The sequence below is a fragment of the Spinacia oleracea genome, chromosome 4 (assembly GCF_020520425.1).
Source record: "Spinacia oleracea cultivar Varoflay chromosome 4, BTI_SOV_V1, whole genome shotgun sequence".
In the NCBI taxonomy this organism is placed as follows: domain Eukaryota; kingdom Viridiplantae; phylum Streptophyta; class Magnoliopsida; order Caryophyllales; family Amaranthaceae; genus Spinacia; species Spinacia oleracea.
Genome location: NC_079490.1, coordinates 126080144 through 126152232, shown reverse-complemented (window position 1 = coordinate 126152232; position 72089 = coordinate 126080144). Strand labels below are relative to the sequence as shown.

The 72089-nt window shown below is 37.3% G+C and overlaps 1 protein-coding gene across 2 annotated transcripts; it reads left to right on the top strand.

Annotated features, from left to right (window-relative positions):
• The first annotated feature begins 51863 nt into the window (after positions 1–51863).
• LOC110794356 (regulator of nonsense transcripts UPF3) lies at positions 51864–69142 on the top strand. 2 transcript variants are annotated; one of them, XM_021999319.2, is made up of 13 exons: positions 51866–52357; positions 52892–52998; positions 53089–53184; positions 53312–53410; positions 53500–53576; positions 54132–54224; positions 56849–56972; positions 59752–59822; positions 63752–64223; positions 64658–64750; positions 64897–64994; positions 65156–65209; positions 68446–69142. In XM_021999319.2, exons 1-12 carry the CDS (start codon positions 52218–52220, stop codon positions 65192–65194), a joined length of 1509 nt encoding a protein of 502 aa, XP_021855011.1. In that variant the 5' UTR covers positions 51866–52217; the 3' UTR covers positions 65195–65209; positions 68446–69142. The 2 variants fall into 2 exon arrangements, with proteins under 2 accessions (XP_056683751.1, XP_021855011.1); XM_056827773.1 differs by lacking the exon at positions 64897–64994 and having other exon boundaries at positions 51864–52357.
• The last annotated feature ends 2947 nt before the right edge of the window (positions 69143–72089 follow it).

Genomic DNA, 72089 nt, shown 5'->3' with positions numbered 1-72089 from the left:
TCTTCTTGATTTTACTTAGTTACTTTGATCCTTAATTCTCTTGTTGATTGTTCAATTGATTGTTCTAGTCTCTGATTCTCTCTTCCTAATCCTTCAATTTCATGCTTGCTAGTGTAGAATTAATGGATTTCTTGATTTCTAGAATGGCTAGTGAGTAGATTTAAGTTAGGCAAAGGGGAGAATCTAGGGGCTTAATTAGGGGAATTTGATAATTTAATTGATTAATGATTGATGTGATTAAATTGATTTAGTGCTAGGATTTTCCATGATCAATTGAGTAGTAGTTGCAAATGCTAGTTGATTGAGTTAGATTGGAATGTATGATTTAGGTTTGGCAAGACATTGTGAGCCTAGTTCATGCAAGTGAATGATAGTTCCCATTATATGCAAGCTAATCTAGCTTAGGACTATGCGAAAGCTTTTCTATAGGCTAGGTTGCTTCGCGTGCTCTATCCGAGAGGTGGCGAGTACGTCATTAGTTTTCATTCCCCTATGTGCTATTTCATTGCATCATTCATGATTACTAGATGGTAGTTCATTTCCCCCGATTTCCCTAGACTATCCCCAACTCCCTAACGTTTAGCTTCCTTGATTCAATCTAGTTTAATTGTTAGTTTAGCTTCATAGTGATAACTCAAATCAAACCTCTTGTTCGAATTAGCTTGACATTTAAACTCGAGAACCATCGTTTCTTTGGAACGATCCCTTTACTTGCCACTATAAGTCATATAGTTGGTTGGTCTAGTGGTTCTATAAATTTTGTTTGATTGAGGCGTTGATCTTTCAACGACGGAAAAACGTCTTACCAATTGATAAGTAGTATTTTAAAGCTTCGTACTCACCCCCATTGTCCGAATAAAGAGTGATAAGGGGTAGTTGAAAGTATTTTTCGACCAAGGCTTTAAATCGGATGAACATATTTTTCGTATCTGATTTTTGCTTTAAGGGATACAACCAAATATATTTAGAGTAGTGATCAACAAAAATCAAATAATGATGATGCCAATCAAGAGACGTGGCCTTAGTGCTTGCAAAATTTTGTGGGGTTGTGGACTGGACTTCATAGATTCCCGACTGTAGACACCTACTTTTGTCCCCGTTCCCGCAAGGGAAAGGTTCGATGATGAAAGCATAAAAACTCCACTTGACAACGCATCTCCTATAAAATAAACAAATCTCGATTCCCTATTTCATTTCATCCGAAACCTGCTATTTATGGAAACCTGCTAAAAATAGTAACTGCCGTAAAAGGTAGCGTCTAAAAGTGGCAAATCATAAAAGATAGAAACCTGTCAGAATTAGGTGTTGCACTCCAACATAAATCCTAAATGAGATAGAAAACCGCGAGAATCCTATTCCTAATAGGATTCGGAAATAAGAGTTACGTATTAATTAAAATCCTAACGAGCCTAGAGTTCGTAACGGGCCCAGACGCATTCCGTCACAAATTGATGCGCGCTAAAAGACTCAAATTAATCTCAAACTCTACGGATTTTAGAATCCGAATCTTACTGAACAAAAAGCTGCCCAGACCCTATTTTCAACGCCTGGCTCTGGGCGCCGAAATCTTCGGCGCCCAGTCCTGGGCGCTGAAAATACCTGGGTACGTTTCTTTTCCTAATTCTTTGCAGATTAGAACTCCGCAATTCTATCTTTCCACGAACTCTTCCCTATAAATAGGCCCCTAGTTTCGACGTGAAACAACACACAACAACACATAATATACTCTGAGTATTGACTCTAAACCCCTTAGCCTAAGCCTCTCGCTGCGAAACTGTTCACGCGTTCTGTCGCAATCGATCCATAAATCGAACAGAACGTATCCTGTCCCATAATCGAGATTCGTTAAATAAAAAGGAGAAATAGCAAAGTCAAAGTGGTTAGTTTTCTGAGAACCGTGACGCACCTCTCAAGGGTGCGTCGTAATGTGTCCCTTTTCGATGATTTAACTTCTTTCCTCGCCCTTTTTATGAACTGTTAAACTAACCTAATATGATTGTTCTATCACGCCTAACAAAGATAATATTTTAGGGAAATCGGATTATCATGCTAGGTCCCTTAATGCTATTTAAATCAGATAATCACGATCGAATTAGTATTATATGTTGCATATTGCTAAAATCAATTCAGATTAGTTTAATAGTTAACGCATGTCCCTTCAATTATTTATGCTGAGCTAGTAAGGATATCCTGCCTCTGGAGTTATCGACGAGCGAATTACTCCTCTCGGTAGTTACAGTCCCCTGAACCCTCAATCTCTACCTTGCGGGTGTATATTGAGAGATCCCCACACCAGGGATCACAAGGGAACCTACGGCCATCGTGGTCAAACATAATTGCACTCCCTTTATGTCACGATAACCGGGTTTTGTCAGTTTTTCTCATTGTCGTTAAAAACTGAATGGCGACTCCTATATTACTAGTCAATTGGGCGTATACTCACAGGAAATCCAATTACACTTGATTGAATAAAAAGAATCGTCACACCCACGAGGGACAGGTCACGCATTAGCCTCGCGCTTTTTCGACCCCCTCACAGTGGCGACTCCACTTGGGATAGTGAAGGAAATACTCGTGCTTGTAGGTAATCAAAATAGCCGAAGGGTGAAACGATCCTACCCCGCGTTTATTTCCCCATCAAGTTGGGACGACCTGAAAATCAGCATATTAATGTGAACGGGCAGAACATCATAACGAATCTTGGCTCCCTGGGGAGTTGGGACTAAGGATACCTTTTTCGCCAATAGGGGGGTGCATACGCCGCGCATGTTTCCCACTCGGTACTTGTGCAGGTAGTACACCTATTCCGAACCCAATCGCTCGCCCATTAGGTCCCTCTCGCCTGCATGCCCCCTTGGCTTGCACTTGCGGGTTGGCCTCTTGGGAGAAATTCGTCTGTTGAAGACACTACCTCGACCGGGGCATGTGTTGGATCTACGATAGAAGCGGTACCAAGCCAGGCGCAAATACTACCCATAGAAGCCTATCATAAACTACGTGGCATATTTAATTTTCAAATCCATGTTTGTAATGTAGTTATGTGTAGCGAAATATGTGATTGTGTGTGACAAACTATCCTAGAAAACCAATGACCTTAAAAATTGCCCAAACATTCATAGACTAATTTGCCAAAGAGTTATACCGAAACACGTGTTCCGCAAACCCGAATGATCGCCACAAAATAAGCGACGCTCGGGATGGCCTGTAACAAATCCCACGAACGCTGTTACGCGTAAAGGACGTTATTAGGCAAGCACGCAAATCGAAGTCGCATAAACAGAAAACAGAAAACGAGAACCAGCCAGGGACGCATTTTCAACGCCCCTGGCTGGGCGCCAAAATTTCTCACGCCCACTGCTGGGCGCTGAAGTTGCTGCTTGACTTTCTGGTCAGGCGCAGCAGCCTCGGTGCCCAAGCAAAAAGAAAGTACGTAGCACAAAAAATGTTCATCAAAAGAATTGCTACGAGGGCTTAAGAAAAGCACTCGATTTCAAAAGGCGACTCGTGAAAAATTAATAACTCTTTGTGTCATCGTTAGGCCTCCTACGACGGCAATGCTCGGCACCAAAACCGAACATGCTAACAACTATGAATGTCACACAGGCAAGTGTTTCGAAAATCCAAAGAATGACCAAAATAAATAAAAAAAAACCCCCAAAAAAGTGTACCGACAGAAGAAAGAGCGAAAAAGTGAAAAACCAATTTAGAGAGTCGAAGTCTAGACTAAGTAATGCTTGAAACTTTGGGAACCTAAACTTTAGCTTATCTTATGCCTAGGACTGGTCCTGCCACTTGGTGCCGATCAGGGAATCAACGGCTAGTGCGTCTCGAAGATACATCACCAACACCAGGTCTAGTAACTCCAAGCTCCGTCCGTCGTCCCTCATTTCAAGGATCTCCGCTTCCCCAACCTCGATTCGCACCTCCAAACATGTCCATCGAAGATTTGCGAGACCAGATGGTCCAAATGACCCAACTCATGGGCCAACTGAAAATGGAAAACGAAGCCTTAGCGGCTGCGCAAGCAGAAAATGACCTCGAAAACGAAAAGAGGATCGAAAAAATGGTCCTACAGCAAACCATGGGGAGCAAATACTTCTCCCTCGAACCTGAACCTTTTTCTGGCAAATTACCAGAAAAGTTCAGTTCATCTGACTTACCAAAGTTCAAGGTCACGGACAACCCCCGTGATCATCTACTGAGCTTTGTGAATACCATGAACTTGAAAGGCGTGGACAAGTCCATGTAATTACCTGCCTTTCCTTTGTCCTTGGAACCTGTGCCGCTCAAATGGTACTATCACCAGGACCCTAAGCTCTTCCCCACTTGGGAAGACTTTGTCAATGTCTTCATCAAGCAATACTCGTCGAACATGGATTTCCAAGTCACCATGCGCGAGCTGGAAGTTCTCTTCCAAAAGAAAAATGAGGGTTTCACAACCTACTTTGCTAGATGGAGGGACCAGGCGGCCCAGCTAATCAATAGGCCTCCCGAAACAGAATTGGTCCAAAATTTCATTGACAACTTGGACCCGGCTTACAGACAACACCTTCGGTACCTGGGACTCGACACTTTCAAAAGGGTTTATGATGTGGGAATAAAAATCGAGGACGACCTCGCCAAAACCATACAGAGCAAACCTGCATATAAGACCAACACCTATAATCGGGGTAGCGCACCCCAAGCCAAAGAAGTCCATGCTGTAGAAGAGGCTCCCGCCCGAAGATACCCTGTAAGATGGGTCCGAGACCGAAAGTTTGCCCCACTCGGGTCAACTTTGGTACAAGCCTTTGAAAGACTAACCAATCAAGGAAAGTTGAGACCTATAGGTCCCACCCGTGACCCTCCTTTCAAAAACAAATATTGGGTCGAAGGTACTTACTGCAAATTCCATCAAGGAAATGGGCATGACACTGAAAACTGCTGGCATCTAAAACATACGATCCAGGACATGATAGAGGATGAAGTAATACCTCACTCTAACGTTGGCAAACTCAACAACAACAAGAGCCCACTCGGCTCTTGTCACATCTCTCTCGACCAACCAGAGAATTTCGACCCCACGGTGTATATTACACCTCAAGGTGCACCACTCGCTGTGGTACCTATGGATCGAATCGAGGGGGAAGTATGCGGTGTGTGGAACGATGATGCTGAAGATATTTACCTATCTCAAGTCTCGGGCCAGGACCTCTTCACTGAAACTTGGCCCGGGAATGCTCTCATTGACACCACCCCTCAGGAGCCCGAGGTCGACAACCTCACCCGATCCGGAAGGATATACCAACCGGATATTCACCCACCTCCTATGGACGACATCCCGGTTAGGCAAACTCCTGAGAACGGGCGGCACACCACCGTCGCGGAAGTCATTGAAAATCCTCTCCTGAAACAACTGAAAAGAACCAAGGCTGAGATTACCATTTGGGATCTTATGTGTACTTCAAAGGAACATCGCGAAAAGCTTATTCGCTCACTTGACCTCATCTCAGTACCCACAGATATCACACCTGACTCATTGGTTAGCCATGTCACGAGAGATGCCGGAGAAAAGGCCATAGTTTTCACTGATAAAGACTTACCCAAAGAGGGGGGTGCTCACAATAAAGCCCTTTACTTATTGGTTGGATGCAAAGGACAAAACATCCCCCTAGCGCTCGTAGATAATGGTTCGGCGGTTAATGTCTGCCCATTGCGAACCGCCCATTGCTTGGGGCTAGGAAGCGACGACTTCTAAACCTCCTCACAAGGGGTACGAGCTTATGATAACTCCCGAAGGCCTGTGTTGGGAAAAATCAACCTTACCATACAAACTGGGCATCTGGCACGCACCACGAAGTTTCAAATAATTGACATCAAGCCCACTTTCAACCTCCTCTTGGGGCGACCTTGGCTCCATGACTTAGGAGGTGTGGCTTCAACCTTGCACCAAATGGTTAAACTTAACCATAACGGGGTAATACTAGAAATCTGCGCCCCTACTCTCGACGTCAGTTGTTCTATGGTTGGAACGGCCGAAACTGCAGATGACCTTTATGGGTTTCAAATGGAAGAAGCAATCCAGTTCATCGAAGATTATGATCCAGCAGTCCTAGACCCGCATTCATCCCGGGTCATCCCTAGAATGCTGTTGGCTCAAGAATATTTCCCAGGAACCCCAGTGGGCATAAGGAGGAAGGAATGCACATTCCATCCTTTTCCCGACAAATCTACTCCCTTTGGCTTAGGTTATGAACCAACGGAGGAAGATATTGCTGACCGCCTATCTAGGCTACGCCTTAACAAAGCCAAACAAACCACCCTCCTTCCCCCATATCAAAGGACCCTTAACGGGATGTTTGTTCGGGAAGGAGAAGAACACCCATGCTGTGATTTCCCTGAACCCTTCGTTCAGGATGGCTTGCTAAAACCCGGATTTGAAATTTTCCATGACTGCCACACCTTGGATGAGGCACCCCACCTCACCAAGACTAAAACAGCTGAAATATTGGACAACCAGGCTCTATGGACATTGTTTAACGAATCGAGGCCTATGGAGGACGAGACTGTGATGACTACCCTAGCTTTACAAGATGAAGGTTTCGATCCAACCCGGTTAATCTCTCCTGCATCAACACTAGAAGAGGTCGGTAACGGATGGGTGAAGACATATCAGTGGGTCAACACAAAAGGAATGGAATTCAAGATGAGTACCGGTGAAGGACCAAAGTTTTATGAGACTAAACCCCAGGCTTGAGCCACATAGAGCACCATTAGTAAAAAGCGCCTAGTAGTTCTTTAGATTGATAGAAAAGAATAATAGAGACTTTAGATGGTCCTAAGGCCCTTTAGAATATGGGTCAGTTTTATTTCAGTGTGTTTTCCTTACTTTCCGAATCAATAAAGGCGTAATATTTCTCCTAAAAATTTTATTCTAACACTAAATAAACACCAAATGTACTTGCAAAATAAAAAAATAATAATAAAGAAGCGGCCCACTATAGGCCCAATAAACAAAGCCCACTCGGTTTTGAAATAATGCCATGTGAACCAGTTCCCGAAACCCACAAAATAAACCACACTATCCCATCCTTAAAACCCAAAAAGCCAACCAATGTCATCATAAGAGCCAATCCATGCAACCCAAAATCAAAAAGAAATCAAAAATTTAAAATAAATGCAAATGTTACCAAAAAAAATAAATTCATAAAACGTAGAATCCACCAACAGCTTTCACATAGATTCCATCATACCCTCCACAAAAGATCTTCATAAAGTTCCGCACCCTAACTCCATTTTCAAAACTGTTTTGAGTCACCAATAGAAAAAATTAATCTGGACGAAAATGCGTTTCACGCTAACAGTCAAAAAAGCCTCCAAAATAGCCTCAAAATTAACTTTAACTACGAAGCAAAATATCAAGGCACAAAAAACGAAATAGAAATAAACGCAAGAACATGTGAAGCAAAAACGTCAAAATTGACCGCCCAAGTTATTTTCAGCGCCCAGGGCTGGGCGCCGAAATTTCCGACGCCCCAGCCTGGGCGTTGAAACTCTCTGCCTGCCAAAAGTTTTCCTTTTTTCGAAAAGTGCTCGTCATTTTATCCCCACACAACGGAAAAATAACGAACACTTGGGGGGTACAGTATGTATCCAAATAGGTTTACCAACAAATTGGTCGAATTTTACGCAACCTATGGAAAACGGCAGATGAAAATAATGGCAAATACTTCACTCATTTGACCGATTAAGTAATATGTTTCCACTTCAGGACATATCTACCGAAATCCGGCATACTAGAACTTATTCTAAAGCTAAGAACTACGCGCGACCTGATTCTGACAAGATACGTAGGCAATCCTTACCAAGGATTCGGTCCAAATAATAATAAAAAAATTATATTCTTTGTGTAAAAAAGTGTTAGACATATAAACAAAATTGAATGGGAACCAAAAATACGCCTTTATTAAAATATAATAAGAAGGAAAACAAAGTGCTAGGAATAAAAACAAACACAACTGAAATAAATAGAGGGCACCTACACCCTAGCAAAGAACTACACTACTCTAGTTCTTCCAGATCATCAAATAAAGTCTTGAAGAGAGCAATGTTCGCAGGATCCACCCCCATAGTCTTCTGCGCTGCCCCAATATCAATCTCCATAAGAACTGGCTCCTGGACACTAACTTCCAAAGATGCCAAAGCTTTAGAAACATTCTCAGTTATAGCCCGCTCAGCCTCAAGGGCACAAACAGTGGTGGGAGAAGGATTACTATCATCAACTGGACTAGCCACTGTTTCTACAGGCGGTTGAGTCTTCCTAACCCATACATTGTTCCGGCGACGATCTCCGCGAGAGCTTGCATTTCTTTTAACAACAGCAGGCCCCTTCATGTTAGGCATCTTTTTAGGCCTGACACTGGAACGGGGAAGAACTTCCTTTCGCTTTCGATCAGGACGAGCTTTCACAGTCTTAAAACTATAGGTACGAGGTCTGGCAGAATCAGGACCCTCATACTTAACGCGAATACGAGGTATCAAAAGCTCAGCCGGCTCCCCATTACGAGCCTCGGTCCTCACATCCTTATCATCGGAACTCATCCACAACTTATAGTTTTCAGAAAGACCCACAAACCCATTTGTAGCTACAGCCCAACGCGGGAGACCATCATAATACCTAGCCCACGCTAAGACCCGTGTTTGTGCAAAGGTCGCTACCTTAGGTGGTACCATATCAGAAAAGGGGATAGTCTGCCTTAAAACATATTGACGCATGACTCGGTAAGGGAAAACATAAATGGGACAAGATAGCCCCAACAAAGAAATATAAACCGATACATCAGACCCCCCTGTCATAGTAGTCAAACCCCACCATGGTACCATCCACTTAATAGAACAAATGCCATAAGTAAAAAAGGAGGTCCATTCGGCCTCGTCCTGGCCTTGGTGCAAGTATTTTCGGTTACCCAAAGCTATAGGGCGATAATGTTTAGGATCGGCAGGAGCTTCCAAAAGTCTAAGCCGTTCCGCAAGCCAAATCTGCAAAAACAGGTACGATCGAATCAAAAGAATGAAAAGAAAAAAAGGGCTCCTGGGGCACAGTTTCAACGCCAAGGACCAGGCGCCGAATATTCCAGCGCCCAGCCCTGGGCGCTGAAACTCAGCCCCAGGCAAAAGAAATATATAAAAATGGCGTATGTGTGCGCAAAGGAAAAAATAGATTACCTGCAGTAATAAGGGGATTCCCTTAAAAATTTCGGATTTGGCATCCTTCTTCAGCTCATCCGCACTCAGCAAAGTCTCAGCAACAACCAACGGCGTAATAGAATAGCAACTTTCCATCTGGCTAATCAAGGGGATCAGCCTTATGTCACCGAACTCACCATTATTATTCGACAGCAAATAATGATTCAACAAGCAAAATACAAGGGCTCGAATGTTCAATTTTTGTTCGGTCATATTCTTACTAGGCCTAAAATGATGTTTTACGAGTTTTGCCAAGTTAACCTTATCGTCTACAACAAGTTCAGCAAACATGTTATCATCTAGCCCTAGGAAAGCCCTTATGGTTGTTTTACCCTCTTCAATAGTGCCAGGGGTAACAGGAGTAGCATTAGTAGGATAACCAAGGATCGCAGCAAATTCATCAGGCAAAGGACATATTTCATTGCCCCGAAAGGAAAACACATGATGATCGGAGTCCCAAAAGTTTAGGGAAGCATGCAGAAAATTATAATCAATATTAATTTGTTGTAAACCTAAAAGTGCCTCTAAGTGGTATTCTTTTAACAAAGCTTTTTCTGTGGGAGTAAGGGCTCGTAGCCAACGCCTAATAGTCCGTTGGAGTGAGAAAGTAGGGATCGACATAGCAAAAGCAGTAAATAATTAGAGCACAACAAAAAGAGAGAAAGAATTTGAGAGTGGTGGAAAATAAGGACGTACCTAGCCCCTATATATAGCTGAACGCACCCAATAAACATCCTGATCCCATTCGGAAACGTGTTTAGAAATCCGAAAATCAAATATTACCAGGAAAGAATTTTCAGCGCCCACCTCTAAGCGCCGAAATTTTTTAACGCCTGAGCTTGGGCGCTGAAAATGCAGCCCAAGGCCCAGATTTCACAAAAACACGGAATAGGAAAGGACTTAAGACCGTGTTGCTAAAACACGAGGCCCTATTACAAGTAAGATCAAGCCCAAAGCACCTTTAGCTCCCAAATAAGCAAAAAAATAATAATTGAAACTTGGTCGAAACTTAGACTCGTCTCAGAAAACGCTCATGTACACTTTTCAAAAAAAAAGCAAGTTAAATATCATGGTCATTCTTTGAAACACCAAAAATATGTGTCATCAATTCATTGGTTTTCCAAATAGAAAATGTCTGTCTGTCAAAGGGATAATCCGGGCCAAGCCAAAACCGGATGTCGCCTGAAAGCTAAAGTCGCACTCCACAGCTTCACTAAAATAGCACACTACTATAGGAGGTCGCTCGCACATACGAGCGTGACCCCGAACATGATTACGAGACGCAAAAAACAACCGACGAGCCCCAACACTTGGGGGCTCGCGAAAAGTGGACTCCAACAAAGAGCGTGCAATCAAAATCACATTCCCAGACTGCGCCACGCACCATATCATGTTTGGATATCTCAAAAAATATATTGTTAAATATACACAATGTGGACCCACTTATAGGACACATCTAATCAGGAAATATTACGACCCACCAACAGGTTGTAATCACAAAAGCCCTTCTACATAGGCAAAATAAGAAATTCAAAATGGGCTCGCCCACCCTCAGCGGGCGGGGTCTGCGTCACTAGCCGCGCAGGTCCTCAGTTTTCGAAAGAAATAAAATCTTCAAATTTAAAATAGGCTCGCCATCTTCAGCCGGCGGGGTCTACGTCACAAACCGCGTAGGTCCTTATTTTCAAAAACATCAAACAGATTCGTCCACTTCTATCGGACGGGGGGTCCCCCTCAGAGGACAGGCTCGCCCACCTTCAGCGGGCGGGGTTTACGTCACAAACCGCGTAGGTCCTTATTTTCAAAAACATCAAACAGATTCGTCCACTTCTATCGGACGGGGGGTCCCCCTCAGAGGACAGGCTCGCCCACCTTCAGCGGGCGGGGTCTGCGTCACTAACAGCGCAGGTCCTTAGTCGCTGCAGCGATAACTTTTACTGGATTTTCCTTCGTTTTACTTCCTATAAAAACAAGGGTACTGGATTTTCCTTCGTTTTACATCCTATAAAAACAAGGGGGTTTTCTCGTTTAGCCAGCCCTGAAAATGAGAATCTTTAAAAAACGTTTTACCTCGTGATTGGGCTTGGCCAGGCCCAATTACACTTTACAGCTTTAATTTCGAAAACATCTGTAGTTACTCCCAATGACAAAGTGAGGGAGTTTTCTGCACATCTTTAGATCCTTCCAATGACAAAGTGAGGAAGTTTCTATACTATCAGTTGACAAATCCCAATGACACGTGAGGGATATGTCGACACTTCAAGTGATGACCCTTAAGTCAAATGTTATCACTCGGGGGCTCGTGAGACCCTCGCAAAACAGGTCACATACACCATGGCTTGTGTGACGCACTCCGTCTAATACTTTCACCATCGTCTTACTCCAAGACTCAGTCAAAGTGGGGGCTAACTGTAGACACCTACTTTTGTCCCCGTTCCCGCAAGGGAAAGGTTCGATGATGAAAGCATAAAAACTCCACTTGACAACGCATCTCCTATAAAATAAACGAATCTCGATTCCCTATTTCATTTCACCCGAAACCTGCTATTTATGGAAACCTGCTAAAAATAGTAACTGCCGTAAAAGGTAGCGTCTAAAAGTGGCAAATCATAAAAGATAGAAACCTGTCAGAATTAGGTGTTGCACTCCAACATAAATCCTAAATGAGATAGAAAACCGCGAGAATCCTATTCCTAATAGGATTCGGAAATAAGAGTTACGTATTAATTAAAATCCTAACGAGCCTAGAGTTCGTAACGGGCCCAGACGCATTCCGTCACAAATTGATACGCGCTAAAAGACTCAAATTAATCTCAAACTCTACGGATTTTAGAATCCGAATCTGACTGAACAAAAAACTGCCCAGACCCTATTTTCAACGCCTGGCTCTGGGCGCCGAAATCTTCGGCGCCCAGGCCTGGGCGCTGAAAATACCTGGGTACGTTTCTTTTCCTAATTCTTTGCGGATTAGAACTCTGCAATTCTATCTTTCCACGAACTCTTCCCTATAAATAGGCCCCTAGTTTCGACGTGAAACAACACACAACAACACATAATATACTCTGAGTATTGACTCTAAACCCCTTAGCCTAAGCCTCTCGCTGCGAAACTGTTCACGCGTTCTGTCGCAATCGATCCATAAATCGAACAGAACGTATCCTGTCCCATAATCGAGATTCGTTAAATAAAAAGGAGAAATAGCAAAGTCAAAGTGGTTAGTTTTCTGAGAACCGTGACGCACATCTCAAGGGTGCGTCGTAATGTGTCCCTTTTCGATGATTTAACTGCTTTCCTCGCCCTTTTTATGAACTGTTAAACTAACCTAATATGATTGTTCTATCACGCCTAACAAAGATAATATTTTTGGGAAATCGGATTATCATGCTAGGTCCCTTAATGCTATTTAAATCAGATAATCACGATCGTATTAGTATTATATGTTGCATATTGCTAAAATCAATTCAGATTAGTTTAATAGTTAACGCATGTCCCTTCAATTATTTATGCTGAGCTAGTAAGGATATCCTGCCTCTGGAGTTATCGACGAGCGAATTACTCCTCTCGGTAGTTACAGTCCCCCGAACCCTCAATCTCTACCTTGCGGGTGTATATTGAGAGATCCCCACACCAGGGATCACAAGGGAACCTACGGCCATCGTGGTCAAACATAATTGCACTCCCTTTATGTCACGATAACCGGGTTTTGTCAGTTTTTCTCATTGTCGTTAAAAACTGAATGGCGACTCCTATATTACTAGTCAATTGGGTGTATACTCACAGGAAATCCAATTACACTTGATTGAATAAAAAGAATCGTCACACCCACGAGGGACAGGTCACGCATTAGCCTCGCGCTTTTTCGACCCCCTCACACCGACTTAACCGGACCCTGAGATCCTTTAAAACAAAAGAATGTGGTAAGAACTCAAAGGAGGCATGATTACCAAGGCATAGTTGAGAAATGGAAATGAAGTTACGAGACATAGAGGGAACATGTAAAAAATTATTAAGCTTTATAGAGGAAGATAAATTAGTGAAGGAAAGAGAACCAATGTGAGAGATTTTAAGACCCGTACCATCTCCAATAATTAATTCCTCGGTGCCATCATACGGAGCATGCAAAGCCAGATTGTTAAGGTCCGTTGTGACATGGTGGGAAACACCACTATCTAGGAGCCAAGTGGATGAAGAAGAAGAAGCAACATTAGCCGTATGAGCTTGAGGTTGGGACTTATATTGGCTAGGGAAACTGTTGGTAAATGGTGGAGGGGTAGGCGGTGTGACATTAGGAAACTGTTTATTAAACACAAGACAATGAGACACAACATGGCGTTGTTCCCTGCACCACTGGCATTTTCCCAAGTATGGACGTGGCTGCTTGTAAGAATTATGAGTAGGAAATGGAAGAATACCTGTAGCATTGTTGCGACCATAATTTCGACCTTGGTTACGAGTAGTTGCAGCAAAGGCAGTTGCTGGAAGTGCAAGATCAGAACGATTTTGTTGAATGATAGCTCCTTGTTAATAAGATTTTCATGTAATTTCTCAAAAGAGATAGGAGTATCCCTGCCATTCACAGACTCTATCACAGAGTTGTAAGACTCGTCCAAGCCTAGAAGAACCCGATCAATCACGTCCTCATGGTCCATCTTCTTTCCTAAGGCATCAAGCTCATCAGCACAAGCCTTAATGGCCTGCATGAACTTGGTGACTTTTCCTTTGGTGGTGCGGTTGAGTTGGTCCTTCAACTGTTTGATATGACCCCTGCTAGGTAATGCATAGGTTGTGGCTAGTATATCCCATAAACCCTTTGAGGTTTTTGCCTGAGACACAATAGGAATAAGAGTTTGAGAGAGAGTACCTACAAGGGCACCAATAGGAGTTTGTCTTGACGGATCCAAAACAGAAAATCGGGGTTGGGTTCTTCTACACAATCAGTGGTGATCATTTCTGATGGACAAGCAAGCGAGCCGTCAACATATTTGTACAGGTCATGACCCATAAGGATTGCCTCGACTTGCATCTTCCAAGAAAGGAAGTTAATAAGAGTAAGTTTGATGGTGTTATGAGTGTTGATGAAAGTAAAAGGCTTAGTTGGATCATTGTCATTGGGAATCTGATAAGAAGGGATGGGGTTTGCAGCCATGGTAAATCAACAAGAAGAAGAGAAGAAGGGTTGGAATAAGGATCAAGAGACTGATACCATATGGAGAATATGTAGAAGGTTGTGATTTTCTCATTGAATGGTGCAAGTATTTATACTAATTACAAGCTATACCTAGAGTATCTAGGAGAATAAAATCATAACGATTTACACAATAATATCAAATATATTGTTTACACAATAATATTATTTACATAATAGTATAGGATATTATTTACACAATACTATCCTTATCAGGGAGTAGTTAATATATTGGAAGTGGGGACCAAAACATGTCAAAAAAGGAAAATATAACTCTCTTTAAAGTACGACCGTTTAAGGAAAGTGTATCTCTTTTTAAAATACGGAGTGAGTATAATATATTACTCCAATCTAATTTAATATATCCTTAACCCTTATAAAAGCCAGAACTTCACAATTGGAACAGTAAAATGACATCTCAGCCCCTTAAATCCTTCTTTGAAATAGATTTCTCTTAAGAATAGTGTTTTTACCCTTTTAACCTTACAAACTGCATTTACACTTCTACCCTCTTTCCTTGCTAGATTTCTTTCTTTGCCACGTTTGAGTTGAAGTCACTCATAAATGGCTCCCTCTACTAACTTGAATTGAAGGTGGAAGCTGATGATTTGGTTGAGAATTCGAAACGAATATAGAAGTTGATGCACTAGGGTTTTAATCATCTGCAACCTTCAGACCTACCCACATCATTTAGCGTAAGTAAAAAATAATTAGACACAAATATTTTAAACATAATGATCAAAGAGAAACTTCAAGAAAGAGAGAAATAAACCGGTGGTCAAGAGAAACGACCAATCACTAGCATCAATAACAAAGCGCGGTGCTTGAGGTGGAGGTCTAGCAATGGCAGGTGGAGAATATGCAACTTTAGTAATTCTTAACAATTGAAACCCTAGATCTGAAATTTATAGAGGAAGAGGGAGAAAGAATAAGGTAGTAGGTAAGAGGAGGGAGGAAAAGATTTTTGAAGAGCAATTTTATTCTGTTATCTCTCCTTCGTCCTGGTTTTGTTATGTATTTTTCCTTTCTTCTTGAAATTAAATTTTCATGGGTTGAATTGGGGCGATTGGAAATAATGAGAAGATTACAAGTGCTCATTTGATGGAGATCCTAAAAAAACGGCTTTGATATTCGTGATAATTAATGGCGATAGAAATCTCCAAATTGTCGAAATACCTCCATAAATACAACCCATGAACTGTTATTCTTCTAAATATTGATTACTCCCTACCTAATTTCATTTGGTTTTAATTTTTTTACTCTTAGAATAAAAGATGTTGAGAGGAGGCACAAATTGTTTCCACATGGTGGTGTTTTTTTGCTGCCACCTGGTGCACAATACGAAGTACATTAGAAGTATGTTTATCATTTTAACACTTTACCATATTTTCCATAATTTCGCTTTATATACTATCCGCTTTGGAAAAATAAGAAAACCATGCATATCTAAACAAGTTTTTATTTTTTAAAAAATTGAAAATAAAAAATTAGTAATGATAACGGACACGCCTTAAGATGTTGCCTATAAACCAAAAGAGACCCATAAAATCAACATTTTAATGTCGCTTTTAATTTAACAGGTGACGCATAATAGGATCCCAAGATATTTTTCAATGTGTGAATATAAAAATAATTTAAAGAAACACCTAAGGTGTCGCCTATAAACTAAAGGCAACACATATAAAGTACTTTGTTAGTCGGTTTACTACTCATAGGCGACGTGTAAGGTTAACTCTATAGAGTCACGTATAATGTAACAGGTGACGCGTAAACTATATGCGTCCCCTGCAATATAGCAGGTGACACGTAAAGTATACACGTCCATTATATTGCAGGTGACTCGTAAACTTTGAATTCCTAAGTCGCCTACTATATAAAAGGCGACTGTAAAGGCTTATGTGTTTCCTGATAAATTGCACGTGACAGCCTTTAGTTTGGTTTTATATTTTCACTTGTCGAGCTTAATGAGTCGTCGACACTATAACAAGAGACACTAAAAGCTTATATGTTGCCTGTTGTTTTGAGGCGACTTGAAAAGTCCGACTATGTAGGGTATTTTTATAGTAGTGATAATATTATTTTGTTATAAGGTTAGTCTTGCTAAACAAATATTTCTTATAATTATGAGGTTAAAATATTGTGAGAATGTGACTTCACCTCGATAAAAAAAGTGAAGTGATTCTCAGTGATATTTACGACTTAGGGGCTCAAGTTTAAGTCAATCTTCTTTTCAACGACTAGACCATTGGGAGTTATTAGAAATTGGAGGGGGTTGTTCTTATAACAGTGCTTGATGAGCAGTGTTTAACATTGTTTCTCCTTGTCGATAGACGAAAGAGAACGCCATCAATCGAGATATATTTGTGCTGGACGGATATTTTTGAAAGTATTTTAGTACTTAAAATAGATATTATATATAGACGAACTTTTGAACCAATTTAGAGTATGTAATTCATGAGAAAGATAGTTATGGAATTAGCAGTTAATTTTTTGCCTATAAGTTCACGTTCATCCAAAAACAGATTAATGAAGCCTTTGACATTATTATAGTTGCTGGTTCGATCTTGTTTCAAGGTTGGGTATATTTCCGAATCACCCATCCTCCCTAGCCTGTTCAGTTTATCTTGTAGCCTAGTGAAGGAAGTATGTCCTTCACCCAAGGTGCATTAAGTCTGATACCAAGGTTCAGATTAATTGCGAACAATTAATTCAGTGAGATCAAGTGATCGGAACAGCTAGCTGGAGCAATGCTTCCGATCAGTGAGTTCTAATGGATATTGAACTCACAACTTACTCTTGACTGAACCTACAAGGTCACACCAATGACACGTAACAGATCACCGGATTAAATGAATCGGAAATTCATTTAATAGCTTTTCGGGATTTAAGTTGGAAACGTATTATACGATACGACCTTGCATCGGAATCGTATATCGTATCGCGAATATTCGTAAGCTAGGCGAGACGAATAAATCGTATCATACGACGGTAATTCGTCGTATACGAAATGATAAATAATATATCAGAAATATATTAAATCGCGAATACGAAGGGCATCGGAGTTGCCGGCCCGTCGAGCCAAGCACGTAAGCGTGCAAGGCCCAACGAGCCAGCAAGCTCGCGAGCAAAGGCGAGCAAGGCCAGCCCATTGGGCGCGAGCACGCAACAGCGCACAACAGCGACGAGCGAGCAAGGCCCACGGCCCAGCTGCTCGGCGCGCGCGCTGTGGGCTTCGGCCTGCAGTGTGTCGCAGGGCGTGGGCGTGCGGTCCGTGTGACTTGGCGTGCAAGGCTTGCTAGCCGGCCTTGCCTCTTGGCTTGGTCGGTTAGTAAGGTTATGTAAATAACCTTACAACCTAATTTCCAACTTAGCACAATTCATATTACTCAAACCCTAGAGACACAGAGAACCCTAATTCTCTCTGTGCCTCCAAAGTGAGTTCTTCCAAAAGCAAAGTATCTTGATTAATTGTCTAAGCTACGATTATCAAGACGGATCTGATCGTGTCGGTGAACCAAGTAGAGGAACGACAAGTGGAGTTCTTTGTTCGTGTTCGTTGACAGATTATTGTGGAAAACACGCCTCGAATGTAAGTTTGCTTAATCTGTGCTTTATACATGTTTCCTGGCTTTGGGGATTGTTCCCCACATGTTATTATGTTTAACCGTATTCCTCTATAGTGGTATCATGAACCTTATGTATTCAAAGCATGAATTAGCATGATTATTATTGTTTTTGCATCTGTCGAAATTTTGGATTTTTTGTTGATTTTTCGGAATTTTTTACGAATTATTGGATGAATTGCGTATAATCAGGTCCGAAATCAAAAATCATCGCATTTTCGATTTTTAAAACCCTAATCTGATGGAAAACGATTTTCTAAGATCAACTCATGGGAATAGAATTGCGAAAACAGGCCTCGAACTATCGATTTTTGGGCGTTTTTGTTAATTTTTCATTAAAAATTAAAAGTGTCGGACAGTAATTCAATTAAAAGGTCAACCTAAACTACTCGGAATTGCTTGAAATTTTGACAATATATTTCTGGGTACATGCTTGATCTATGGTAAACATTTCAGATTTTTCCGATAAGTATAAATCCTAATTTTGCCTTTCCCCAATTCGTAAAATTTGAAACCCTAATTGAATTTTAATTAATTTTGGTTTAATAATTCGGTTAATTGGGGAAGGGGGTATAATTTCATGGGTCAGTGGCTATTTTTAAAAATTATTGGATTAAAATTTTGAATGGTTTCGTTAATTTTAATCGCACTTAAACCAAATTATTAATAATCTGAAATTTAATTGTTTATGAACGATATAAAGTTTCGGATTTCTTTAATTAAAAGTTCAAACTCTAAAGTTGATTCGATCGTTCTTGAAAGTTTGAATATTGTTAGCCCTTGATTTATTAATTTTACGAAATTGGATTGTCGTTAAAGTTTATTAAATCGTTAAAAATCGTTGTTTTTCGAAAATAAAAATCGTAACTTTTTTTTGAAAAATAAAATTAATGCAAGTTCGTGAATTAAATTTAATTTTAATTAAGTTGGTCCGTTTTACGAACCAAAAACACGAACATGGGCATGATGGAAGTATGGCTCGTCGAGCCATACGAGGCCATTGTGCTCGACCGAGCCATGCGACACGGGCAGCAGCAGCTATGCTGCGTGCCTCGTGCGCGCTAGGCGAGGGAGGGGCAGGTGAGGTAGCTTGCGGGGCTGCGACGAAGCGAGGCGCAAGCCTTGCGACGTCTAGCACACACGATGCACAACACGCAGCGCAAGGGCAGCGATGCTGCGGGGACGCGGTGCGCGCGCGCGCGATGGGGCTGGGGTGCGCGAGCTTTGCTCGTGTGCTCTTGGGCCTCACACAAGGCGGGGCTGGGCGCAAGCCTAGCCCGATTTAGCAATTGGAATTTTTTTTAATTAAAAATCATTTAATTCGTTGGGCTTCGTATATTTGCATTAATTTGGGCTAACGGGATATTTAATTTAATATTTTATTTGCTTGGGCCGGGCCGCGAGTTTTAATTTAATATTTCATAATTAATTATCCGGAATAATCATTGGTTTGAGTGGGAGCCACTAAATGAAATTAAAATGAAATAATTATTTTTAATTATTTTCGTAGGTCGCATTATTTTAATTAAATTCAATTTTAATTAGAATAAAGTCTAAGGATTAAAAAAATGTTGGTTTTCAGTCATTCTCTCTCTCTTTCCATGGTGTAGCGCACGATAAGGTTCTCTGCTATCGTACACCCACCATTGGAAATGGCGAGGAAGAAGAAGAATCAGAAACAAGAAGTTCGTGAGATCAATGAGGAGGCCTCTGCGCTTCTTCATACTGCCTCTTTGCGCCCAATGAACCAACATCAGTTGAGAAACACCATACCCAGCAATGGAGATGAAGTCCGACTGCCGCCGGTAATCAGGACGCCATTCCCGTCGCATCCTTCTACTGGACCACCTTCACCACACACTCAAGAAGCTATTGCGGCGTACCATGCTGCCATCAACTACTCTCCTTCGTACCAATCGGAAACCAGGGGTGCTCACTCCGAGATTGTGGGAGGTATGGAAGAAGGACAGGGGGGTGGGAGAGTGGGTGGCTCTGCTCTGGAAAGGGTGAAGGAAATGGTGAGAAACGTTAATGTTGTACTGGGTTTGACAAATGGTACGGAAACCCTCGCAAGCAAAGGGGATCTTGATTCCTCTGAAACAGAGCATGGTGGTACCTCTGGAGAACTTGGAGACGAAGGCACTAGACCTCCATTAGAACAGCAGCACACCAGGGTTGACCCAAAATCATCTTGGGTGAACTTATTTCGAGGACCCCAACTCACTGGCAAAGGTAACTCCCTCTCCTTTATTGCTCCCACAATTTTGGAAGGTACTCCTGTTGCTATGCTTGACAAGGTTGATATGAGTAAAATGGCTGCTATTTGGGATTGTGCTTTGATCATGTATGTTGTTGGTGATAAACCCTCCATTGGGGCAGTAATTAGGTATATTGATAAGGAATGGGGTCATGTTGGTAAGCCTAATGTGTTTCTACATGATGAGGGCTATTTTGTGGTTAAATTCTGCTCAAAAAGGGATAGAGATGAGGTACTGGTTGCTGGACCTCACACTTTCTTTGGTAGGCCTATGATCACTAAGCCATGGTCATCAGATTTTAATTTCCAAGAGGAAATTCTCAGGGTAATTCCTGTGTGGGTGAAGCTCCCTAACCTACCTCTGTGTTGTTGGGGCATGGATTCTCTCAGTAGGATTGGGAGCCTTGTTGGGGTTCCTTTATTTGCTGATGAGTGTACCTCTAAGCAATTGAGGATTTCTTTTGCTAGGCTCTTAATTGAAGTTGATGTTACTAAAACTGTCACCAAGGTTGTTCAAATACAGGACTCTTGTGGTAGAACCTTCAATCAGAAAGTGGAGTATGAATGGCTCCCACCTTTTTGTAAGGAATGTCAAATAATTGGGCATGATTGTTCAGTTAAAAAGGGTCAAACAAGATATCAACCTGCTACTCATGTTCAACCAGTGCAGAAAAAGGTGACTAAGGTCTGGAAACCAAAGAAGGTGGTGAATGCTGCTGTTTCTGTACCTGAACCTGCTGTTCCTGAAGAAATCATTCCAAGTTTGATTGCTACTACCCCTTTGAACCAGGCACAAGTGAGTGATGTTCAAGATGATGGATGGAGAGTAGTATCCAGGAGAAGGAGAGAGTCTAAACACTATGATCATCCTTTGGGATTGGCTCAGGTTCCAAAAGTGGTTGATGTAGTGGAGGGATTTTCTATAGAGGAGGAGGGTGAGGATGCAGAGGTTGAGGAAGGAGATAGGTATCCACCATGATTGTTTGCACTTGGAATGTTAGGGGTCTGAATGATCCTAATAAAGTGGTGGAGGTTAGGAGATTGCTGGAAACCAATAAGATCAGTGTTATTGCTCTGTTAGAAACTAGAGTGAAGGAAAATAAAGCTAGCAAGATTCAGAATAAGCTAGGTAGTTGCTGGAAGTGGGAAATGAACTATTCCTATTCTCCTAAGGGTAGAATCTGGATTGGGTGGAGGCATAGTGAGGTTACCTTTACTATGGGCTTAAAAACTGACCAAGTTATTCATGGTGATTTAGCTGCAAAGGATGGGAATTTTACTGCTCAGTTCACTGCTGTGTATGGCTTGCATACAATTGATCATAGGAGACCTCTTTGGACCACCTTGACTCAAATTGGACCAAGGGTGATATACCCTTGGTTTGTCATGGGTGACTTCAATTCAGTGCTGCATGCAGGTGATAGAATCCATGGTAGCCAAGTTTCTGATACAGAAACAAGAGATTTTGATGCTTGTATTGATGCAACAGGGCTGATAGAGCTCAAGAGTTGTGGAAATTTCTTCTCCTGGAACAATAAAGGGCAAGGTGATTTGAGAATTCATTCCAGAATTGATTGGGCCTTTGGGTGTGGAAACTGGCATACTAGTTATCCAGAAGTATGTGTAGACTATCTGAACCCAGGTTTATCAGATCACTCCCCTCTTCTGCTGGATTGTAAAGTGGTGAGACAGAGGGGAAGTAGACCATTTAAGTTCTTCAATTACATGGCTGAGCACCCTAAGTTCCATCAGATTGTGCAAGAAGGGTGGGGATCTGTTGTAAATGGAACTCCTATGTTTCAAGTGTGGCACAAATTGAAAGTCATCAAGCAGGGTCTGAAAACTTTGCATAGGAAAGAATTTGCTAGGCTGGAGGAGAGAATTGATGGTATTAGGAGGGAGCTGGATGACACTCAATCTCAGTTAGCTGCTTCTCCTAGTGATATTGACCTTCAACTGACTGAAAAAGAGTGCACTGGTAAGCTTAAAAAGTTTCTGAGTATTCATGAAGGAGCTCTCAAACAAAAATCAAGAATCCAGTGGTTGAAAACTGGTGATTCAAATACAAAGTTCTTCTTCACAGCAGTAAAGGAGAGATATGCCAGGAACAGTATTGATGTTATTTATGATGCTAATGGGAGGAAGCTTACCACTGCTGCAGAGATTAAAGATGAGACCAAAGCTTTCTATCATGGTCTTATTGGTTCTGCTGCAGACACTTTGGAGGGTATTGATGTTACAGTTGTGAGACAAGGTAAACAACTTTCTGCAGCTTCAGCTCAATCTTTAGTTCTTCCTGTTTCAACTGTTGAGATTGATATGGCACTGAAAGGGATTGACAACAATAAAGCTCCTGGTTTAGATGGGTTTAACAGTTTCTTTTTCAAAGAAGCTTGGAGCATCATTAAAGATGACATTTATGTGGCTGTTCAGGATTTCTTCTCCACAGGGAAACTTCTGAAACAAATAAACAACACTGTTGTTACTCTAATCCCAAAAATTCACAATGCTACCAGTATTAAAGACTTCAGGCCTATAGCATGTTGCTCCATTGTTTACAAGTTGATTTCAAAAATCTTAACTCACAGAATGCAGTCAATAATTGGTGAAGTGGTGAATGATTCTCAGGCTGGCTTCATTCCTGGTAGGAATATTGCTGATAATATCCTACTGGCTTCTGAGCTGGTGAAATGTTATTCAAGGAAATACATCTCCCCTAGGTGTATGATAAAAGTTGACCTCAAGAAGGCTTATGACTCTTTGGAATGGCCCTTCCTGAAGTCAATGATGCATGAATTAGGATTCCCTGACATGTTTATTAGGTGGGTGATGGAATGTTTGGGAACTGTCTCCTACTCTATTCTTGTCAATGGATTTCCTACCCTTCCTATTCCTGCAAAAAAGGGATTGAGGCAAGGGGATCCAATGTCACCCTATCTCTTTGCTCTGGGTATGGAGTATTTGTCAAGATGTTTGGCTGCCATGAGTTCACAAAAGGAATTTAACTATCATCCAAGATGTAAGAAATTGAAGATTACCCACATGATGTTTGCTGATGACCTTCTCATGTTTGCCAGGGCAGATTTGCCTTCTATTATTACTCTTTTTGGAGATTTTACCAAGTTCTCAAAGGCTTCTGGTCTCAGTGCTAATCTCCATAAGAGTGAAGTCTATACAGCTGGTGTTTCTGATGTTGCTTCTAACCAGATTGCTACCACAATTGGCATTCAGAAAGGTGTTTTCCCCTTTAAATATTTAGGGGTACCCTTGACAACTAGGAAGTTGATCTTCTCTGATTGTAAACCTCTTATTGAAAGAACAACTGCTAGAATTAAGAGTTGGTCTGCAAGATTCTTGTCCTATGCAGGCAGATTACAGCTGGTCAAGTCAGTTCTGTTTGGAATGCAGCTCTACTGGTGTCAAATTTTTGTAATGCCCAAGAAAGTTATGAAGACAATCCAAAGCATTTGCAGGTGCTTTCTGTGGACAGGGTCAGATATTGGCTCAAAAAAGGCCCCAGTTTCTTGGGATCACTTGTGCCTTCCCAAGAGTTGTGGTGGGTGGAATCTAAAGGACTTAACAATATGGAATAAAGCTGCTGTTCTCAAACACTGCTGGGCTTTATCTATGAAACAAGACAGACTGTGGGTGAAATGGATCCACACTTACTATGTGAAGCAGATGGATTTTTGGACCATGCCCATCCCATCTGGGCTAACTTGGTCATTAAGGAAGATCTGGCAGTATAGAGATGTTCTAATGCAAGCAGGAGGAGTGACTCAATTTGTCCATAATGACAAGTTCAAAATCAGTAAAATGTATAAGCATCTTCAGAGTGGAGCCAGTCATGTGCATTGGAAAAGAATCACTTGTAACAGCAAGGCTAGTCCTAAAGGGACCTTCATTACTTGGTTGGCTTTACAAAACAGGCTTCCTACCAAAGACAGATTGATCAGCTGGGACATAGACATTAGTGGTGAATGTGAATTTTGTCTGGTACATGAAGAGAAACTGACACATTTGTTCTTTGAGTGTCAATATTCAAAGGAGATTTGGAGTAGAGTTCTTACTCAAATGGGGATGCAGAGAACAATTCAGACCTGGGATGATGAGGTTAGATGGGCAGCTGTACAGAGCAGGAGCACCAAAGAAAGAGCCAAACTGTGTAGTATTGCCTTCATTGAGACAGTCTATGCTGTGTGGATTCAGAGGAATTCTAGTGTGTTTAATGATCACTATGATCCTATAGAGTCAGTTGTAAGTAGAATTCTGTTTTGTGTGGCTTGTAGAGTTTAGCTTGTGCCTGTTGGCTTTGTGTTTAGTTGCTGTGTTCCCAGGTTGTTGGGAACTTAGAGTTGGTTTTTGTGACTAGGTGTTATCCTTACTTTGGTAATATAATCAAATTTATTTGCCAAAAAAAAAAAAAAAAAGTCTAAGGATTAATAATTTGGAAATTGATTAATCTTTTAGGACGCGTTTATGTGAACGTGAATTTTAATTAATTCACGTAAATACTTGCATATTAATATGGGCCATTCGTTTTAGCATACGAAAGGTTGAATGCATAGAATATATATTTTATGTAATGCAGGTACTCCAAGTGACTAGTATGGCCAATTTAGGATAGTTAAATACGGTCTGCGTACCGTTCTATCTTTGAATGTAAAGTTTTAAATATGGTCTGCGCACCATGGAAATTTTGATGTAATTTATTGTTTTCAAGTATTTCTAAGTTTAGAACTTTAAGTTAGAATTTGAACGAAGATTCAAGATGATGCCAAGCTAACAAGGAGGTGATGAAGATTGGATGCTTCAAGACAAGATGTTTTGGGCCATACTAGATCACCATTTATTTATGCACTTCTATATATATATATTATGCGTGAATGTATGAATGTATGTATGCTTTGCATGAACAGGTTGTTTCCTATGAATCGATTAGTTTTAAGTTCACTAAATAATCGAGCCAACATAGAAACAACTAGGTCCAAGTAATATTGAGTTTAAAAAAAATTGCCTTCCAAATCAACACTTACAAAAATCTAGGGATCTAAGATAGTAGGTTTACGCTAAAGCGAGGTGCTATTTTAGTTGACTTAGGTGGTAAGGCGTCCTAAAGGAGCACGTTGATTGTGGTTACAACTCAAACAACAGTGGCATTATCTTGTAGCAATGGGATAAATTATGGCATTAATTTATTAACCAAGAGTAATTTGGAGATTACTAGCAATAGGTTTTGCTTACCTAAAATCTTAAACTACTTAAGACATGCTAAAGCTGCTTAAGGATTTAGGATTTTTGGGGTCTTGGAATCGTTTCATTCATTTTGGACCATGTTTTATTTTTGCATGAATGAAATGTTTAATAGCTTTGATGATTGCGTGAATGCTTTTATTTCAAGTTATTAAAGTATGATAAATGTTTTCTTTGCTAGTTCATTTTGTAGAATAGTCAATCTTCAACCTTATTGCGTTCGGACAATAGAACTGCGATATTTCCTCGATCGATTGGTAACTATTTTTGAGAGCGATTCTCAAACAAAAGGAGAGTGAGAGCGTATCTTGAATGCTATTTTCTTATAGTGATCTTCATGGTTGTTTTCAAACTAAAATTTGAATGGTAGACCAATTGGACCTCATATATTCAGAATACTGGGTAGTTTTGAAATAATGAAGTATTGAGTTAAAGACTCATGTATAACCAATGGTTAACAACCAAATTTCTTTTGATTCGATAATGAATTAGACTCATTGGATGTTGTCATTCAAAGTGAACAAAAGAAAGGGACTTTGTACGCATAACAAAGTAAGAAGATCAAGCAAAGACTAAAATCTTTAGGACTATAAGAAAACGTGCTAGAAAGGATAGGAAAGGGGAACAAAAGAAATATTCAATTTCAACCTTGAAGTTTATGTTAAAGAGAAACGACTTAGAAAATAAACTCCTATGGTATTAGATTACCGCTTGAGGTTCTAAACTCTTGTTAAGAACTCAAATTCCGGGAGCTAAGTCTGGTTATTGACCTACAAGTACGAAATGAAGCAAAGTTGTGCTACATTAATTGTAGGGTCATCATGTTTGTTTTAAAGTCCTTCTAAAGGCTGGAACTTAATGGTATTATGTTCCATTAATCATCATAATCAATTTCTGTTTGGACAACGGAAAGACTCACATTCAAAGTAAACAAAAACATTCGTTGAGTGTTTATTTGAATGAAATGGTCACTTAAGGGTTGAGTCATATGATTGATTAATAAACAAACGAATCTTTTCACACTCAAACTTCAGAAGGTTCAAATCAAACATTTTTTATTTGTGTTCCACATATCTTTGGCAATGTCATACGACCATATCAACAAGTCAACATTCTAAGATTCCATGGCATGGATTTCTGAAAGTTGGTTAGTTTAAGACACGTGGGTCTTTCTTGTTGAACATGACATAGAAATGGACTATTGTTAGAAGTTTCTAGACAATGAAATTCATGAGCCAAAGATGGATTTTATGACTTACCTATTTCACAAGAATTTGAGAAAATATGGCTATATTTACTCAAAGTGAAATGTGTGAAATGCTTCAATGTAATTCACAAAAGGGTATAAAATCAACTTGGCAAGAATTTTGGAACATCTAGGCTGGGTCAAGGTGATGTTTGCATGAGCCAAGATAAGATTATCTAGATTGTTTATATGTCATTATAACAATCGAAGCTCCATAAGAATATGGTATGTCCAAATGGAGAAATCGGAATCTATTTCGATTAACGATAATCACGACTATTTTCTTATATAGTTTCTAAATGATACTCTCAAGTGACTTTCACACTAAACAAAGTTGTCAAAGCTAAGGATAAGATGTTATAAGGATTAAACTTCGGTTCAGTACATCTTTTCAGTACATATATATCTAGGGTTGTTGAACCCAGTGGGAGTTAGTGTTTACGTCAAACAAACTCAAGTATAGATATATGAGCGACTCATAGAAACAAAAGGTATTGATTCTACCACAAATATGAGAACATATGGTTGTTGCTCTAAATAATGTCTTTTAGGAAACCATCATATTTCCAAAAAGGAAAGTGGGAGAAAAATGACCTCGAATGGACTTCGAGTCAAGCAACAAACAAATGTAGGATACTTAGGAGTCTTTGGAAAAGCTCCGTACTTAGAAGCCTTTGGAAGAGCTTCAGGAAGACTTTGGAAGTGCTTCAAGAGAATCCTAAAACTCAAAGGACTTGAGTAATGTCTTATAGACACTAACGTTTGATGTTCAATACCTACGTAAATCGTATAAGGAATAGAATTCAACCAAGATAGATATATAGATATCTTGAGGAATGAAAACTATGAAGACTTTGGAAAGTGCTTCAAAAACATACGACTTACAGGTTAGCTACGACGAATTAAAATTCCCAAGTATGGTTTGAGGCCATCAAAAACATAAGTATGGTTCGAGGCCATACAAAATAGGCCATACAAAATGGTTTGAGGCCATTTCATCCAAAGTACCTTCATCTTGAAGAATCAAATCTATGATTTGGTTGATTTGCATAAAGGGTTCACTCCCATTAGTTGCAAACATGTTTTCTAAACATAGAACGTTGATTTGCATAAAGGGTTCACTCCCATTAGTTGCAAACATGTTTTCTAAACATACAACGTTGATTTGCATAAAGGGTTTACTCCCATTGGTTGCAAATATGTTTTCAAAACATACAAAGATGATATTGTATACACATACAAAAGAGAAGCTAGATTGGTGGTCAAAGATTGTAAACAACTTCACGGCGTTGATAATGTTGAAATCTTTTTCACCAAGTCGGAATGCTTGAACTATTTTGGATAAATCTAGCAATCATTGCATATGGCAATATGGCAATTGGAAAACAAAACACCTTCCTCAATTGGACTTGTAGAAAGGAATTGTGTACATTACACAATGTAAAAGTTTTGGATGCTAGATAAAAGAGCAAGCTTAAGAAATCTATCCATAGATTAAAGCATGCAAGTGGGAATTAGACCATATTTGTCTAAAAGACTATTGAGAAATCATAGCTTTATGAAAATATGGATCATCTTATAGATGAGGAGTTTAGTGGGAGCCAAGTCAAGTTTATTGGTTCTATATATGAGATACATATCTCTGTATTGAAAATGACATTCAAATTCTAAATGGTTAGATTTGAAAGTATTTGTCAATATTAGAACCATGGCGAAACTTAGAACATATTGGGTTAAAGATCTATTGGATAGGATCTAAAGTGTTGTTTGGATTCTGTAAAAGTAATTACTAAATCAAACACAATGGAGAGACTCAAAAGAGACTCTCAACCCATATGAGTAAGTCTAAGTTATGAATGCTTTAACTAAGTATAAAGCTAGGCTGTTATCACTAAAGTTAAGCATGAAGGACCTTGAAGAGGTGCCTTCACCTTATATCACATGGCAATGCCAAGATTTTAGCAAGATTCGGTGTTTCTTGAAACAGAATGAAGCTAAAAGTTACATGGATGGATTTTAAAATGCGAATGGTTTTTGCATTACAATCAATCATGTATAATGTGATATACAGATCGCCAAGATAACTCGTGAACATTGGATCGTGACGAGTTTATACCAATCTCTATTGATCTGGATCAAAGATCATTGGAACAGTATCAAGAACATCCAATACATTTGGAGATGTAGGATGAGCACTTGATAAGAGGAAGTGAAGATAACTAAAGTTTTGATGCTACATGCATTTGCCTAAGCAAAAGTTGAATCTTGTTGTTAGGCAAACCACAAACATACACGGGCAATTGAGCGTCGTGATTAAAACGTGGTTACATAGGTTCTAAACCATATGTGATGCATGGGAAACTGAATCAATGATTAGTTTCCAAGTTCTCAGTTGAAAGATGTATCTCCCACATCTCTGTGAACTGGTTGGAGTATTCCAAAAGGATGGCATCATTTGAAATTCTACATAATTGAAATGAATTCATTGTTGCCTAAGAATCAATGAAAGGGGATTGTTTTTAGTGGGAGTTCTTCAATGAACTCAGGTTGATCACAGGTCTGCTACCTGGATGATTTTCTATTTTGATATGATTATCATTCTAAACAGCAACGAAAGACTAGATCATTCTAGAAACATATTCAAAGATCTTTTCATCTTACATCGAAAGGCTTTCGATAGAAAAGATGCTAAGGATAGAAAAGTATGATAAACTAAACCTCTGCATTGAATGATACACAACATTCATATGCAGATATGGAATCAAGTTTGAGTTCCATGAATGTTTTAAGTATTGGGTGAAAGACCTATATCTGTAAAACATTAAATGCTTGATTTTGGGTTAGAGGCTCACAAATTGGTAAGCATTTGCTTTAAACATTTATCATTTATGAAATTATATTTCATAGTTCATTTAATCTTGGTTTAGTATTAAATGACAAGTCCATGTGATTCAAATCATTCAAATGGGATGTCAAGATGGATTCTTCGACAAAGAAACACCCATAAGTGAACTTGAATATTGAAATCACAAAGGATCCCTAATCCAGGTCATTGAAAGGTGGACGACCAATGACTAATGAAGATTAGATTGCAAGTAGATTACTTAGTTCTGTTTCTTGAACTAGAGTGACTGGCTGTCAGAATCTTTTGCATAGATACTTATTGGATCTTGTATCGGATTGACCATGAGAACGCTTTAAGAGATTAAAGTCATGTCATAGGTAGTTCTCATTAATGGTGATTAGAAACCGTTCCTCAGAACATGAGCGATTATGTCTGCTCGTTTGAGAATTAGTTCGCTTTGATACTAGCTAAACGTCGCACCGTAAAAGGAGGCTATAAAAGCAGTTATTGGGCGTACTATGAATCAAAGTGAGTGTTCAAAGATTGCAAGAATGGATTGTCCTCCTATCTTTGATAGGATATGGTGTTATTGTGTAACAAGGCCTCTCGGAGAGTTAGATACTGTAAAATGCATGGCCGTGCTCAGAATGGTTAGGCTTAACCTTCTGCAAAAGTTTGACAGTTGAACTCTGTAATTCGAGAAACACTTCTGGACCTAATAAGGATGGCTTGGATCTTACCTTATGTTCAGTAAGTAACACTAAGTGACAAAGGAATGTGGATGCACACTTGTCTGAATGACAAGTGGGAGATTGAAGGAAATATGTCCTTCACCCAAGGTGCATTGTCTAATGCCAAGGTTCAGATTAATTGCGAACAATTAATTCAGTGAGATCAAGTGATCGGAACAGCTAGCTGGAGCAATGCTTCCGATCAGTGAGTTCTAATGGATATTGAAATCACAACTTACTCTTGACTAAACCTACAAGGTCACACCAATGACACGTAACAGATCACCGGATTAAATGAATCGGAAATTCATTTAATAGCTTTTTGGGATTTAAGTTGGAAACGTATTATACGATACGACCTTGCATCGGAATCGTATATCGTATCGCGAATATTCGTAAGCTAGGCGAGACGAATAAATCGTATCATACGACGGTCATTCGTTGTATACGAAATGATAAATAATATATCGGAAATATATTAAATCGCGAATACGAAGGGCATCGGAGTTGCCGGCCCGTCGAGCCAAGCACGTAAGCGTGCAAGGCCCAACGAGCCAGCAAGCTCGCGAGCAAAGGCGAGCAAGGCCAGCCCATTGGGCGCGAGCACGCAACAGCGCACAACAGCGACGAGCGAGCAAGGCCCACGGCCCAGCTGCTCGGCGCGCGCGCTGTGGGCTTCGGCCTGCAGTGTGTCGCTGGGCGCGGGCGTGCGGTCCGTGTGACTTGGCGTGCAAGGCTTGCTAGCCTGCCTTGCCTCTTGGCTTGGTCGGTTAGCAAGGTTATGTAAATAACCTTACAACCTAATTTCCAACTTAGCACAATTAATATTACTCAAACCCTAGAGACACAGAGAACCCTAATTCTCTCTGTGCCTCCAAAGTGAGTTCTTCCAAAAGCAAAGTATCTTGATTAATTGTCTAAGCTACGATTATCAAGACGGATCTGATCGTGCCGGTGAACCAAGTAGAGGAACGACAAGTGGAGTTCTTTGTTCGTGTTCGTTGACAGATTATTGTGGAAAACACGCTTCGAATGTAAGTTTGCTTAATCTGTGCTTTATACATGTTTCCTGGCTTTGGGGATTGTTCCGCACATGTTATTATGTTTAACTGTATTCCCCTACACCTAGATCAGCTCGCCTTTTAGTTGCAGTGTCGTCATGGCTCGTTGTTGTATATCATTCTTACATTGCTTATTTGCTATACTTATTTTGTTAAATTATATAATAAAAAATGCAGACATCTTATTTGACTGAGTACCCAACTCTTCAACCTCCAAGTGGTAGTTGGGAGTCTTCATCACCTATAATACAATAGCAAAAAAAAAAAAAAACCTAAAACGTACTAATACATATTTCATATATAATGAAAGACATCAATGGCCTTTTAAAGTGAAGATACCAAATGTAAATGGAATTAAACTACACGTGTATACTTAGCTTTCTTCTTCTCTTCGTTTTTTTATGTTTGATTTTGGAGAAAAACATTAATTTTTTTTTTGGCGAGCATCCGCGCTCGATAGCGCGCGATCCGAATCCTAGTATATATAAAAGAAGCATATTTGCTGAAATATTAGAGCGCCACCTAGTATTACTATTGGTTTTAGTCAATGAAAAATAAGATTTCTAATTTATTTTTGAATTAAAAAAATCAAGTGCCACATAGATAATTAATTAGGCGTCATGTATATATTTTAATTAATTAATTACTAATATATACAACTCCATCCAAAATCAAACACTCTAATAATTAAAAAATAAATCCAAAATAAAGTTCACCCAAAATCAAACACTAATCTAAAATAAAATCCATCCAAAATCAAACACTAATCTAAAATAAAATTCAATCCCAATTCAAACACTAATCTAAAATAAAATTCAATCTAAAATCAAACACTAATCCAATATTAGAGCTCTACGTAGGAAATCTAATGCTTTGGGTCAATGAAAAATAATATTTTGAAATTATTTTCGAATTAAAAAAGTCGAGTGCCACGTAGATAGATAATTAGGCGCCGCGTAGATATTTCTATTAATTAATTATTAATATTACACATATACAATTTCATCCAAAATCAAACAATCTAATAATTAAAAAAAATCTAAAATGAAATTCAATCCCAAACAAAAAATAATCTAATATAATATATAAATATAGTAGTTGGAATACATAAAAGTTTTATTTTAACTTAACAATTTATTAGAGGCTAAAATCCTATATAATAATAGAAAAGTCACTGGATGATGTGAGGCCTCCAAAATTCAAATCCAGCAATCTCATTGACTCCCTCCAAAACCAATCAAAATACCCTACTATCCAAAATTTAAAAGAAAAAAAAATACAAATCAAAACCCACGTAATATCAGAATCCCAGTAACCCCAACAAAGGAGACTGCTCCTCCTAATTTCATGAAAACTGCTCCTCCTACTACCCAGATCTTCTTAAACAATGTCTTCTTTTCCTCCCTCACCATTCACCATTATCTCCTTTCTGTCTCCTTTGGTACCTCTCTTCTCTCTATTGTGTTCTTCAATTTTATCACCTCCCGATAATTTCTTCAATAATTCGATTTCTTACTTATGATTTGCAGGTCAAGAAGGAGCGGATATTTATAGTTGACATTAACAGCTTCATCCGGCCACCTCTGAATTTCTGAACCATCATCACCAACTACACGGAGACGCCGCCAAGTACACTGCGTCGCCGCTTACGTAGAAGTTCTGAAGTTCAACCGTTCAACTTTAGGGTACATACATAATACATTCCTTTCAAAATTGAATTTTAACTTCTTATTCATGATTAATCGTGTAAAAATTGGCATATGATAATCTTGATTAATAAGTAAATTGGCAATATTATGTAATATGCAAGCTTGCTTGAATCGGTTGATATTATGCATTCGAAAATTGCTGCGGAAAAAAACAGAGACAATCACTTGGGCAATCAAAGTAGATATATAGGTGGCATAATAATAATGTACTCCGTATATGTATTGATGGTAGGAGATGGTAAATCAATAATTGATAAGTAAATTGATAATTGATAATTTGGAGTGGATAAGTGAATCATCAATGATAATCATAATCAATTTCCATTAAAAAATGATAGTCGTATAATGGAAAAGTAAACTGAAAGCTATAATCTTAAGTTTTTAATGGTTCATGAATCAGACTATAATCAAGAGTATTTTTGTTCTTTTACCACTAATCAGACTATAATCTTAAAATCATGATGAAGATGAAGCTGCTGCTATAGCTTAGATTTGGCAATCGTTGTGTTATATCTTGGTATTTTTGAGTTTTGTGTATGTTCTTTTCGTTTCAGTTTTGTATGCGATTTCTTTTCTTTTAATCTAATGGGCCCGACCCACTCTTCACACCAAAAAAAATACAAAATAAATAGGTAACTTAGGTTAAAGAATGAAAAAAAGTTAGTTAAAAGAATATTGAATACTGTAAATAGTTTGGAAGAACTAAGTGTGAATCGTGCTCTAACGATACCTAATTCAAGCTTAGAAGTCTAACCATAGCGAATTGGCAATAATTATTTAAGCTAGAAAGTGTTAAGATATGTAACCAAGTATTTTGATCATGACATAATGTTCCATTCAATTTTGGACTGTCGTTAAAGTGTTATGATGTACTACCTGCTATTCCTAAATTGCTTACGGAGTATTATATAGCATTAATAAGGACATGAAAGTAAAGATAGAAGTCAACCATCACATAAGGTAAAACATCATAATATATTAGCAAGTATTTTTTTTCTTCTTTTTTTCTTTTTTTTTTGTTAGCGTCCGGTTCACCTTTAGGGCTAATCCGGATTCGGGGCAAATTCTGGGTGGATAGGTTCCAGTCCCATCCCAATTGTTATTGCGGGGGATCGAACACGGGTTCTCCCTACCAAGTTCATGAAGGAAATAATGCCCTTGGTTCAAGTATGCATATAATGTTAAGTCTAATAAATGCGGTTCAGTATTAATTAACAAGTTAATAATTCAGTGAGATCAAGTGAGCTGAATGCCTAGCTAGAGGCCGCTTCAGTTCAAGTGGAATTAATGATATTAATCCATAGCTTACTCTTAACTGAACCCGTAGGGTCACACAAATAGTACGTAAACGGATCAAGTATTTAATGGCATTAAATACTCCATCTATGGATATTCAGAATCGACGGATCTTGGTTTCAGTGGGAGCTAAGATCGTCAAAGGCAAGCAAGTGAATACTCCGGAAACGATGATATTGCCGGAAACGGAAATATGGATCGTATCGGAAATATAAATATTATCCAAGTCGTAGATGTTGCCGGAAACGGAAACATGGTACGTATCGGAAAATATTATTGGAAATGGAAATATTGCCGGAATCGGAAATATTGCCGGAAATGGAAATATTGTCAGAATCGGAAATATTATCGAAATCGGAAAATAATTCCGGAATCGGAAATATTAAACATTGTTCGTATCGGAAATGAATTCCGGAATCGGGAATTTAATCGGAAGCGTATCGTACGAATTAGCATCGGACGAGGCTCGCTAGACGAAGGCCCAGCACGAAGCCAGGCCGTCGCCCAGCAAGCCAAGTGCAACACGCCAAGCCTCGACTAGGCCCAGCGCAAGGCTAGGCCCAGCCAAGGCCTGTGGCGCTCGCGGAGCAGTCGTGGGTTGCGTCATGGGCTGCGAGCAAGAGCAGCTCGCGTGGGCCGCGAGGCTTGCGCGGGCTGTGCTCGTGCTCGTGCTCGTGCTCGTGTGCGGTTGTGTGCAATACAAATCTTAAGGATATTAGAATTTGTTCTATGATTAAATCCTAATCCTAATAAAGATAGAATTTGTTTAATAGAGTTTTAATAAGATTCTAATTAAATAAATTAGTATCCTAATAGGATTATAATTCCTTTCCATAAACTCTATAAATAGGTGCCTAGGGTCACATATTTACATCGAGGATTTCAAGTATTCAAATAATAAAAAGCTAAGATTTTTAAGTAGAAAAATCAGCCATATTCTTGCCCTATTAGCCGAAAATATATAGTACCTTAAGGGCGATTCTAGTTGGTCAATCTTAAGGCGGATCCGGACATGCTGTGGACTATCTACGGAGGGACGACACTTGGAGTCCTAAAGACTTGTTCTTGTTCGGTTCGGGCGCAGCTAGGGAGGGCACGCTACAAAGTGTATGCATCTGAATTATGCTAAATGATTATGTGTAAATAATATGTTTCCTGGCTTTATGGTTTTTCCGCATGATTTATGTTTATTCATATGTATCAAAACCTAACAGTGATATCACGAGCCTCTTATTATTTTCATAATCTAAATTGCATGAACATGGTTAAATTTTACAAATTTGCAATGAATTAAAGGGGTGATTAATTTTCGTAATTAATTGCAAATTGCGTTTATTTAATTATATGTACGCAGTTTTTCGGCAGTTTCTTCGTTACTCATCCAAATCGAGTGATTTTTGTGTCAATTCCGCATTTAAAAGGCATTCTAAAATTTTGACAAAAACATTATTTTTCGGCCGAACCCAGAATTCCCAAATTCGAAGCCTAACTATGACTTTTCGGAGGTTTTAGTTTTTCGAACACAAAATTTTGTAAATTTAAGATGTTAAATTAAGTATTTGCGATTCTTGTTGATAAATCTTGAGTTTTTGATTGACCTGCAGTATATGTTTAACAATTATGAATGCCTAGACTTGTTAATTATACAACCTAATTTGTAATTATGATTAATTTGTTGAAATTCGAATAATTTAGAATTGATTTGTTTTTCATAATTACTTAATAATTTAATTAGGTATCCATGATTAAAATCCACCATAAAAATTGTTAATTTATGTTAAATTTTAATTTTTATGACCTAGATTTGAATCCATGTTAATCGAAAATTAATTGATTAATAAATTTTCGATTATTCGCCCTAAAATTATGAAATTAATATGATTTATTAATTTGTCGTTAATTTTAAATTAAAAATTTTAAATTTTTATGAAAACGCTTATAAATGTTGCACGCACAAAGAAAATGAAGCTATGTGTTACCCTTAAGGGGTGTTGTATAATGCGGGCACGCGACGACGAGCAAGGGAGCTCGTCGCTCGTGCGGTACGAAAGCAGCGAGCAGCATAGCATGGCGCGCGCGCGAAGCAAAGGAGCGTGCCATGTGTGCTATGCGATGGGCGTGGGTGAGGGGCAAGGCAAGCGAGCAGTCGCGTGTGGGCAGCAAGCGAGCTGCGCCACAGCGCGCACTGCCTCGCGCCAGCGAGCGCTGGCTCGCGTGCAGAGAGCGAGGCCTCGCGAGGGAAAGCAGCAGCAGACGCGACACAACACGAGGCTGCACGCAGCTTGGCCAGCGATGGCTGCGTGTGTGTGTGGCATGTGGCTGTGTGTTGCGTGGAGCTATGCGTGCCTTGTGCAGCGACCAGTCGTGCACACGATGGGACTTGGGCGCAAGCTCAAGTGCTCGTCGTGTTACGATTGAATCGTTTTGAATTTTAATTTGAGATTTTCAGTTCGGAAATAATTTTAATTAATTTTAAAATTAATAATTTAAATTGTTTTCTCGGATTTTAATTTTGAATATTATAATTATTATAAATTTTTATTTATACTAATTATTTTTACTAAAATTAAACCTTGAATTAAATTCATTTAATTCAATTGAAAAATAAATTAAATAAATGGATTCAATTATAATTTTATATGAGCTTTAAATTTTAATTAAACTTGTATGTTTCTGGTTAGACTAGAAATACATTTTTATGTTTAAAATTTGTAAAGCATATAAAGTTATTGGTTTAAATGGGAGCAATTTTAGTCATAAACTCTTGATTAGGTCTACAAATCCTTTAAAGTAAAACAACTTGATTAGAATTAATAAGGACTGAATAATTGGTAGATTATTGGGGCCCTTGATTAATTGCTGCAAATATTTATGTGATGCATACAATGTGTTTTTACTAACCAATTATGTGGGCCATTCATGATAATGAATGGATGAATGGTATATATTGTATATGTACTGTTTTGCAGGTTATGAAGTGACTAGTATTGCCCAAATAGGATAGAAAATATGGTCTGCGTACCATTAATTTGAATGTAATTGGTCTAAAGCACCAAATTTGTTTTTCAATTCAAATATGGTCTGCATACCATCAAATAGTTGTAATTAGTTTAATTATAGCTTATCCTATTTGAAGAAAATGGCGCCTCCCACGGTGAAATTCAAGATGAAGTTTCCAATCCATTTTCAAGACGGACTTTGAAGTTGAAGCTTCAAGATAAAGTCGGGCCATACTAGATCACAATTATCTTATGCATGCTTTAAGTTATTTATTGCTTTTAAATATGTCTTAAATATGCATGAGATAGTGGCTTGATTATGTTGCATGATTAAGGATTTTAGTTCACTTAAAATCTAACCAACATAGTAAGACCCTTAAGTTCCAAACTTAAAAATTGAGTTAAAAGGTGTCATGCCAAAATAACACTTACTTGGATATCCTTTACATCGATCTTAGTAATAGGTTTCCGCCATAGCGAGGTGTTACTTATCGATACTAAAGGGGTGAGGTACACAAATAACTGTGCGTACATGTTAGTTTTGGTGAAACTCAACGATATAAGTAAGGAGTCCTTTTATGCCGTGGCAAAATCGATAGGTTTACCTAATAAGTTCTTAGACGTACCTATCAACCAAGAGTAGTTTCTAGACTATTAGCAAAAGGCTTTTGCTTACCTAAAATGTTTTAGAATTAAGTCAAAATACATAATGTGCTTAATTCTTCAATGGTTTTAGGGTCTTGGAATCATTTTATTCACACCTGCCGGAACAATAAAATCGAATAAAATGCTAATAACTTGTTTGAATTGCATGATTGCTTTAATTTTTAAGTTATTACTCATGATAAATGTTTAGACTTTGCATGCTTCAATGTATGTTTTAATTATTGTTTATAATTAAATATCTTGCACTGCAATAAATCCTTTTAGAAAGGTAACAGTAAATTTCCTCGATTGGTAGTGAATCCAAGAAAGATTCACGGAAATGAGAGAAAGTGAGCAATTTAAAATGTACGTTTCTTATATCGACTTTTATGGTTGTTTTCGAGTATCAAAGCCGAATGGCGAACCGATTGGTGCTTGTGAATTCAAAATACAATGTAGTTTTGAGATCATAAAGCATTGAGTTTAAACGCTCAGCTTTACCAATGATTAACAACCTAAAATCTTTTTTTCCATTTAATTCTCGAATGAGTCTAGTCCCTAGGCATTCGAATAGATCGATGCTTAGAGAACTTTAGAAGCTTCTGGTAAGATCATCTAGTTGAACTGAATATTCAACATAAATGGTAAGAACCTTGTTGAAGTGACATTGGACATGTCTAAACAAAGTATAAAAGTCAACACTAGAGAATTCAATTCTTAAGACTATAAGAAAGGGTACAAGAAATAGGAAAACAAGGAACAAACGAAAGGAATTTACGATTCCGTTTCTACCTATAAGTTTATGTTTAAAGAAAAGTGTCCTAGCAATCAAACTTCCTTGGTATAATATACCGCTTGAGGTTCTTACTTCGGTAAAAACTCAAGCAATGGAAGCTAGGCTACACTAATGGCCTACAAGTGGGAAATGAAGCATGGCAATGCTACATTAGTTGTAGGGTCATCTAGTTTGTTTTAAGTCCTTTCAAGGCTGGAACTTAATGGCAATTTTGTTCCATAATCAGCATACCTAAATTTCTGCTTAAACACAGAAAGACTCGCATTCAGAAGAACGAAAACAATGCTTGTTTGTTTGTTTATTTGAATGAAATGGTCATTTACGGGTTGAGTCAATTTGCTTGATTAAAAACAAACAACTCTTTAACAATAAGAACTTTACTAGGTTCAAATCAACCCCTTGATTTGAATTCCACTAATCTTTGGCATTGTTACTTAGACCATGTCAACAAGTTAACGTTCAAAAACTATATTTTGATGGAATTTTGAAAGTTGATTGATTTATAGATCAATTCAAGACAACTAGTCTTACTTGTTGAAAGTAACAAAAGATATGAACTATTGTTAGAACGCCTAGACGATAGAGTTCAAAGCTAAAGAAAGGTTTTATGACTTTATTATTTCACACAGATTTGAATGAATATAGGTTTATTTACTCAAATGTGATATAAGTTTGAATCTGTTTGGCTAGTTCAAAGATTCAGAATTATAAACCCACTTGAAAAGAAATCATAAAGATCTAGGTTAGATCATGTTGATGATTATTTGAGACCAAAAATGATCATCGATGATTGTGTGTTGTAATTTCACGATCGAGCTCCATAAGATATGAAATATCTACATTGGAATGATCAAAGTCAATTAGTACTTGATTCGATCAATGATGGATCATAAAGACTTTTCCTATAATTTCTAAAACAAAATGCTCAACTACCACCAAACTAAACCAAATTCGTCAAAGCTATTGAAAAATTAATTTCAGAATACTTTTTCAAATATATCTAAAGAGTTACTAAACTCAGTGGGAGCTTAGTGTTTGTTATTCAACGAACTAAGGTCCAAGTATAGATATATGTTTCATTGTGATTTATTCAAATGAGACACAAGGGTATTGTTTCTACCACGAATTTTTGAGAACATAATGTTTGTTTGCTCGAAATAATGTCCTTTTGGAGATTCGTTTCCAAAATGACAAGTGGGAGAAAATAGACCTCGGGAGTCTTCGAGGCGAACAACAAACATAAACGGACATTCCGGAGGCTTTTCGAAGTTCTTCAGAAAATCCGAAAACTTATTCTTAAGGACTTTAGAAGTGGCTTTAAAGAATAGAAATCTCTTAGAAGACTTTACAAGTGCTTCAAGGAGAACAGAATATTCAAAGGACTTTCAAGTGGCAGTTGATATTCTATTGTTTGATCAATGTTCTATACCCAAGTAGGCATAGAGTTCAAGTCACTGAAGCTATGAGATTCTTCTATTAAGATAGTGAAGAATCATGGAGTTCAGGTCACTGAAGCTATGCGATTCTTCTATTAGATAGTTAAGAAACCTACAACTTGCAGTCAAACTATTATCATGTAGATTAATGAGTTTGTGACTTGTAAGAAAGCTATGACGAAACCTAGATTCCCTAAAATGGTTAGAGGCCATATATAGACTTAATGTTTAATTGGTTAAAGGCCATAAAAACATACTCAATGTTTTGATGACAAAATTGAAATTTTGTTGATTTGCAAGAATAGTTTCACACCTATTGGTTGCAAGTTTGTTTTAAGGATAAAACCATCAAACATAAAATTGTGTTCACACACAAAGCTAGATTAGTTTCTAAAGGTTACAAGCAAATTCACGGCGTGGATTGTGTTGAAACCTCATGCATAATCGTAATGCTCAAGTCTATAAATCAAGCAATGATTGCATATTGGTAGATATAGCAATTGGATGACAAAACAATTCCTCAATCAAATGTTGGAATAAACTATGTACATGGTATGTCATAGGATTTGTGGATCCAAATAAATACTTGAAAAGGAAAGCTAGCTTATGAAATCTAAGTACAGATATAAGCAAGCAATTGGGAATTAGAAATGTATTTTGGTGAAGCTAATACGTATTTTAGTTTCATAAAATGTACATGACTCTTATAGATATATAAGAAGTTTAGTGGGAGTACATAAAAACTTAATTGGTCCTATGTGTATCACACACATATCTCTCTATTGTGAAATAACATTCAAATGCTAATGACTTAGATTTGAAATTATTCATCAATGATGGACCATGGCGAAACTTAGTGCATACTGGGTACTAAGATCTATTTACAAAGATCTTATATTATTGTTTTGGATTAAGTAATGACATTTACTAAATCAAACACGAAAGACTCCATTGGAGATATTCGACCCATATGAATAAATCTAAGTAATGAATGTTTGAACTATGTATAAGCATTTACTAAGTTAAACATCAAAGGATCCAAGTGAGATTCTTAAACCTATATTATATGTCAACAAATTTAGCTGGATTCAGTATCAACTGAAACTAGAATGAGCTAAAGTTACATGAATAGAGTTCAATTGGGAATTATTCTGCAAAAGAATTTATCATGTATGATATAATATGAGGATGGCCAAAAACGTATCGTATGACTTTAGGCATGACGAACATATACCAATCTCTATTGATCTAAGTAAAGATCAACTAGATTGAGATCAAGAATACTTATGGTACTTGAAAAGGTACATAGGAACAATTCTTGATTCAAGGAAATAAAGATATGCTAAATATTGATGCTACACGCATAAACACTGGCAAAGGATCAAGCAAGATTCCTTTGGAGTTAACCATTTGCAAGGACGAGCTATAGAGCATCGTGTTTTGAAATGGCAACATGGATTGGAGACCATGAGTTGTTGCGTGGGAAATTAAAATAATAATTTCTATGTTCTAAGATACAGCTGGAAAGTCTTCCACATATCCATGAACTGCTTGGATAAGTAAATCCAAACAAAGCATCACTAGCAACCTATACAGTTGAAGTAAAAGTACTTATTGCCTAAGAAGCAATAAAAAAGGGTTGTTTATGTTAAAGAGTTCTTCACTGAACTTGGGTAGATCACATGTCTGTTGACTTAATGGTTCTTCATTGCAAAAATGCGTAGAACCACTATCGAAGTAAGAAAGACTAGATCACATAATAAACAAACTCAAAAGATCTTATCATCATATCTCGAATATTATTCGATGAAAAGGATATTAAGATTGGCAAAGCATGATAACTAAACCTATGCAACAAGTGAGAGGCAACACTCACATTGTAGCACTGGAAATCAAGCATAGCTTTGAATTCCATGAACTGTTTTAAAAATGGGTTTGAGGCCCATGGTTGTAAAACATTGGGGTTGAACATTTATCATATATGAAATGTATTTTCATATTCCATTTAATGTTGGTTTAGTATTAAATGATGAGTCCCTTCAAATTTGACGATATATTCAAGATAGACTGTCAGGACCAGTCCTGTGACTAAGAAATGTCTATCAAGTGAACTTGAATGTCAAAAGTTGAAAATGGTCCCTGGTCGGAGTTTTCTATAAAGATGGACGCATAGAAAACGTTAGACGACTAGAATGCAAGATGACTAGTAGTTCTGTTTCTTGAACTATGTGGACATGGCAATGTCGTAATCATTTGCATAGATACTTACTTTGGGAAGACTAGTATCGGACAGACCTATGAAACTTTACTATAAGAGATGAAAATCTGTCATAAGTAAATTTCATTAAAATTATTAGACACTAAATCCTCAATACCTGAGTGATTTGAGATTACTTGTTTGAGAACTGGTAACTTTGACGTTGACCAACCGTCGCACCGTAAAAGGAGGCTATAAAGGCAACGCTCAGGTAATCACCTATCAAACAAAGTCTAATCTCAAGATCGCAAGATTGGGATTGTCCTCCCATAAATCGGGATAAGATGCTTAAAAGTTGTACAAGGCCACTCGGAGAACTAGAAACTGTAAAATGCAAGGCCGTGCTCGGATGAATTATAGGCTATGATTATCTTTTTTTTTTATCAGTTGAACTCTGAAACCGAGAAACACCTCTGGACATAATAAGGATGACAACTCTTACCTTATGTTCAAGGGCAAGCATCAAGCGACAAAGGAATTAGGAAATGCACACTTGTCCCTAAGGACAAGTGGGAGACTGAAGGAAATAATGCCCTTGGTTAAAGTATGCATATAATGTTAAGTCTAATAAATGCGGTTCAGTATTAATTAACAAGTTAATAATTCAGTGAGATCAAGTGAGCTGAATGCCTAGCTAAAGGCCGCTTCAGTTCAAGTGGAATTAATGATATTAATCCACAGCTTACTCTTGACTGAACCCGTAGGGTCACACAAATAGTACGTAAACGGATCAAGTATTTAATGGCATTAAATACTCCATCTATGGATATTCGGAATCGACGGATCTTGGTTTCAGTGGGAGCTAAGATCGTCAAAGGCAAGCAAGTGAATACTCCGGAAACGATGATATTGCCGGAAACGGAAATATGGATCGTATCGGAAATATAAATATTATCCAAGTCGTAGATGTTGCCGGAAACGGAAACATGGTACGTATCGGAAAATATTATTGGAAATGGAAATATTGCCGGAATCGGAAATATTGCCGGAAACGGAAATATTGTCAAAATCGGAAATATTATCGAAATCGGAAAATAATTCCGGAAACGGAAATATTAAATATTTGTTCGAAACGGAAATTAATTCCGGAGTCGAAAATATTAAATATTGTTCGTATCGGAAATGAATTCCGGAATCGGGAATTTAATCGGAAGCGTATCGTACGAATTAGCATCGGACGAGGCTCGCTAGACGAAGGCCCAACACGAAGCCAGGTCGTCGCCCAGCAAGCCAAGCGCAACACGCCAAGCCTCGACCAGGCCCAGCGCAAGGCCAGGCCCAGCCAAGGCCTGTGGCGCGCGCGGAGCAGTCGTGGGCTGCGTCATGGGCTGCGAGCAAGAGCAGCTCGCGTGGGCCGCGAGGCTTGCGCGGGCTGTGCTCGTGCTCGTGCTCGTGCTCGTGTGCGGTTGTGTGCAATACAAATCTTAAGGATATTAGAATTTGTTCTATGATTAAATCCTAATCCTAATAAAGATAGAATTTGTTTAATAGAGTTTTAATAAGATTCTAATTAAATAAATTAGTATCCTAATAGGATTATAATTCCTTTCCATAAACTCTATAAATAGGTGCCTAGGGTCACATATTTACATCGAGGATTTCAAGTATTCAAACAATAAAAAGCTATTAGCCGAAGATATATAGTACCTTAAGGGCGATTCTAGTTGGTCAATCTTAAGGCGGATCCGGACGTGCTGTGGACTATCTACGGAGGGACGACACTTGGAGTCCTAAAGACTTGTTCTTGTTCGGTTCGGGCGCAGCTAGGGAGGGCACGCTACAAAGTGTATGCATCTGAATTATGCTAAATGATTATGTGTAAATAATATGTTTCCTGGCTTTATGGTTTTTCCGCATGATTTATGTTTATTCATATGTATCATAACCTAACAGTTCAGCCCCAATCACCACTGAACCAACAAACAATTGGTAATATATTAGAAATATATCAAGAGCACAACTTATGTTAAAGCTATGATTTAAATCCATTTCTAACTAGCTAGGCCTTTTCATCCTACATAATATATTTTTCAAGATTACGGCCATGTTCGGCAAAATTAGCGGTAGCGGTTAGCGGTTGAGTAGCGGGTAGCGGTTAAAGTAGCGAGTAACGGTGAATAGTAGCGGGTAACGGTTAGCTGTCAAAGTACCGGGTAACTAATATGAGTGTTCGGTAAAAGTAGCGGTTGATATTATAAAATAAAAATAAAAGCAAGAATATTATTTAAAACTTTATTATAAATTTGTCAAACGCTACCCGCTACCTTAAACGCTACTAATTTTATCGTTTGACAAAAGCTACCCAACCGCTACCTCAACCGCTAACCGCTACCTAAATCGCTACTTTACCAAACACTTACAAATTTTACAAGTAGCGTCTTGACTAGGTCAAAAACGCTATCCGCTACCTCAAACGCTACCGCCGAACACGCCCTACAAGAAAACAAATTATGTTAAGGATATAATTTAAATCCATTTCTAATTAGGCCTTTTCTCTTAGTTTGTTGGAACTAAAATATACTCTAATTTATATCTATTATGCGGTCAATCTATAATTAGAAAGGACATGGATGCACGTAATAATCGATACGAAAAGTATTTACAATTCAAAAATGCAAGATTAGCAGTTAGACGGAGGTTACTACTTAAACTCACTGTAAACCATGGGGATCCTACTTTCAAGCAACCCTATTTTTTACTCGAGAGAGAAGCTCGATAATTAAGTAAGCCAAGATAATTATACTTTTTCCACATAAAATTTGTAAGAAACTACAAACATTGTAATATGTGTGTTATATTCATAATAACAAATTAAGAGTAAACGTAAGAATGATTGATCACACACGTATAATGTGTGTTACACTTTTTGGACAACATGCTGAGATGATCATTGGTCTTAAAGTTTCAGATATTAAAGAATTTGAAAATCATGTAAGAACAATTATAAATTTATACAAATACATTGTATTTGAATTACAACATATACTGATCGAAGCATTTATTCATAATTAGAAATTTGGAGACATCTTTTTGGAGGACCACTTGAAAGAGCGTTTGATAAATCCCTTCACTTTCATACTACATGTTCCCAAGCTAAACAGTGATGAATCGTAGTTCCATCGATTTTGCGAGTAAGATATGAAGAAAAATTCTACTATTTGAGGAAACAGAATGACAAAAATGTTGAATTATTTAAATAGGAGTATATGGTTATATTAATTTTATTTGTAATTATTATCATTTCAAAATAGACTATTTTGTATAGGAAAATTTGGTAATATTAATCCAACCTTTGACCGATTTTCTTTTATTAAGTCCACCTACGACATATTTTTTAATAATCCCACCTTTACTACCCAACGACTTTTATTGGGCCTAACAGGTAATAAACTTGTTGTAGACGTTAATATGTCTCTACGTGGAAGTACCCTCTCTCGATATATTCAGTCATTATCATCAATTCATCACCATCCCCAAATTTTTGGCTGCATAGCTATGCATGCAATTTTGCATGCATATGCTCTTCAACTGCTTCGTTTTAGCAGTTTCAGCCTTCTTTTTTTAGTGGATTATTCTGTTTCCTTTTTTTATATTTATATATTTTAATTTTTAATTTTTTTTTCTTCTAAATATTGTATAATGCTTGTTTTTCCCAAAAAAAATCTCATTATTTGAGTAAGCTGCAAACACACATAAGGAACAAACAAATGGACATTTAAAGTAACTTAATGAACATTCATGTTCAAAAAATGAACATATCATCTATTTTTCTATATGCTTCTTCTATTTTAGTTCTATTTCTATATGCTTCTAAATTTTCTGCTTCTTTCCTTTCGGCTTCCACTTTTTCGCTAGACCGGTCTTTTTTCTCTGTCTATCTGCTTCCTTATTTGCAGATTCTATTCTTGTTGTTTTTGCCTTCAATTCTTGCAGCCTCTCTTAATTAATACCACATCTTCCAATTCTGAATCGATTTTTTTTCTTTTGTTGGTGCATTCATATTAACCTTTTCCTTCCTGCAAAAAATCATAATGTTGTTAGTTGAACACTGTTCTGTATAAATTGAACATAAGACTTGAGAAACTAAACATCACACAAAGTGTTCTTATTCATGAACATATGGTAGTTTTATAAGTTGAATTTAGTTGAATATGATTCGTTATAAGTTGAACACGAGACTTGAGAAACTGAACATCACACAAAATTGTTCTTATTTGTGAACATCATCTTTTATAAATTGAACATCATCTTTTATAAGTTGAACATGATGAATTATAAACTGAACATGACAATATTTAGAAAGTGCCAATTTTGATATTTTAGTAAAGAATAATGAACATTTGCTTATTACTGTTGCTACTTGCCTTTTAGTTGAACATGATTCTGTACATAATTCTTTATAAGTTGAACATGAGACTGAGAAATTGAACATCACACAAAAGTATTTAACATATATTAGTTTTATAAGTTGAATTTAGTTGAACATGATTTTGTATAAGTTGAACATAAGATTTGAAAAATTGAACATCACCCAAAAGTGTTCTTATTTGTGAACATCATCTTTTATAAATTAAACATCATCTTTTATAAGTTGAACATAATGAGTTATAAACTGAACATGACAATATTTAGAAGGTGCAAATTTTGATATTTTAGTAAAGAATAATGAACACCTGCTTATAAAATCTGAACATGATCTTTTAGTAAAGAATAATGAACATTTGTTTTAAAGAATGCTTTTGACTCGTTGTGTATATTGCTTTTATTATTATTATTAATGTTGATGCTTGCCTTTTAGTTGAACATGATTCTGTATAAGTTGAACATAAGATTAGAGAAACTGACCATCACACAAAGTGTTTAAGATGTCATAGTTTTATAGGCTAAATTTAGTTGTACATAATTCTTTATAAGTTGAACAGGAGACTTGAGAAACTGAACATAACACAAAAGTATTGAACATATATTAGTTTGATAAGTTAAATTTCGTTGAACAACATCACACCAAAGTGTTGAACATATCAGTTTTATAAGTTGAATTTAGTTGAACATGATTCTTTATAAGTTTAACACGAGAGTTGAAAAACTGAACATCACACAAAAGTGTTATTATTTGTGAACATCATCTTTTATAAGTTGAACATGATAAATTATAAACTGAACATAACAAATTCAGAATTAATATTCAGCAATAACTACCACAACCACCACGAACAACCATCCCAACAACAACAACAACAACAACAACAACGCAATATCAAGTTACCAAATGTAGTTCATTCTACAATTCTAAACATCGAACTTTATAAATTAAACATGAACTGTGATAGATCTAAAATCGCAGCATAAAATTGTTGTTTAAAAAAAATGAACACCTACATATATTATTTTGAACATCTACATATATTAATTTGAACATCTCCAACCACGAAATCAATTAACGACAATATGTAAATTAAAATCACAATCAAATTTGGTGACGAAACTAACAAATTATTAAACACGAATTCACAGCAATTAAACCTTTAATAAATGCAAATTAAGATCAATTTACAAAGAAAACTCACGAATTTCATACAAATAAACATGGATTGGCGTAAAGAGAGGAGAGAGATATTCGACGAATCTGATCAAAAATTCGCCAGAATCGATCAGAAATTCGACAGATCTGACCAAAATTTGACATATCCGACCAAAAATTCGCCAGATCTGACCAGAAATTCGACGAATCCGACTAGAAATTCGCCGGAATCGCATGAGTAACCATCACTGTGGAATCCATCAGAGTCAAATTGGAGGTGTAAAGAGAGATAATTATGTAATTTGATGAGAGAAAATAGTAATTTGATGAGAGAGAATGTGGAGGTTTTGATGAAAGAGAAAATTGTGAGAGAAAAATAAAATGGGGTTTGATGAGAGAGAAAATGGAGAAAGGTTAGAGGGAAGAGAAAAATGGGTATTTATAATATAGTGTGTCTTAACTCATATGCATCTAGAGATAGATGCATACCTATGCAGCCATTAATTATTACATCACCATCTTGTTGACTTTTTCACCAATTTTCGATCACTTAAGCCCAATAAAAGTTGTTGGGTAGTAAATGTGGGATTTAATTATTAATGTATAGATAGGTATGCACCTATCTATACATGCATACTCAATTAAACGGTTGCGTTTCATCGTTAACAAAAGCACGCAGCTATTCTATACCCATTTTTCTCTCTCCTCTACCCTCTCACCATTTTCTCTCTCATCAAAACCTCTCACCCTCTTCCCTCCATTGATGTCACTCCTTCTCTCTCCTCCCAAACAATCCGACGACCTCCTTTCCTCCGCCTTTCGCCGCCGCCTCCCTTCGATCTAACAACCGCCACTTCCTCAACGGCGCGCAACTACTCAACCGTGTTAGATCCACGCGACACTGCCCCAAAGACGTCTCCTCCCTTGCGACGCTTCCGCTCTGACGTTCTCCGCGGCACTCTGCTCTCTCGACGTTGCTCTTTCACCGCCGACATCGAAGTCTCTCTCCGGGAGAGAGAAGGGGGATGCGCTAGTGAAGAGAGCCGATTGCAGTTGGCTGTGACTCGGCGGAGAAGAGTTGACTCGGCATTGTCCGACTCATGTTCAACTAAGAGTTGTGAATCCTTCCATCTCTCAATCTGGTAAATTCTGTCTCCTTCATTTGTATAACTTAATAAATTTGACTTATTAATTTTGTGAAGTAATTAGTTGTTAACCCTAGCTTTTGTGTGAATCTGACTGAGAAATTGCAAGTTCACGTATTCAATTTTGTTTGTTAATAGTTCACTTAAGTGTCAATTTTATGAATTTGAATTTGATAGAGAAATTGCAATTTATTCATTATTAATAAATGATTTGTTGACATATAATTTGATAAAGAATTATAAGCTAAAGTGTGATTAGAATGAATTACATTTGTTAATTTTTGATATTGTTGTTGTTGTTGTTGGTATTGTGGTTAGGATTGTTGATCTTGGTGGTTGTACTTGTACGTGGTAGTTATTGCTGAATATTAATTCTGAATTTGTTATGTATGATATTCACAAATAATAACATTTTTGTGCGATGTTTAGTTTTCAACTCTCGTGTTCAACTTATAAAGAATCGTGTTCAATTTTACACAAAATCATGTTCAAATAAATTTAAATTATAAAATTAATATATGTTCATTTTTCTCAACTCTCGTGTTCAACTTATAAAGAATCACGTTCAACTAAATTCAACTTATAAAAGTGATGTTCACACATCATAACATTTTTGTGTGATGTTCAGTTTTTCAACTCTCGTGTTCAACTAATAAAGAATCATGTTCAATTTTACGCAAAATATGTTCAATACTTTTGTATGATGTTCAGTTTCTCAACTCTCGTGTTCAACTTATAAAGAATCATGTTCAATGTACACAAAATCATGTTCAACTAAATTTAACATTTTTGTGTGATGTTAATTATTTTTATTTTTTGAACGATATTTGTTTGCGATTGAGAGAGATTTGCTTTTGTTATAGATTTTGTTAATTGAAATCAGTTTACTAGAACAACATATGATGTGATTATCTATCAATTATGTTTTGCACCAAAAACATCTATCTAATTATGTAACTTTTGTAATTGTGAAATGTTAACTCAAGTTGCATTTCTACTTTTGGTTGTGATATGGATTAATTTCATTAATCATAGTATATATTAGTATTAGCTTCATCTATTTTAAGCTGATACTATCGTTGAACATATATTTTCCTCTTTTAGAAATGATTAATTTTCTACTCTGTTAGTCTTGATTTTGAGTAATGTTCAGTTTTTCAACTCTCTTGTTCAACCTATAAAGAATCATGTTCAACTTATAAAACTATGATATGTACAATACTTTTCTGTAATGTTCAGTTTCTCAAGTCTTATGTTCAACTTATACAAAATCATGTTCAACTAAATTTAACTTATAAAACTAATATATGTTCAATACCTTTGTGTGATGTTCAGTTTCTAAAGTCTTATGTTCAACTTATATAAAATGATGTTCAACTAAATTCAACTTATTAAAACTATATATATGTTCAATAATTTTGTGTGATGTTCAATTTCTTAAGTCTCATGTTCAACTTGTAAAGAATTTTATTCTACTAAATTCGACTTATTAAACTATGATATGTTTATAAATAAGAACACTTTTGCATGATGTTCAGTTTTTCAAGTCTCATGTTCAACTTATAAAGAATCGTGTTCAACTAAATTCAACTTATTAAAGAAATTAGTGTGATTTGTATTGGAATTGAAATTTCATAGGAGTTATGAAATTTCATGTTCAGTTTATAATTTTTCATGTTCAACTTATAAAATATAAAATTCAATTTATAAAAGATGATGTTCAGAAATAAGAACACTTTTGTGTGATGTTTAGTTTCTCAAGTCTCATGTTCAATTAAATTCAACTTATTAATTAAACTATGATATTTTCATAAATAAGAACACTTTTGTGTGATGTTTAGTTTCTCAAGTCTTATGTACAACTTATACAGAATAATGTTCAATTAAAAACATTATGATTTTCCTGCAGGAAGAAAAAATTTAATAAGAATGCGACAACAAAAGAAGAAGACTGATTTAGAAATGGAAGATATGGTATTAAGAGAGGGTGTAAGAATTGAAGAAGAATTGAAGAAGGATTGAAGGTAGAAGCAACCAAAAAAGAATCTACAAATAAGTAAGAAAAAAAAGAGAAAAGAGATCGTTGTAGCGAAAAAAGTGGAAGCCGAAAAGAAGGAAGCTGAAAAATTAGAAGCCTAGAAAGAGAAGAGGCAACAACCACTAAAATAGAGGATGGAGATAGAAAATAAAAATGAACATGAATGTTCATTAAATTACTTTAAATGTCCATTTGTTTGTTCCTTATGTGTGCTTCCAGCTTACTAAAATAATGAAATGTTTTTTTTCTGGAAAACACGTGTAATAAAAAATCTAAATTTATTATTTTTTTATTTGATTTTTTATAAAAAGGAAACATAATAATGCACTAAAAAAAGAAGGCTGGAACTACTAAATAAAGCATTGAAGCTCATATGCATGCAGAATTGCATGCATAGCTATGCAGCCAAAAATTTGGGATGTGGGATTATTAAAAAATATGTCGTAGGTGGGATTTGTTAAAAGAAAATCGGCCAAAGGTTGGATTAATATTACCAAATTTTCCTTTTGTAATTTTCATTTGCAATATTCTCACATTCTAGTCTAGTATAGATAGTGAAATATTGCAGCGTATATTACCCGTGCTGCCCCGGCCCCCCGTAAGAATATGGTACGACGATGATGATGAAAATGAAAATTGCAAGTCTCTCTCCTCTTCCCCTTTTCCGACATTAACACAAAAAATACAGGTAGAAAATAAAGAGAGAGAAACCGAGAAAGGATCGTTATTCGTTCTTAAACCAATTTCTTTTCCCCCAAATTTCACTCCATTAGGGCACTAAAATCTCCCACGAATGACGAAAACCCTTCGATTTTCCCATCAATTTATCGTCCACGCATTCCCCTGAACATTCAAGGAATTCAATCGTCTTTCGATCGCGTTGCGAAAATTGAGAAATAGGGTTTTTGATTATTTGGAATTGGGTATTCATAGGGGTTTTGGAAGTCAGATGAAGGAGCCGCTTAATCGAACCAAAGTAGTGGTAAGGCACTTGCCTCCGTCTCTTTCACACTCGTCTTTCTTCGAGCAAATCGATGGCCGTTTCTCTTCTCGTTATAATTGGTCCTCTTTTCGCCCTGGCAAGTCTAGGTTCGCTCTCTTTCTCTCTCCCCCTCTCTTTTTTTCACCGTTTTGCCCTTTAACTTGCTCTTCCTTGTGTATTTTGAGTAGTAGTTTTTTTTTTCTTTTTTTTTTCTGAGTTAGGGAAGGTTTATCTTGGTGCTTCATTTCTTGGTTTAATTTTATGTCGGTTGTATGTTTTGTGGTGCTGGTTTTTGTTGGCTGTGTGCTTTATGGTTTCAAGTGTTGTTGGCTGTGCATATTGTGGTTTAGATTGTGTTGGCGGACTCTGTGGTTTTGATTTTCATTGGTTGAATGCACTGTGGCTTCGGTTTCCGTTGGCTGTATACTTGTGGTTTTGGTTATCATTGGTTGTATATTTTGTGGGTATGATGACCGGGTCTTCCTTTTCGTTATTCGGGGGAGAGAGAGAGAGCATTGTGGTGTTTATGGAGTGTTTAACTCAAGGGTTTGATTGTTTTCTTCTGCATTCTGGCTGCTCTTTTGGTTGGACAGTTTTGGGATTTGTTCTGTTTAAAATAGTGGCGGAAACTAATTTTGCAGTCACAAGAACCAGAGATATGCTCGGGCCTATTTGAGTTTTAACAGTCATGATGATGTTTGCGAGTTTGCAGAGTTCTTTAACGGCCATGTTTTTGTCAATGAAAAGGGTAATTTTAATTCTATTCAAAAGCTCCATGAACATATTTTTTCTGGTGTTGTGACATACGTATCCTAATGTTCTGCTTTATATCAATTAGGGACTCAATATAAAGCTATAGTTGAGTATGCTCCTTCTCAACGTGTTCCAAAGCCTAATGCCAAGAAAGATGGTCGAGAGGGGACAATTTACAAAGGTATAGATTGTTGTGGACAATGACCTATTTTTGGCATCCCCAAATGCAAGTGCCCCCCTTCCTCCCGCCCCCTCCTGCGTGAGCAAGCTAATTAATCTATGTCACTCAATTCTTTTGCTGACAATAGATCCAGAGTTCTTGGAGTTCCTTGAGCAGATTTCAAAACCAGTTGAGAATCTTCCTAGTGCTGATATACAACTGGAAAGAAGAGAAGCAGAACGAGCTGGTATTAGCTGACTTCTTGTCTATTGCTGCTTGTAGAATTTTGTTTCTGTCGCCTAGTATTCATTTTTTACTGCTTCCCTTTTCTGTTAGGCGTTCAAGAAGCACCTATTGTTACACCGCTGATGGAATATGTGCGGAAGAGGAGAGCTTCCAGGAATGGAAATCAGGTTCTTTCTATCCTTCAAAATACCTCAAATTTACTCATGTTTGCTTATTTAGAAGGTCCTGAACTCGTAATCAAGTTACTGATCTCTTGTTATTGTATGGACTCAACAAATGAAATTCTTTGTTAAAAACAGCGCTGTTTTTAAACAGCTTGTTGGCGCATTTCTAATGATTTTCTGATTACCAAACTTAGCCCCCTAGGCACTAGTCATTGTTAGTGCAGGATTTTGAGCTGTTTTTGGTGGTTACAAGTGTTGGATACTTTATGATTCAGTAGTATTCCAGTATTACCTGGAAATTTGATTCACGAAGTACCTGAAATGTAAGACTCCGGTCTTAATTTTGTAGGATTATAATTTATAAGGTTTCAGTGGCATGTGAGGTCATTTTCATTGCGCTTTAAAAATGATCAGAAGAGCATCCCAAGAAGATATTTTACTTGATTTTTTCTTTTGTTATACTGTATGTAATTTTTCCGTCCTAGTCTTTTCTTTTGTTGATGTAATTCTCCTTGCCTAACCTGTTGTTATCTGATGTATTTGCACTACTGGTGATAGCATCTAGGGTCAGATGGCAAGGGTCGTGGACGGTCTGGGTTAGCACCCCCAGGGAGGTCTCGATCAAGCAAGCAAAGCTCTGAGAAGACAAAGGTATGAATATCCATTCATTTGTTGACTTCACGAGTTGCATAATTCTTTTCTGTTTTGACGGGCTTGTCAGCGTAATATTACATTTCATGTCTTGGCTACTAGTTAGAATTATTGAAATTCTTCTATTAAGAAGTCGTGTCTGCACTTATTTGCCAGCTTGTTTTTTGTAACAAGACTTGTCTTTTTTTGCCTACTTATGCATATGATTTGACCTTTCTCACTGTCCTATCTCTATTTTAGTGCCTTGGTATTAGTTAGTAATTTGATTGTGGAGAAAAGTATGGCATACGTAGTTGTAGTCTGGAAAATACCCCAGCATGAGCGATAATATTTATACTAGTTTATGACATCAGCGAGTTGGGAGACAACTTCTAGGAAGGGTTAAGTCCACCTTTAACATTATGCTTTAGATATTCCACATGACCAAAAGGAATAAGTTGCCTGCAGCTGTGACTTCCATTGCAATGTTGCTACTGAAGAAAAACGGAAAAGCGTGCTAGAATTGAGACTCTTAAAATATAAACTCAGCGGGAGATTCTTACTCTGAAGTTTTCTTATTTTCTTATGTTCCTCTCAAGCCAAAGGTAATAAATTTTTGGAGCATATTGAGTTTCCTGCAAAAGATTCCTTTGTTGCTTCCTTTTCATCCTGGTAGTCTGGTACACATCTAGCTCTTTTTTTAAAAAAATATTCGGTGAGTGAGATAGCCTATCTGTGTCCATCTATTTCACTCGGATACTTGTGTCATACGTGGGTACATGTTCAAGTGTCAGACTTGGCCGTTTTGTGAAAAAATTGCATGCTTTTGGCCCATGATGCAGTGTTCAAGTTGTCCATACCCATGTCGGATGTCAAAGATCTGCCACGGGTACCTAATATGAATGAGTAACATAGGTAGGGATATGTCACATATATGATAAAAAGGAAATTCATAGTGTCAAAGGTACGAGCTTTACCCAACACACAATTCCCAATTACTACTCCCTACAAAGTTATCTGTCTGCTATAGGCTGAGCCAGAGGATGAATTAAAGTTTAGGTAACACAGGGCATGGTGTCAAGGTTCTAGGATTGTTGCATAGACGCCATAGAGCGTAGCTTGAGAAACCTTTAGCACAACGAGTCTCTTTGCAAGAGCAGGTTTCTTAGGAAGATTTTTGGGTCTGTTGCATCTTTATACAGTCATCTAACTCATAGCCAGAGGATGAATTAAGTTTAGGTAACACAGGGCATGGAGTCAAGGTTCTAGGACTGTTGCATAGACGCCAAAGAGCGTAGCTTGAGAGACCTTTAGGCTTTAGCACAACGAGTCTCTTTGCAAGAGCAGGTTTCTTAGGAAGATTTTTGGGCCTGTTGCATCTTTATACAGTCATCTAACTCATATTCTGAACCTGAAGGTCTAGGAATCTCATCCTTTGAGCTTCTTTAGCTTGTATCCTCCAGTTGATAGGAAGACTCTATACGCTACTCTAATGAGTTCATCACCTATTTGACTATTTTAGCTTGAGACAGACCTGAGACGGATTTATTTGAATGCTAGTGCATGTGTTGTTATATTTTCCACCCTTGTCATAATATACATTTTTTAGATGTTCTAGATTAGTATCTAGAGATGATTTTATGTGTAGAGGTCTAAATTGGGTGCTTGTGAGCTATCTAGAGGCGAATCGAATTGTGGAATCCAAGGTAAATAAAAGAAAGTGACCTTTACACACTCAAGGTAGTTGAAAGGGAGAGTTGGTGTATGGGTTTCCCTCTACACTTGTAAGTAGTAATTATATAATTATTGAATCTGTTCACAGATTCATGATTCATCTTGAGTTACGTTCTTCCCTTTTCTTTGTTTTCTGCTTTAACAATCCCCTTCCTCAAAAGCGCTCAGAGAAGGAAATTGCTCTATCTCTCCACGCTCCCTTATCTTGAATGCAGTTTGGGACCTACTCCAGCTGTCAAACCCGTGCTTCTTATCGCATATATGTTTTAAGTTATAGCATCCTTTTCGTCCATTTCATCTGCCATTAATCATTATGACTACATAAAGGCAGCAGGAGAATTTAAGTATATTTAAAATGCCAATTCTTGACATTCTTCTGAGATGCATTTTCCTTTACTCAGGTTCTTCCTATCACGCCACCCTTCCCCACTTCCTTTGGGTTTAAAAAGGTCATCATGGTTGGTCTTGCCTATTCTGATTATGCTAACTCATATTGTAACATGACTTAGTAAACACATGTTTCTTGGCAGATATTTATTCCCCAAGTTTCAACCATATAAAACCTGGTTAGCTGAATTGCTATGAGTAGAGTCCTGCATCTATGTTCTTAAATCTTAATGGTTTCAGAGCTCACCCAACATTTTTATTTGGGTATTATCAGCATGTCTAGCCCCAACCTGTTCCACCTCTATTTTCCTTCTTAGATCTTGAAGCTGGAGTAACAATGCTTAACAAAAGTATATGTGATTTTTGTATTTGTTTTTATCCCGTCTCATCTTTTCTCGACTATGATACTATCTAAATCATGTAAAGAAGCGACTTGTCACTGGTGCGTTGATGTTGGATAATTCATGAAACTGAAATGAAAGAGGCTGAAAGAAGTTTACATCTTGATTTGTTTGTACTTGTAGTATATCTTGAAAAATAAAGGGAAGAGCACAAATGGAAAAGACAAATCAACATATATTATTGTGTCTCAGAGGGAGAACGAATTGGATGCTTCCAGCAAGAAAGGAGCAGCAGAATATGAAACCGGTATGTTCCGTTCCTTGTAGCTTCAACATGGTCTTTTACTTTTGAGAAAAATAAGTTGAAGTATTTGGAGTCCCTTAAATTTTTGTAAACCTCATTTAGTGCGAGTTGACATGTCCCCCCCCCCCCCCCCACCACACACTTACACACGAAAATATATTTCCTCCGTTCTTTTACTTGTAACATTTGGAGTTTCGCACATACCAATGCATAACTTGTTTCGTTAATATCTTCGATACCAGTGCATGTGAATAGTGTAGAAGTCCAAATGATGCGAAGTAAAGAAGAATGCAGGAAGTATACATTTTTGATTTACAATTATATCTAGATGCTTTAGCCTATTGTTGACTTGGTGCATTGATGCTATCAGTGATGAGAATGTTTTTTTACGAAACATGTGTTATGAATTAACGTAACAAGACAGATTCAAGAGATAGAATGAGAAGATTTAGGGAAGAAGATGAAGTTTAATTGATTAATAAACTGGAAACATCAATAACAGTGGCTACTTAGGCTTGTTTTCTCCCAAAATGTAAAAGAAACTAACAATGAACTCCTAATAATATTTAGCATAATTTCCCTCTTCCTAATCTCCTCTAATTATATAATTTCTTCTCTAACTAACTCCCTAACTTATAGAGATACTGCTAAAAGTGCCTCACCCCCTTTAATCAGTTCCTTGCAGCATGTTGGAAGATTCACAGTCTTCTTTAGAGTTAATTTTACTTAAGCTATCATGGTTTCACTACTTTCACCAAGATTTATGTATTACTATATCACATGTTTACCTCTAAAATTCTCCCACAGTACACATATTAACATCATGCTTGAAATTTTGAGTTATGTAACAATGCTACATGGCTTGTCTGTACATATGAAACTGTATACATTGGTTGAAGAAGGGACTGGGAATTGGGGAACCCAATTTTTATATAGATTGTTGGAATTTGTAGTTGAATTTTCATTTTACTAATGGAAGTTCTGGTCTGGGTGTGTCAGGCATCTCTTCTGATTCTTCTTTTTACTTTGTGGCTTGAGATGTTTTGTGTTCAAGAATATTATATTGCTCTATAAATTTGATATTCTGGAATAAGTATTTAGAGGATAGGCTATACTCCCTCCGTTTTTTTTAAATGCATCACTTGCATGGGGCACATATTTTATGATGTCCATGCAAATTATTATTAAATGATGCAAGTAGGAAGTAGTTATTTATTAAAGAAAAAGCAACGATGAATACCATGATAGTGTTAGCAACTTAGCATATGAGAGATGGTGATTTATTTTAATTATTTAAGTAGGGACCATGAGAGAGAAAAACAATAAAATGTTTTGAGTGGGGATCAATGAAAGAGAGAGGGATAGTAAAATATGGTAGAAAGTTACGAAATATGGAAGTGATGCATTTAAAAAACCATAAAAGGCAAGTGATGTATTAAAAAAAACAGAGGGAGCATATATTATCTATACATTAAATGGTTTCCAGTGCCAGGACAGCCAGTCCGCTATGTTAACTCTCTTTGGGCCAGTTTTTATAATATTTGTTTATTGCATATTCAGTAAGCACCCTGTCCACATCAAGTGTTGTACCAGTTTGCATACTTGTATCTTTAGGGATGATTCTGATTAGAGCTTTTAGAATTTCATGTCCTGCCAGAAGGGGTTGAAATGTAGTATTGTAATAGATTTCCCGGTGAAATGTTGAAGTAAGGTTGGTGTACAAAGTTACCAAGTACGCAGTACACTCCAGTATGTGGTACGAGTACGGGACTACGGGTACACAATTCTCTCCCTATTTATGTTAAGTTAGTCCAAAGTGTTCCACAATACTAATACGCAGTACGTAGTTTGCTGTAGCGTATTAGGTAAGAAGGTAACACTGGTGGAGTAGTTCTATTACTTCTGTAATATTTTTCAAAAAAAACCAGGCCTGAATATTGCTCAGAATTGTGCTTTTTGTTTTTTGATTTTTGGTAATGTGGTCCCAATCATGTGTTTTTTCGCAGCTTCTACTGTTGCCTTCCATGTTTAACTTTAATACTGTTAGTATATATGATTGATGAAGCAATCTCATCACTGAAAGCTATTATATCTGGATCTTTCCCTCCTCTTGTTGCTAAAAAGCATCTGACATATAATGGGGATAGAGTTTTGATTCACTGCCTAACATGCATATTATCTGTCTTATTATGTGTTGTTTTTGAATAAAGTTGGATTCCAGTTTAGTCCTATTCAGAAATAATTTCCTTTTGGTTCTTATTTGTTGCCAGTTCTCTTCAGTTTTTCTTTGGTGTGGTATTTGTTTCAGATAGCTTTAGGTGAACTGGTACTTCAACAGTTTAGCCTATGATTCTATAATCTACCTCAAGAAACTGGCTTATTATGTAGCCAATAACCTCAAGTTGTCTGAAAGATTATCCTTTGTGGTAACAAATGATGGTAACTGAATTGTTTCCTTGTGTGTATTATCTTGGGTTGAAGATGTAACAGTGATTGTGGTACATGTTGGTTTTTCATCTTGGGGTCTTTCTTCAATTATGTGTTCGACATATTTTTTTAATATCTTCCTCAAATTAGGTAATGGCACAATTCAGATTCTTCTGTGATGACCTTGGATTCACCCCATTTCCAGTGTTAATTTCAAGAAATAATGTTTAGTAGAGCTGACAACTCTGATACTGTTACTAAGTCATGTCAATTTGAGACTACAATTTATTTTTCTACTTATGGTTGAATTTCACATTTTTCGGGTCTCTAATCAGTCCCTGATATGGATCAACAGGAAGTGGTTCTCATGAGATTATAAGGAAAAAGATTCTCCTTTTGAAAGGGAAAGAGCAAGAGATTTCTCAGGCAAGTAACAAGCTTGACATTTGTCTTTCTTTTGTTTCAACTTTTTTGCAATACTTGGTTAAACATGACATGTCCTTACTTCTTTCCCTGTTAAATTTGGGGGTTTTGGATTGAATTTCATTTCTCATAATTTTCTGGACCTGTTATGTTCTTTTTGCCACAGTTGCCTGTGCTTGTCCTTTCCTGTATTGGCAGCAGGGTTCCTTTTTTGTATTTAATTGGCACGTTGTTTTGCCTTAGTGGTTTTTGTTAAGAGAACTCCGAGTTCTCTTTAATTGTGGTTTCTTTTTAATTTATGAATCTGTTTAATTTTTCTGTTAGTTTTTTTTTTTCTAATGTGTCCCTTTTTTTCCCCTTTTCATTTTTAGATATATTTTAAAAAAGGTGCTTGGTTGATTAGGAAACCCCCTTACACAAGGTCGTAGAGAAAGGGAACTCAATTAACATTGAAACCTCTGTGCCTCTTTAATTAAGTAACCACCTCGTGTCAGTATATGTTATCCTTCTCCCTTAATCCTCTTATGTCTGCAGTGCATATATCCCTCTTACTATGGGCTACATTAATCACAGATGGACAACAAAGTATCACAGTGAGAGTCGTCTCACTAAGTCACTAAATTTGACTTATTGCGCTTACTTATCATGAATTGATAGGGTTTTGAGTATGATACTTGGTTTGAGAATTTTGTTAATTTGTTTCGGAAGTCAAGATTTCATGACTTGCCTCAAAAAAAGCATGTAAATATTACTGATTGTGGATTGTAAGGGAGAAATATGCAGGTTAGTTGTAGTTCTTGGTGAAGAGTTGTGAGCAGAATAAAAAGGAATGATCTTTGGGAGAAGTATGTAGAACTAGTATTTATGGATACACTAGTTCAAAAATGGAGGATTGTGAATGGAGTGATTGTTTCAGCCCTTGTTGACATGGGTAGGCCCAGAGATTTGCCGTGCCTGGGTCACGTAGATAAGAGCTAAATATTACCTGGATTGCTGATTTCCGGTGTATGAAGTGTGAACATAGTAGGAATGTGGATTGTGGGGTAGCATTTGGTGCTGAGCCTTGAGGATAGTTGCAAGTATTGTTATGAGTTTATGAATCTTGTCAGCAATAAAGAATTGAAATTGTTTTCTCTTGACATACTTATTTTGATATTTTCTTGTGAATTGCATATTTTTTACATTTGTGAATTATATATATATATATATATATATATATATATATATATATATATATATATATATATATATATATATATATATATACTTCCTCCATTTTTTTTTTATTATTGCACCGTTTTCCTTTTTCGGAAGTTGCATATTAATTGCACCATTTCCTTTTTTAGTAAGTTTACCTACATGAAATTTTCTATCCTTATATGGGTGGTGGGGACCAAACCCCACTTGTTCTTTACATAAAAACTTGTACTTAATCACATGGGTATTTTTGTCAATCTCTCACCTTTTACCTCCTTTCTTAATTCTTGTGCCCAATGTAGATGGTGCAATAATAAAAAAATGGAGGAATTATATATATATATATATATATATATATATATATATATATAGGGGAGGGATCCAGTGAGGAGTACACTTACCGTGAGAAGTAATCTTAACCGTACAAACTAATTAATCTAACGATCCTCTTTCCGCGTTTGGCAGATTAAAAAACTAAACTAAAAATACATTTGAGAAATCTCAACTGGCCCACTCGTTCTCTCTCCTCTCTCTTTGTAACCGACAAAACCCAAAATCTCACATTCACTCCAACTTTTTCTATCTCCTACCTCAAGCTTCCCCCCTCTTCCCATGTCCTCCATCTTCATCCTCATCTGATAATCAAGTATGGAAATGCAAAAATTTATTGAAAATACAACAGATCAAGAAACCTTAGTCCAAGATACATCAACAATATAGTATAAATACTTTCAGAATTAATACGAGATACACTGAGAATAAATATAAGATACATTGAGAATAAGTACATCAAATAATTGTCACAGATACATCAAGTAACTGTCACAGGCAAGTTACAATTGAAGGTATATCAAGAAACTAGTAACTATTCCATAGTAGATTTACTTGTAATTATGTGATATGGGCCATTAAGCTATGTCTTTCTTATCTGTTGAGATCCAACCGATAATCCTAATTACTAATTAATATCACCATTGTTGGAATGATCTTAGAGGAGGTGATGAAGAGGGAAGATAATTCAAATAATTTCTTATAATATTGTCTTAATGTGATTTTCGTCGCCATTGTCAGATTCTTGCCGGAGTTTAAGGTCTGGGGGGAGGAACTAATTTCAGTAGTCAGGACGATGTTTGGAGGAAGATGAGGAAGATGCCACATCAGAGGAAGTACTCCGTATTAGTTTTAGGATTTATCTTGACCATTGAATATAAAATCCAATGGCCCTTGTTACTTATCACCCTTCTCACCTAAGTTATGCTTCTCACGTGAGCCTAAACCTATATATATATATATACACACACACACACACACACGGAGTCGACAAAACTGCATCATGAATGTTTCTACATCCTTGTCATGCATATAATATTGCAGTGCTGACGGCCTGACGTGATAGTTAATAGTGGCATCTATTACCAATACTGTTTAATTTTACGGCTCCTATGGTACAAAGACATTAATTATGGAATGATATTGAATTTATATACATTAATATCTGAAATGCCCTTTAAAAGATATACTTGGCAATTTATCATCACTGTTAAACCTACCTATTCCTTCAGTATTTTTCTTTAACATTGTGATGGAACACTTCAGGCGTTCCATTTGAATTGACACTTATTTTGTTGCCGTTCTGTCAATTTTTGTTTTCTTAGCGGTTTAATTATTGGGTCAGAACAATGGTTCGTTATTAATGTAGATACCAACAATTTCATCATTGAACTTGTATTATTTTTTTGATTTTTCAGTAAATTTTCACATCTTTTTTTTAATGGTAAGTTTTCGATGTAGTGATTGGCAGGCTCTGGTTTTTCCATTTGTATTTATGTTGAGCTAGTTCTTACTTCCTATATAGTTGCAGCACGTCTACTAATGTTCTGGGAATAGTATAGACTTCTTATTAAGTTCCGTTGGTCCATAATGTGTCAATTGATGATTTTGTGGTGAACATACATGAACATCAGACTTCCATCTTCTCTAGCAATCATTTTCAAAATAATTAGAAGAGTATATTTTGAAGTCCACATAATATCAAGAGAGACTTTTCAGAGTCCTAAGGTTTAAATGAGTTTTCATTGAGGATTCTAAAACCCTATGTTCTAATCTCTCTCTTTATTATTGATAGAGGTTTTCTTGCTATCTGAGTCTATAGTTGTCACTGAATTAACTAGGACTAGTTAGCCTCGGAAGCGCAATTAGCTGCCTAGTTTGAAAACTAGGCCAACATGTTCCTTTTCATGTATTAATTCCCCTTTTTGATTGGTGGGTTGATTTGTGAATCACACAAGAGTCAAGGGCATTGAATCTAGTATGTCATCCTTATCCTTCGTTTGTTCATAAAATTATCTATGTTAACCTGAGATTCTTGCATCTCCAAATTGCTTTATCTGGTCTTGTCCACTGGTTGAGTGGTGCCTGCCATGATTATGTTCTCCTTCCATCCCTAAATATTCTGCGTTTCACCATGTCACCGAGTCAGGAATTGTGAAGACGGCAGTATTAAGGGACAGCTAGAGTATGGTATTCCATTTGGTTAGGATTCTTGGGAAGGGATCTACTTTTTGGTTGGGGTAATTGCGATTCCTGCATTGTAATAAGGATATTTAAGGAAGTTCACGAATTTTCAGCCGTTGATTGTTTTTAAGAAATATTGATGTTATTCAGAAGCTTTTTTCATACTGTGTTGTTTATTTAGTCATATGCGTGGAACTAAATGAAAAGCTGTTATTTATTAGGTGTCTGAAGGTACTACCCTACCCAAGGTTGTTACTACTGAAGCTTCGTCGCCTTCAGTTGGTTTGAAATTGAATCAGAGGCCTGATGCTAGTGGAAGAATTATTAGGAGCATATTATTAAACAAGGAACTTCGTCCAACTCAGTCATCCTCATTAGTCCTGGCAGAACAAAAATTGCAGGGCTCAAATACTGAGAGGAGCAAGCGCCCACCACGACCATCCAATATGAAATCAGGAATGTCAGCCTCCATTGGTGAACAGTCTCCTTCGGGTTTAGACTATGAGGGAAAGAGGTCCGTGGAGGATAAATTTCTAGGAAGTGAATCCCATGGTTTTTCTTCTGGCCGTGAGAAGCAAGACAGACGCACAAGAAGTAGGGAGAGACTAGATCGTGGTGTTTGGACTCCTCGTCGTTCTGAATCATCTATTTCTGGCAACGAGAATCAAAATAATAGTTCAGATTCTTATGAAGGTATTATTGATATATGTATGTTTACTGAATTTTAATGTGGTGGTAGATCTTTTTGTGGATTGATCTACTCTACTCTATAACTTTTCTGAACTAATGGAGACATAATCATGTTGGGGATAGGAAAGTTAAGTGTCATAACAGACTATAGCAGAAGGAACAGAGAAAAGGAGTGTAATGAAGACTGATTTGAGGGAAATTTACAGGTATTATCTGCTGAGTTAGGGAGGTTAAGTGAACATTGATTCTCAGTTGTAAACATAATTGTGGGGAGGAACCAAATTTACTCGTTCGAGATAGAGAAATTTTAGCTTCTGGTGATATGTCGGGTGGCATGATTGTCAATTCCTATTTGCACTCACTTTATACCAAGTATTTAAGTTATTGTGTATTGATGACCTTACAATTTACATGCCATCTTGTCTGCAAAATTCCAGCCAAACGCGGAGATTTGAAATATGATGCATCTGTCCGCAACATAGAAGGCATAATCCCTGCAGGTGGTCGCACTAGCTCTTATACAGAAAATGGTCAGTTCTATTTTTATGCTTGATTTGACATCCAGCTTCCTTTCAACTTTAGTACATATTGGGGCCAGGGGTTAAGAGAACATGTATGCTCTAGGAGCCTGCCAATTGTTTCTGTCTTGTAATTTAAGTTCTAAATAATGTGTCAGGCTCCCATAGGAATTTTGCTCGCCGTGCTCCTACACATAGCGCTAAGGATGATGGCCCTTCCAAACGTGGAGGGGGGGTTGGTCATGGTCCCCACGAGGTTTATTGCTTATTTTTATTCCCCCCCTCCTCCTCCCGCATTTACCTTCAAATGGCTTGTTATCTCTTTTACTCATCTTTGTGCTCACCATGATTGTATTAGCTGCCTCTTAATGTCACATTTTTTTTCTGCTGGTTTAACGGGGTTGTTCCAATATGCAGAAGCAAGTGTGGGTCCAGAAGTCAGCCTCAGGTTCTTAAACATGTCTTCGCATGGTGAGTCTTCCATTCTAAGTCATGGCCCTCATGGGTTACTGAATTATTCAAGTTTTGTTAAAATTTCTAAAACCATCCAAACAAGTAGCTTTCTAAGAATATATCTAAATAAGTACTCAGGGTCCTGGTGGATTGATAACAGTTCTGATTTTACATTGTCTTCCTCTTAGTATCAACTAATACTACTAGTAAGTTTATGTTTGCGGATCCACCTCTTCTCTTAATATTTCCTATGTAACCTTCATGGCCTTTCGCTTCTTAATATGATGACCTGTTCGTCTGTATGCATTGCTTAATTCACCATCCCTTTGTTTTTCAAGGTCAAACGTTGATGGTTACTAATAGTATTTTGATAAAAGAATGTGCACAAGTACATCAATGAAGTATTTTTTTTTTAAATATATTTTTATCAAGATAGTTGAGAATATCTAATGGTCAAAGTTTTTGTCTGTTGTAACGGATTCACTGACGGGTCTTGCTCTGCCCATTCTTATCAACTTTTGTTGTGGTCTTTGTACTGCTACTACAGAGCTAATGTCACTTGTGGCCATTTGATCCGAATATATTACAACATGTAAGTGGATTTGTCATACTATGAACACACATTAAGCAACCATCACCTTTTGATTTGTCATACTATGTCCTATTACCTTTTGATTACATTCTTGTGGGAGAGTGTGATCAAGGGAAACATGTTTTTGAGCCTGTTTTTTCACTTGCTCTTGAAATTAGATTGTGCATCTCTCATCAGTCATCATGATGTGTGTAACCTTTTCTCTTCATGATAATTTACCTTCAAAATGCTGTGTAAATTGATTTTATTTACTCCCTTCGTTTCTAAATATTTGTCCTGTTTGGAATCTTGCATAGTTTCCAATGCAACATTTAAACATAAGTATATTCAAATACGTATGATAAAAAATTATAGAAGTTGATTTGAAACTAACCATAATACGATGTTTTAGAGATGACGAAAACATCCACATGTGTCCATGTAGATTTATCGATGAAGTACAAAATTCCATTTTCATTAGAATCTTTAAAGATTCCAAATAGCACAAACATTTAGAAACCGAGGGAGTACAAAATATATCAGAATTATTTATTAAACCAGAAATGGGGTTCTATATGACTAATTATTGTTGAAGTACATCAAAAGTTATTAGTCATCTTTCTTTGTTGTGTATAACAATCCATCCTTTGACTGTTTCTACTCAATTGGTTTTATGTTTGTGCAAAAGGGTTTTAAAATGATCTACACTCCCTTGGCCTCAATTTAATATTAGCACCAAGATTTCATGGAATTTTATGCTATAAGTTGTTGAAATCTTATCTAATATATCTTCATACGGAGTAGAAAATTAGATGTGGTGGAAGATGGTGGATGGATTTTTTTGTTGAATGAGAGAGGATGTGGGGCCATAACTGTAGGTGTAATAAAATATTAGTGGGTCCATGCCATAAAGGGAAGCGTGACAATTAAATCGGGACCGACGTAAATGGTAGTGACGATTAAATTGGGACGGAAGGAGTCTGGTGCACTCACATTTCTCCTCAAATATAAAAGAAATAATCAATATAAAGAGATGTCTCTTGTTTTTTCATAAAATGAGTCAGTCTTCCCCGGCTCTCTCTGTCTCTTTATTTCTTGTAGCTGATCGTGACATTGGAGGACAATAAGGCGAAGACGATTGCATATCATATGGAATTTGAGGAAGAAGTGGATGTGAATCAACTCCTATGTGATGATTTTAACAGTGGGAGTTTGAGAGGGAAGATCATTTATAGATCTAACTTTTGAAGTGGTAGTGGAGGAAGGCCTAGGATAGAGTCGTTGACTCGTTGCATAGATCTACCAGGGCACTTGATTTGCGAAAGGCTGAAATCTAGAATAACTGTAAGAGCACACTATGGAATAGAAATCGTGAAACTGTTTTTTTCCCAAAATCCCAGGACATAGTTTTACTCTATTCTTAGAGGTAATTTATACTTTGCCATGTCCTGCATGTGCATTATTCGCTTTTTACCATTTCCGGTTTTCAGAATTTTCTGTTTCCATACTTCTGCATTTCCTTCCTGTAGTAATTTCCGTGCTACGTAGTCGACTCACTTGACACTTAAAATGTCACTAATTCTTCAAATTTTGGTGGAAAATACCAGAGCTCAATAGCAATTTTCACGACTCCATAAACTTTCACCTTGTTTTCAAATATTTGAGTATTTCTCTTTCACTCCCTTTTACCGAGTTCGTGTTCTGGAATATTTATCATTTCAGCCAAAGCTATTGCCACTGGCAACATTCAATAATTGAAGACATGTATGCTCCAATACGACTTTATAATATACTTCGTAGTAATCAAGTCCAAGATCTCTTGTATAGCTTAAAGTTTTACTGATTTTACACAGAAGACATTTGCATAGATCAAAGTAGTATCCAACTGTTTCTTCTTCCCCCTCTCCTTATGTTGTTCCCTTATATCAGGCTGTCTTCTGTCTCCAAAATTTTTGTAAGGGGATTATTGGATAGTGTCTGAGGTACAAGGCTAAAATATATTTTGTGAATGAAAGAAAATACACTCGAAGTATAATGAAATATATGACTGTATTTGTATAATTTGTGAACTGCTCCTCGCAAGGTATTTCACCATCACTACCTAACCATGAAAACTAAGCTCTCCAACAAGTTAAAACTCAGGTGTGATCATCTTGTTCAGTCCAAAGTTCCATTCATTATGTCACTGTAACTCTCAGTTGGGGATTATTCAAACTGTCAAGTAGTTTCTACAGTTTTGTGTGTTATCTTTGTCTAGTCATAGAATATTATAGTCATACATATATTATACTACATGATAGATTCTTATTTATTTTATACATTTCTTGACATTTAATTGGCATATTTTTTTTATAAAAACTTATATTTTATTCCCATGAAATTATTTTTCTAGCTTGAGCGAGTTATAAACGAGTAATTAATGAGCTATAAACGAGTACTCGTGAGCATTAACGAGGCGAATGTGATGTTGTTCGAGCTTGGCTCGTTTACTTATCAAGCCTAGAATTTTTGTTCAAACTCGTTCATTAATTAATAACCGAGCTTTGACTGAGCTTGTTTGCGAGTTAGCAAACGTATTGGATCTTTAAGATTTTTTAAGAATGAACATTTGAATTAAATTTGTATTAGTGCAGAATATCTATTATGTGGCGCTTGCACTGATGAATTTCATTTTGCTTTACAGAGTTCTCTCCTGTCAAAAACTTTGGACGATGGTGAATGAGGTTTTGCTGGAATAGATTGTCAACTTTTGTGAATACTATCTGGCTAGCTGTGGACTGGATGGCATTTTGGATGTCAGAGCAGTGTTTATTAATCACCGGAAGAGGGTAACTTTTTGAAGAGGGCTTCGGCTGTATTGGATATTTGCACAGGAGGGGCTAATTGCAGCAGCTCGAGCATTCGTTCCTTGCGATAGAAGAGATGACCAAAATCGAATATTAATGTCGGTTGTTCTAGTTGGCGGCCTGGCCTCTCTTGCAGGTTGTTTCTGCTAGTGTGGAGAAACTCCAGATATGGTGTTCAACTGCTATCGTGAATTCGTGACGCCTGCTCGGATTGTATAGAGCATGGGGTCTTGACGGGTAAAGATTGACTGATTAATATTATACTGTATATATTCTCTGGCATCCCCAGCCCAGCCCAGCATTAAGTAAGTTGTGCAGCATATGGTGTTTATTTTTTTACTGTTGGCGACTTTAAACCTGTATTTACTTACGCCTTTGGGTTGCTTAACTTTTCCACATAGCTGCTAAAGTTGGTTTACTCACTGATTTGTGGATATTGGATGTTAGTATAGTTATGTTTGTTTTGACAAAGCAGCTATATAGTTGAATGAAATACAGGGTTTTCTTTTATAAAATAACAGGTTGCTAGTATAATGGTTTGTTCACTATTAAAGAAACAAGGCGTGGTACAAGCTTCTCATTACGTCTTTCCTTTGCCTTTTATTGTTTTCCTGCGTTATGTTTGGCTGATTTGCTTTCTTATTATCTGTTAATGATTTAATAATAGATTGAATAAAGTTGATTTAGCTTTTACCCAATCTTTATTGCCAAGCAAAGGGTTGTTTACCCAGTCTTGTACTAGATATCAGATGGACAATCTCCATGACGAACTTGAATATAATAAAAATAAAAATAAAACTAAGAGGAGATCACGAGCATGATGTCTTTTGTACTTTTAACTAATCTAATCACTTGCCTCAATTGTCAGTGGGCAGGATGAACGAGATCAAGCGTACAAAAACAAACAGATACTCCGACTTGAAACGACGTGGACCCGTAAACAATCTTGACTTGAAATGTTGTTTAAACATGAAATTCGTAAACCGTCTCCGACCCGATAGAGTCGATAACCGATTTGACATGGTATTGTATGAACTAAACCTGAACTCGACCCTCGACTGGAAGATGAACGATAACAAAATTGACTCGATCGCGGACCCTATTCGACACCCTATCCGATAATGATCTGAACCCGATTATAACCCGACACAACCTATTAGTGGCCTTATGGCGACCTGTTATTTGAATTAACCTGATCGATTTGAATAATACTCAAATTTGAGTTGAATTGAACATTAACTTTTACAATAGACGAAAAAATAATAATTATAGTCAACTTAACCAGATTCGATAGCTATCAAACCCGATCTTGACCCGTGTCCGGGAGTGTACCTGCCCTGAATTCTAATCGACCAATAAGTATACGAACCAAACTTGAACGAACCCGGAATTACCTACTTCAAAACGACTTAAACCCGATTCGAAATATAGGACTCGAACTAGAAATTACGGCTTAACCCCGACTCGAAAATACCCAAACCCAAATATGACCCGACCAGATCATGACCTGAGACCCAAGATGACTCGACCTGACTCGAATAATCATTTTGACAGCTCTACTTACAAAACAATACCAATAACCATTTTGAGAATATGCGCACAACAATGTGTAGCGGTCTTGCTTGAGTCGCTGCAGGGTAATAGCGGCAATTGTCGAAAATTCTAATAGCGGGGGCATTGTCGTCATTTTGCACGGGAGTAGTAAGAGTATGATGGTAACTTCACAAGGCCCGGCAGAAAATGAAACGGGGGTTGACTTCAGCCATCAATTGACCCCGTTTTCCCGTATTGGTTTTGAAATCAAAATTTCGAAAATTTCGAATGTACTTCACAACTTCGTATCTTCTTCTCTCTCCTATTTCATGACTTTGGAGATCTACTTCTCTCTCCTCCTTCGTTATCGTCTTTCTCTCTCATCATTCTTCGCTCATTATCCTGCAATCATCAACAAAGAATGTAATTTAATTAATGATGTCTATTTCTATGTTGATTCTGGTATAATATAATGATTTTTATATTGATTTTGATATAAAATTTGATTATCAGTCTACATTACGAGCTTTTGAGTTCCAATTTCATTACCTTGCAGACCTACTTCGCACTCCTTCTTGCAATTCATCTAAAAGGTATGTAATTTAATTAATGATGTTGATTTAATTAAATTGTAGTTTACACTTGATCCTGGTCGGGTTTGATATGTATCCTAAAACGATTTTATGAACCCTAAAACTGAAAACCCTAAAAGTTGATTTTTGATAAGAACCCTACATTAAATTCGTTTTGCATGCCCTTTTCTGGAGTTAATCAAGGATTAAATTAGGGGAAGTTACTTTCCATGGGAACCGTTAAGTTAATTAAGGATTAAAGGTGGAATTTAACTTCCCAATTGAATTATGGATTATGTTTCTGAATCTATAGACCTCGTTGTTGAATTAGAATATTGTTTTAATTAAAAGGTTTTGTATGGAACTTGTTGGTGCTAGGTTTCTGTCTTAAGATGAGGTCCAGTATGAAGAGGTCATTCAATCCCCAAGCGGAGGTGGGAAGCAGAAAAATGGGGGGGGGGGGGGGGGAGCGAGGTTCACAATTGATATGACAATTGGGAGGTGAGTTGAATTTTTCTTCGATAAGAATACAGTGTATAATGTTGTTTGTTGTTGTGGTTGTGTTGATTTCAGAGTTCTGTGAGGTCTGTACTAGGCGCTACTGAGGGGGATATGCCTAAATTTAAAGTTGATATGAAGAAGAAGTAACAGAAGGATGATGAGGTAAGCGACAGTTCGGAGGAGGAGTCATATAGCTGCTCATCTGATGAAGACAATGACAGTTCATCAGTTGAACAGGAGCTCAAACTATTGCTCAAAAGGATAAGAGGGAAGAGTAAAAGGCACAGAAAGGGAGGAGATGTGCATGTTCACAAGAGGCAGAAGGTGGAGAGTGAGATCCTTAGTGCTGTAGAGAAGGTTAAAGCTCGCGGTGTTGTCGTGAAGACGCAGTTTTTGAATACTAGGAAGGTAATGGTCTTGATATGTATGTAAGCTTGTTCATTGACAAACATTTGTTGATCTGATACGGTTGGTTTCATTTTATAGCAGCAATCGAATGTGATATGTCGAGTTGAAGCATTTTTCACCTTGTTAGCGACATTCAATGAATCTAGGAGAGAAGTAGTGAAAAGCATGGGGGTTAGAGGACTGTTGGATTTAAAATTGACCCACGTACCGCGACAGTTTTGTTACTGGTTGATGACTAGAGTTAATGACGGTGTTCGGTATTGTGGCGATGGTACCGGGTATCCTCTAGGTCCAAGCCAGATCAGGTGTGTCCTTAGGCTTCCAATGGGTCCCAAGACAATGCCGACAAGGTTGAAAGATAATGCAATGGCATTGGATTTGAAGCGGATTGGTCATTTATATGGCGAAAAAGAGACCATTTCGGTGGCCGCAACAAGGCATCTTTGTTAGATTGTGATAAAGGGGGG

Bases quoted from the DNA above. Each gene is read 5' to 3' on its own strand.
- LOC110794356 (XM_021999319.2), top strand. From the start codon at position 52,218: ATGAAGGAGCCGCTTAATCGAACCAAAGTAGTGGTAAGGCACTTGCCT. The intron at 53,185-53,311 runs GTATAGATTGTT...TGCTGACAATAG, and splicing joins AGAGGGGACAATTTACAAAG to ATCCAGAGTTCTTGGAGTTC. The intron at 59,823-63,751 runs GCAAGTAACAAG...GTTATTTATTAG, and splicing joins AAGAGCAAGAGATTTCTCAG to GTGTCTGAAGGTACTACCCT.